Here is a 72,089-nt window from a genome sequence, read left to right as displayed (position 1 = left end):
TCCTGAATATTCATTGGAAGGACTGATGCTGAAGCTGAAAATCCAATACTCTGGCCACCTGGTTCAAAGAACTGACTCATTGGAAAATATCCTGATTCTGGGAAAGATTGAAGGCAGGGGGAGAAGGGGAAGACAGAGGCCAAAATGGTTGGATGGCATCACCAACTCTATGGACATGAGTTTAAATAAGCTCTGGGAATTGATGATGTCAGGGAAACCTGGTGTGCTCCAGTCCATGGGGTTGCAAAGAGTGCAACAACTGAGTGGCTGAGCTGAACTGAACTGACCTCTTTTTTTTTCTATCATATCCACTATTTCTCAGATTGCAGTTCCTTGGCAGTTGAAACTCTCTTTTATTTTGTTATATGATCCTTAGCATGTGGTTTGTTCTCAAAGGAACTATGTTTTCAATGAAAGACTACTTCAGTTCAGTTCAGTCGCTCAGTCGTGTCTGACTCTTTGCGACCCCATGAATTGCAGCATGCCAGGCCTCCCTATCCATCACCAACTCCCAGAATTCACTCAGACTCATGTCCATCGAGTCAGTGATGACTACCTAGGAGTCCTAAAAGATGGTTCAGTCAAGAGTTGATGAGGTTCTAAATTATAGTTATACCAAAGAGGATGGATACTGGGGAATATACTGCTGAAATGTTTACAACATAATGATTGTCTAGATATGGATTAAAAGATACAGGATTTCTAATATGACTGACTAATATCTGGGGACTGGGGATTGTGAATGGGTGGGATCATTCACAAAAATAGGGATTTTAGGAAATAAGTTGGAGACATATTTGATGTGATTTGCTTGTTGTTTTTAAATAGAGATGAGTAGTCCAGGAGACAGCTACATACAAAAGTTAAGGAATTCAGATTTATTATTATCTTTTATGAATGCCTATGAAAAATACATAAATTCCAGGAATAAGATGGGAATTGGGATTCTCTCACAATGCTATGGCTATGTTCTTGGCTGGGGCTGTGGGCTGTGGGAAGGATTAGGGTAAGTGTGTCTCAGCCTTTCCTTCCCATTTCACTGTTGATATTTTCTCAGTCACCTGAAGTGTAGGAACTATTCAGCTAGTTTCTGGGTTTCTTTTAAGGGGGTTTGTTATGTGTAACTCTGTAGCAGTGTATGTACAGCATGGACCATAAGAACTGAATAAACATTTTCCCAAAGAAGACATGTAAGTTGTCTATCATATCATAGTGTCTCAAAGCTCAGTCGTGTCTGACTCTTTGTGACCCCATGGCTCCTCTGTCCATGGGATTTTCCAGGCAAGAGTACTGGAGTGGGGTGCCATTGCCTTCTCCAGAGGATCTTCCCAACCCAGGGTTCGAACCCAGGTCTCCCACAGTGTAGGCAGACGCTTTACCGTCTGAGCCACAAGGGAAGCCCTTACGTTGTCTATAGGTACATGAAAAGGTGTTCAACATCTCTAATCAGCACAGAAGTGCAAATCAAATCCACAATGAGCAGACTTATCTGGTGGTTTAGTGATTAGGACTCCTGGCTTTCATTGCAGGGGCCTTAGGTCCGATCCCTGATTGGGGAACCAAGACACCTGAAAGACCAAAAACAAACAAAAGCAAATCATAATGAGATATTACCTCATATCTGTCAGAATGACTGTTATCAAACAGATAAGAGACTAGTGTTGCTGAGGGTTTGGAGAAATGGGAACCTTTGTGGACTATTGGTAAAGATACAAATTGCAGCCACCGTGCAAAACAGTATGGAGAATCCTCAGAAAATTAAAAGTAGAGTTAATAATACAATCTATCAATCCCACTTCTGTTTAATACAGAGGAATGAAATCAGAATCTCCGTGAGGAAATATATGCATTATTCACAATAGCTAAGGTATGAAAATAATATCCATAGAAGGATAAATGCGTAAATGTGTATATATATACACATATATGCATACATGCTAGGCTGCTTCAGTCGAGTCCAACTCTTGTAGCAACCCTATGGACTGTGGCCCACCAGGCTCTTCTGTCCATGGGATTCTCCAGGCAAGAATACCAGAGTGGGTTGTCATTCCCTCCTCCAGGGGCGCTTTCAAACCCAGGGATCAAACTCGCATCTCTTATGCCTCCTGCTTTATAGGCTGATTCTTTACTGCTGAGACACATGGGAAATGTGTATGTGTATATATATATATATATATATATATATATATATATATATATAATGAGATAGTATGCAGTGTTCTTGCCTGGAGAATCCCAGGGACAGGGGAGCCTGGTGGGCTGCCGTCTATGGGGTCGCACAGAGTTGGACACAACTGAAGTGACTTAGCAGCAGCATGCAGTCTTGAAAAGAAGAAATCCTGATATTTGAGACAACATGGATAAAACTGGATGACATTATGCCGCATGAAATAAGCTAACAGAGAAAGAAAAGTACTGCATGTCTCACTTATAGGAGGAATCTAAAAAATAGTCAAACTCATAGAAATTGAGAGTAGAATAGTGGTTGTCCAGGGTTAGAGGATAGAAAAGATAGAGTTTGCTAAAAGGATACAAACTTTCAGTTATAAAGTGAATAAGATTCGATGATCTAATGTATAGCATGATGCTTATAGTTGATAACACTATGTTGTATACTTAAAATTGGCTAAAATAATGAAATGTAAGTGTTCTCATGAAAAGGGAAGAAAACATAAGTATGTAAGGTAATGGTTATGTCAATTAGCTTGATGGAGGAATTCTTTCACAATGTGTTTATCAAATCACCTGAACATGCACTTTTAAAATGTTAACAATTCTGTTAACTATATCTCAAAGGCTAAAAAAAGAGTGACTTATTGTAAAGCATGTACAAGTCAATTTCTAATATTAATTAAGCATCTGTTGGATTTCTTAGCAAAATTGAAAGTATTAAATTTAAAAACTGGCATATGTTTGTGACAAGTGTTACTTTGGGATATCACCCAAAGTGAACAAGTCAATCAAATCTTTTGTGGGCAGTATTTTCACAAACAAATGACATCAATAGTTCAATTTTCATTCTTCAACTGTCAAATGAAGATGTTCCTTTTTTTGAAAACTTAGCTGTAACTATTCATCCTGATTCAATTGGTCTTTTTTTTTTTTTTTTTCCTCTCTTTTGCTGCAGCTCCAGACTACAAGCTTGAAAAGGACTTAGGCTGAAGCCCAGAGTCAGCCAGTCCATTAGTAGTTTCTTTCTTTGATCTATTTCTTTTATTACTTTTTTTTCAATTTTCAGAGAGAGCATTTTCAGATAAGAGGTGTCTTCTAGTGTGTGTGTGTGTCAGGGTGAGAGAGAGACCAAAGCAATTGACCAAGGATGCCCATGTCATAGGGTTGCAGTGCTCATGTGTTCCCCTTGCTGGTAGAATCTAGCCTGAAACACTCCTTTCCAGTCCTATTCTATTTCCATTGAGCAAGAGTGACTTCCTCTTATTCATTCTCATTCTGGCTTTTCCATCCCAAGGGAGTAAACCAGAACCTCCAGAGGTTTCTCATTTACAGCAATCACCTAGCACCTTAGAGAGAGTTTCTGAGAATGTGGTCTTCACCCTAATAGCAACTCCAGTTACATTTTCTAATTCTTGACTCTACACCTCAAATCCTTATCCCTACACTTATTAGTGCTACGTGTTTATTTAGTAGACCTTATCATTTTCCAGTGTACTATATATTTATCATCTACCTATCTCCTCCTGACTGGAATGGTCGTTTTGTTTCTTGCTTTGTCCCTAACAAGGGCCATTTTGGAAACAGTGAGACTTCAATATATAAGTATTCTTACTGTGGTTAGAGGTACTCAGAGAATTATTTTGATACTGATAAACATCACAAGGGTAGAATATATTTCTGTTCCTGCCTGTTCTTTAAAAGTAGATGAAAGCCAGGGCTCACACGAATCCCTCAGCTCAGTTTGCACCTGAAGTTTCTCCAGGGACACTGGACATTGCAGGAATTGGCTTTGTTATATTACACTTCCTTAGCTTGCTGTTTAATTACTTGATTGAGATGGCTTCATGAATAAAAATGGAGCTTTCAGAGTATAGTTACACTTCTCAAACAAGTTAGGTAAAAAAAAAAAAAACACTACTGTAGTTAATTCAGATAATAAAATATGCATGATTCTCTCCTCCTACCAGTTTATGCAATCTGGGTGACCTGTTTTCTCCTTGTAATTTCAGGTTTTCTACAAGGAAAGCACAGGGCCACAGCAGGAGACCTTTTACATCTCTGGAGTTATCACAGCTTTGGCTTTTCTTGGTATAGAAGTATCTCTAATGTTTTGCAAACATTGTTTCCACCAATCCAAGGCTTTGTTCACTCTGGACTGCCTCCCCATTTACCGTGATTTCTTTCTTTTTTTTTTTTTTTTTTTAATTGTAGATGAGTGGAACCCCTCCTTTTTGGCAAGTAAAGAAGGAATGTGCCCCCACAGTTTTGAAAACTTCTTCTCTGATATTGACATTTAGCAGTAGTACTAACAGCTTGATCCTTTAGAAAAATTCAAGAAAACCACATCCGTAACAAGGGGATAGCTTTTGCTTGCTGGAGTGAGAGCAGCTTCAGTATCTTCTGATCTCATCATTAGCAATAATACTGGTAACCTACTTCTGCAAATTGGCAGATTGAGTTGGGAGTCGAGCAGCAAAGTGGCAGCCTTCTCTTTGTCTGCATTCCAGAGTTAAGAGCGATTTCAGCCTTTTTTCCCCCAGTATTGCTGTGGAGCAGCAGTGAGAAATCATAATAGAAAGAAAAGACAGTTAGCTAATGATGAAAAGTCTCTCTGAAGTTACTACAGAGATGAGCCTACACTATAATGGGGAACTTATCTGGAAAAGGTTGAAGTGGCTCCCCCAAAAAGCAAAAAAAAAAAAAAAAAAAGCAGTTTTTTGGTTATTTACTATCATTTCCAAGTATGAGTCTTAAAAATATCAATCAGTAGATTAATATCTGATGTTAATATTTGAAATGTTCTAAGAATCCATCACTAAAGTTTCTTAAAAGAAAAATCTTTGTTTCTTTCTCAGTATTTGGTTCAACTGTCATACATGAAGCAGGGGGAAAGAAGTAAAAGCATGAGAAAGGTAGTTTGTTTGTTTGTTTGTTTGTTTTTCTTTTCCCCGAAAAAGAAGCACAGAAATTCAACACAGTCACATTTTCATTTGTCTCTTTTACATCGACGTCCAAATAAGTGAATTTTTGCTACCGTGTTTACTTCCGCTTTCAGGGCAACTACAATTAAAACACACTTATGTACCCTAGCAAACTTCAGAACATACCTACAGGTCTTGTGGCCAACATATAAGCACCCACGTGAGACTGCAGGATCCCAACTCTTGATGTCATCTGCTGGGTAGACTTCCACATCCAGGTAGGCCAGCCTGCTGCAGGCTTTGCATAGGGGGGCTCTCATTCCTCTGACACACAGACATCAATCTCCAGCACTCAGAATGGTCTTTTTTAATATATTTTTTTCCTTGAGCTAACTCTCAAGAATGAAGAATAAGAATGTCTTTTTCATGTGTTAGCAGTACATGGATTTAAAGTAAATTCTCTGGCAGGTTCATAAGCCAAAAGAAAAGTCCTTTGCCAAGGTAATTTAGTTTATTTTTTTAACCTAACAGAAGGTAAAGTCCAGAATGCCATCTCAGGAATAACCTATGTTTGTACCTGTTCCACATGCCCTCTCTGCCTCGCCACTTCATCATTCCTCCGTTCTTCACTCACTTGGCCTGAGCTAAGCATCTTCTCTATCACTGCCTTGAAACTGGCAAGGCCAATTTTGCCTCACGATCATTGCATTTGCTTTTCCCTTGTGTTTAACACTTCTCTCAGACCTTTGAATGGCTGCTGCCACTTTTCAGGTGAGATTTCAGCATTTACCTTTCCTGAGCACGATAGTTAAACCAGTCTCTGCTGCTGCTACTGCTAAGTCGCTTCAGTCGTGTCCGATTCTGTGCGACCCCATAGATGGCAGCCCACCAGGCTCCCCCATCTCTGGGATTCTCAAGGGAAGAATGCTGGAGTGGGTTGCCATTTCCTTCTCCAATGCATGAAAATGAAAAGTGAAAGTGAAGTGGCTCAGTTGTGCCGGACTCTTAGCGACCCCATGAACTGCAGGCTACCAGGCTCCTCTGTCCATGGGATTTTCCAGGCAAAAGTACTTGAGTGGGTTGCCATACCAGTCTCTAGTTGCAGACAATTTCTCACATGATTCTGTTGTGTAGTATTCACTTAGAAGTTCTGGTGGTGATCCTCCAATGTGTACCTTGTTGTATCCTTCATAATTTCTCTCCACTAGATTGAGAAGAGAAATGTGATCTCTTTGGAGACCAAAATATGTATTCACTGGCTGTAACAGTTTAGGCATGTTAGTATGTAACATAGATTAATTTATTGACTTAAACATGGTAGAGTCAAATAAAAAGCAAAAGTTGGCTCATGCTGTCAATAATTGCCAAATGAAAAAGCTTCATCATTTAAAGCAAATGATTTTAAATATAAGTCATAAGTGATGGAAAAGCATCAATACAAAATCAAATTTTATGAAAGCAACCTGAAGATCACTTCAGTTGAACAGCTGATCAGATGACAGGGTTTATTTACTTCATTTACTAAACACTCAGTAAAGTCTTCATCCTAGCATGTATCAAATATATGGAGGCCCCAGAATCTCTTTATACAATACTTGGCAAATAAGACATTATTGTATGTTTACTCATGATGTCTTTACCTTTACTAGGAAAAATTAATGAGACTACAGTTTGTCCTTGGGTTTTCTTCACCTTTTAGATAAATGCATAATGCATAATGTTCAGTTTAGTTCAGTTGCTCAGTCATGTCTGACTCTTTGTAACCCGATGGACTGCCACACGCCAGGCGTTCCTGTCCATCATCAATTCCCAGAGTTTACACAAATTCATGTCCATTGAATCACTGATGCCATCCAATCATCTCATCCTCTGTCGCCCCTTTTCCTCCTGCTTTCAATCTTTCCCAGTATCAGGGTCTTTTCCAATGAGTTGGTTCTCCGCATCAGGTGGCCAAAGTATTGGAGCTTCAGCTTTAGAATCAGTCATTCCAATGAATATTAGGACTGATTTCCTTTAGGATGGACTGGTTGGATCTCCTTGCAGTCCAAGGGACTCTCAAGAGTCTTCTCCAACACCGCAGTTCAAAAGCATCAATTCTTCGGCGCTCAGCTTTCTTCACAGTCCAACTCTCACATCCATACCTGACTACTGGAAAAACCATAGCCTTGACTAGACGGACCTTAGTCGGCAAGGTAATGTCTCTGCTTTTGAATATGCTGTCTAGGTTGGTCATAACTTTTCTTCCAAGGGGTAAATTTCTTTTAATTTCATGGCTGCAGTCACCATCTGCAGTGATTTTGGAGCCCAAGAAAATAAAGTCTGACACTGTTTCTACTGTTTCCCCATTTATCTGCCGTGAAGTGATGGGACCAGATGCCATGATCTTAGTTTTCTGAATATTGAGTTTTAAGCCAACTTTTTCACTCTCCTTTTTCACTTTCATCAAGAGGCTCTTCAGGTGTTACAATATTTATGGAATCTATAACAAAAGATTTTTCTTAATAAAAGTGAATGTACAGATTTTAAATAGGTAAATAGAAGACATAAGTCCAAACACAAAAACATTTCTAAATTTACAAAAGTGAGTTGTGGCTAACGGGTACACACAATCTAAGAATTCCTTTGCCAAGTCTATTACACATCCCAGAACTTCTATGTAATAATGATACTGGAAAAAGAACAAGTGAGAACAGAAATGATGGGGACTTCTCATTCAGCTCTGGCCGATGAACTGGCAGTATTTATAGGACAGGGAATAGGAGGAATCGTGATAGTCAATTTTCTGTGCAGCTAATACAACATTTTCTTTAGCAGAGGAAATTAGCTGAAAGCTCTTTCCATTTTCAGATGCCTATTGTTCAGTGCTTCATAAGTGCAGTTTGCCAGGGCATATTTCTATTTGCTGGAAAGTTTTGATAATTAGGAAGAGCTCTAGCAAAGTAGAAATAGTTCTCTCGGCACTGAAGTCAGGATTGATGAGCAGTGGGAGAATTTTGAGCCCTTGCACCGACGATTTGACAATTTCCAAAGGTTTCTTGTAGAAGACCTAATAGATCAGACTGTGTGCCTAGGCTGATTGATTCTAACTGAGATTCTTCAAGGTACCTGCAGCGCAAGGATGGGAAATTGAAAATGAGAGTGAGGGAGTGAAGACTGAGTATTTGATCCCATTTAACCTTCTGGTTAATCTACCGTGAATCAGTACTAACCAAAGCTAAGGGCAAGACTTTTGTGAATTCCCTCTCCACGGGGGCTAGAAGTAAACACACATTTTGGCAAGCATTTTTAATGGCTTATATTTTTTATAGTTTCTTTTTATGGAACACAACATCACCACACTTTACTATTCTTTTAAAAAAGACTTACTATGCTGGAAAGTTTCTAACTAATGATATAATTACTTCATTAGGTAGCATAATTAGAAATTACTTGAAGTATAAAGAGTGCCTGGTAAAGAAATGTTTAATTTACTAAATAATTTTGATTCAAATGATCATTAAGTTAAAATCAGAAGTTGCTGAAAACCTTAAGTAATAGTTTTTACCAGTGCCACATGATAAAGTAATTGCTCAATTAGCAATTAGTTACAAACAGCAGTACCCTTTATTTTTACTTAAAATAAGTAAGCTGATTTCCACTTTTCAAAAATGAATATTAATTAGGTGGGAAGATAAAAAAATATCACACCTTGTTAGTAGAATCTGCAGTCATACAGATACCCTGTGTATTCATATGAATTAGGTACAAAGATAACAAAGCTTTTACTTTATATTCTTTACTGCAGAAGCATAGGTGAGACAGAGAAATTCTGGTGTAGACTTGATTTTTTGGACTGCCTTTACTAAAATTATCCACATGAATTTTTATAACTCAGAAAATAGAAGGATTACTGCCCAGGTCTTTTAATTTTAAATTATTAATCTTTGTGGAAATATATGATTAAATGATGTTTTAAAATATACATTGTTTTTAAATAATCATGCTTACCTTTTATACTGAGACATACATAAAGCAACTTTTTCTCCTTCTTGGCATTAACTTATATAATATGTAGGAAATTACATATTATAATTTGTAATTATAATTACAAACACAGTCTATACTGTACACCTATATTATTTTTATTTTTGAAACTCACCTGTTTCAACTGTTACATTTATAGCTTTTTTTATGGTTGTGTATGTTTCTGTTATTTGAAAGGCAATGAATATTGGGAAAAGAGTACAACTTTGCAGGCAAGTAGATGTATATTTCATTCTTTAGGTTCATAGTTCTGCCCCTTGCAAGTTATGACACATAAAGCAATTAAACTAGTTCAGACTGTTTTCTCATCTCAGAAATGGGGGTCATGAGGGCTCCCTCCTAAAGATGTATAGGGATGAAATAGTCTTATACAATACACTGCCATGCATACAACACTCAGTATACACTACATCCTCTCTGTTTCAACCACAGCTTTCCAACTACTGAGAGGGTACAGCTAGATATGGAGTGGTGATAAAACGAAAATATTGTGTAAGGGTTTTCTGTATTGGGGTAAAGGCTGGATGACATCTCCTCTGTCTCTATATTTCTGCGTTCTGAGTGAAATCAAAGTAACTCTAGAGGTAATATTTGCATGTTGAGGCCAAGTCAAGTAAATATATTTTTCTTAATAGCAGAAAATATAAGATAAGGAAAATGTATAAACTAAGTGCCTTTATTTTTGATAATAACAGTCTTCAGAGTGGGAACAGATTAAATCCAGAGAGAACTGAATGGTGCTTCCAAGTCCTTGTTGCGGAATCAAACATGTAATCTCCGGACAGTCATACACCACCACAAGGACTCTTTATTAGCAAGTATTTCTGATAGCACTTCTCAGCTTTGGTCTCCATCCACATCTGTTATAGGCTGAACTCTGTTTCCTGGAAAGGTGTATTGAATTTCTAATCCTAGAACCTTAGAATGTAACTTTATTTGGAAATCTTCATTGCAGATATAATGAATTAAGTAAAGATGAAATTATACTTGAGAAAGATGGCCCTTAATCCATTATGACAAGAACCCTTATAAGAAAAGGAGAGTTAGGCCTGGGAAGAAAACACCATTTGGCAATAGAAGCAGAGCTTAAAGAGCGATACATTAGAGCAACAAAAATTAACACCACCACTGGAGGTTAAACAGAGGTGAGGGAGGAGTTTGGTAGAGTCTCAGAGGGAGCATGGCTCTGCTGGAGCTTTTATTTTGGGCTTCTAGCCTCTAGAACTTTGAAAGAATAGATTTCTGTTATTTTAAGTCACTCAGTTTGTAGTCTTTGATTCCAACAGCTCCAGGAAACTAATCCAGTAAAATATTAGGAGGAAAAAAAAAGAAAGTAACTCAGAGCAGTTATAGGAAGTAACTCATTAAAATCAGTCAGAATGACATCAAGAGGAGGAACAGCTAGGTTTAAGCAGCTGGAGGAATGGCAGGGAAAAGTTAAACAATAGAAATGTTTGCTAGTTTTTAGTTATGTTATTATTTTATAGTCAGAATATGTCTGAAATGAAAACTAAGTTATCATTTCTTGTGTACAAGCTTCTTCAGGTCAAGGACTATGTATTAATTGTATATCCTTGGGCCCCTTGAGAAATGCTTGCTTATAGCAGCTGTTAAGTGAAGGAAAAAAAGGAAGAACTGGAGAAAGAAAAGAGGAAAAGAAGAGAGGGAGGGTGGGTGGGTGGGCAGATGAAGAAAGCAAGGAAGACTCGGGAAAAGAAAAGTGAGGACAAAAGAGGAGAATATAAATGATTTTTGTCTGCTATGTAAAACTTAGAATTCATGAAAACTGAAGACCAAATTTGAGATATTAAAAGGATATTAATGTATCATCCTCTAAAGAAACCATCTCAGTAAAATATTGCTCTAGCTTCTCCAAGCCTTTACTGAGCTTTGAATTATTATTACAAAAGAAATATGACATTGACATTTATATTTAATTAATACATACAATTTTGCACTAAAATTAAATGCATTCTTTATAAAAATTAACTTCAAAGTTGGAAACAAATAATATTATAGATAATGTATATGCCAAATTATTTGTACATTGAGATTGCTATGGGAATACTGATGTCAATTTGTATTACCTTCTGTCACTACCAACTGATTTGCTGACTGCTCAGAACCTTGAGAGTAAGTTTATTGCTATCAGTTAGTTATAAGTACATGTATAAATTTCTTCAGCCTTGAAACTAGGTTTTCTTTTTTTTTTCTTTTTAAAGAAACAGTATGTTGTTTATTCCTGATATTCCTGACATTCTGCTTTAAAATAAGATGCATCTACTTGATTTTATAGAATTCCCTGAATTCTATAGGGAGCATACAAAGCATACATTTCACAATCTATGTCTTATCTGTGTTTACTTAGCTACTCTGATGAAATAAGAAGGGATGTCAAGTAATTTTTTTAAAATATTTAAGTTGATTTTCATTATAAAACCTATTTTACTTTTTTAATTTTTTTTCTATTTGTTGTGATTCCTGGAGAAGGAAATGACAACCCACTCCAGTATTCTTGCCTGGAGAATCCCATGGACAGAGGATCTTGTTGGGCTATGTCCCCAGGTCCATGAGGTCACAAGAGTCAGACACGACTTAGTGACTAAACCACCATCATCACTTCTTTAATTATTTTTGACTTAGTGAGTTAAGGTAATTTTCACATCCATTGATAGGCTAATGGGTACCAGTGGAGAAGTAAATGGGCAACCCACTCCAGTATTCTCACCTGGGAAATCCCATGGATGGACGAGCCTACACTCCATCGAGTCACAAAGAATCGGATACGACTGAGCTCACAAGGACAAGAGACAAAAGAGCACAGAGGAAGGTCCCTAAATCTCTCATGGAGTTCATTTTAGCAAAAGAGATATGCAGATAAGTTTCATTTTATATCACAGGATAAAGTTGGTCTTCAGGGCAGCAACAAAGATTGAGACTGTCACTGCCAGTGAAGAAGAGAGGTCAGTGCGGAAGCAAGGGGCGCAAATATATATGATAACAGCATACCTGACACACCGGACAAAATCTGTCTGTGTAGCAGTGTGAAGGATTTTGAGTTTCTCTTCTTAGTTAGAATTAATCCATCATTGTTTAGCCTCACTCCATCTTACAGGATGTTTAGTATTTCAAAAATAATAATACAACAACTAAAGATTGTGGTGAGTCTTTTACACACAAGATAAAAATCCTCATTTAAAGACTACAAGGAAGTTAGAATGCTTTCTGTTTATATGTGTGGAAACTTGTTTGTTTGTTTGTTTGTTTTTTTGGTGCCTGAACTGGGTAAGATTTTCGACTGCCTGTTCATGTGCTTTGCTTGGTTGGTGATTCTAATAATCTAAATTCAGTGAAAGAAAGCTCACAGTGAATATCTACTATTCTTTAGCAATTGGGCAGGACACAGGAAGAAAGGAATAAATCCAGATTGCCCATTTTTTTCATGTGCAGGTTATAGTAGAACTGTTAGTTGCCTAAAATAGACAGGAATGCTAAATTATGCAGTAAGATGAATCAATAATTATCAACATTTTTGTTACTTTTTAAAGCAAGGAGTTATGCACCACATCATGTGCTATCTAAGTGCCTAGAATGCTTGCTCTTAATCATCACAAATCAATCTACAAAGAAGGAACTATGCTCTTTTACCGAAAAGAAAAGGCACATCCATAGATTCTTCAACGTCATACAGCTAGAAAACAGCATCAGCGATTTGCAACCAGGCAGCCTTACTCCAGAGCCCGCCACCGACCCACCCCCGCCCCCCCGGCCCAACCATTGCGCTGCCCTGCCCCTGCTGGGCCGAGGCCTCCCACATGAAAGTTTATCCTCTGAAGATTATCTGTGTAATTACCACAAACTGACCACACAGAGGACACCAGCTACTGTAAATATTGCTCCTCTTTCATTTACTCCACTCCATCCCATCCCTCCATCAGTCTTACTTTAAATCCATTTCTCCAGGGCTGCCGTCATAGCCTCTTGCATTGCATGTGTTTGTGTAAGTTGTCTCCTTAGAAAGATGAAAATGCAAGATAGTAGCTATAAAGGGCATAGTTAAATAGGTTATGAAATGCCAGCGTGACTTCTAAAGCAGGCAGCCCCACAGATAAACACACACATTCCTCGTGTATATAAATTATTTATGAGCTTAAACATATTTTTGCAAAAGTGATCTGTGATGTGTACTAGAAATAGAGAGGTTTACGAACAGACTAGTCTTTCACGGAAAATTTCCCCTCCTTCCTAATAAGCATCCATGCTTTTTCACAGCATGCACACTCTGACTTGCTCCAGTTTATGCTGAGGAAAGGGAAAGTACACCTAATATTTATTGAAAACTTACTTTCACATATGACTTCTAATTATAATAATGCTTCACAGTATTATTATCCTTGTTTGACATCCAAAGAAATTGACACATTGTAGGTTAAGCAACTAATTGTACATTAAGTCCACATCTGGTTAACAGTGAAGAGAGGCTTCTAACCCAGGTTTCCTTACCCCAGTGGGCTGGGTTTGCCTTTAAAAAGAAGACAACATTAATGTTATTGAGATAAGCTTTCTGGGCATATAGAATCAGTGATGAATATCTGAAGCCTGTGTATTGCTTTTCTTTCTTATTTCCCATTTAATTATATTTATACTTATTTATTAATGTTTAATTTTTTAAGGAGTGTTTTTCAACTAACAGCTATTGTTTTCTTATTTATCTACCAAGTCATAATACACATTATCTTTTTTAATTAAGCTAAACCTGAATGTTTTTCTCTACCTTTTCTATCTTTTGTAATTAACCTAAATCTGAGGGATTTTCCCCTCCTTTTAATCTTTCTTCCCTGGGCCTCAGGAAAGGAACAAATGAATCCAGCAATAGCCATGCTGTCACAAGAACCGTAAGTGGTCAGCTCTCAGGGTCAGACTTATCTTGCATGGATCCTCCTCCTCTAGGATTGGCTGCAGCACAAGGAGGTGGTCTTCCAGCCTCCACATTGTTACTCTGTGGCCTTTTTCCCTTGATCATGACTGGCAGATGCAGAACAGGGGAAGTCTATATTTGGTCTAATCTGTGTCAATCAGGAGTTTTAACATTTTGATAAATGTTAAGACATAGATCCTTAGAGTTGCTGAAGCCTAGATCATGTTCACTTGAATACTCTTGTTGTTTACCCTGGAAATGCCTGTTGTAGAGTTCCCCAGACCAGCCTTGGCTCCTGTTTTCCAGGTGCTTGATTTTAAAGTTCTTTCTTGGTTTCCATGAGACTGGCATATTTTTTAAATTCATTTTAATATTGGATCTAATAAACTAGAGTTTTCTATTGCTTGCCATTAAAAACATGTTTACTCATATATAGCCACAATTTTATAGGCTATCAAAAATTTTATAGGCTTTCCTACATGGAAAAGATAAATTTCCTGAATGAGAACCAACCATAATGGGAAGGATGGCCTATTTGTAGATTCATTACTCACACATTTGGTCATAAAGTCATCACTGAATGCATTCTTTACATCAATATATCTGTATTATTTCCTATTGTTGCTGTAAAAAATCACCACCAACTTAGTGACTTAACACAAATTATTTTTGTTCACTCTCCTTGGGTCAGAAAAATCAAGGAGTCATCAGGACTATGTTCCCCTGGAGGCTTTGAGGGTAGAAGTCTTTTTATTATTTTTAAGTTTCCAGTCTTCAGTCTGTCTGCACTCCTGGGATAGTGGTCATCCCTTCCATCTGAAAAGGGCATCATTACAACTGCTAGTTTCATCTTTGTATCTATTTTTTCTGACGTGGATCATCTTGCCTCCCTCTCATAAGAACCTTTGTGATTACATTTGGCCCACAGAGATAATTCAGAATAACATCCTCCTTCTCAAGATTCTTAATCATGTGCTCAAGGTCCTTTTGACCCTGTAAGGCAACGTGTTCATAGTTTCTGAGGATTAGGACCTTGATATCATTTGGACTCATGGAGATTGTTCTGGGGAGAGGGAAGGTGAACCTGGTGTGCTGCAGTCCATGACGTCACAAAAAATCTGAAACGATTTAGCAACTGAACAACAGTAAACCACAACAAGATTGTGCGGGAGATAGTTCCAGCTAAACAAACTAAAGTACAGATTATTATGGTGTTGATTAAAGGTCTCCTGAGACCCACGTTTTGCATTGCCTGCTCTCAAGATGTCAGAAAATTTCAAAAGGTTAGTAAAGCTTCCTAAGTTTTAATGAACAAGATAATGTTCTGACTCCTGTGCATTACTATGACTTTAAGGGGAACCAGCTAAGAACAACATAAAGTATATGACAAAGGAGCCTGCTGCACCACCGTCCATGGGGTTGCAAAGAGTCGGACATGAGTGAATTAGTGGACACACATGTATTCCAGTTATTTTTTTTTAAGGAGAACATGTTTTGGATCCTTGATTGAAGGAAAAGAGAGTAGCAAATGGCTTGAAGTTTGGTGAAAACGACTCATCAAGGCCCAGATGCTCTCCTCAGCCCTCTGCCTGCACATGGTCAAACAGCCCACATTGTCAGCCCTTGTTTAGAGCAGCTGTGATCAAGAGCCACATAACCCCAGGTTCTTAATACCTACCATTGCCAATCACTGCGCACAGACTCTGCACCAGGGATCCTTGTGAAGCAGAATTAACTCTGACAGACTTGATAACAGTAAAGTATCCTAGGGCATACTTAGGCTATATTACTTCCATAGTCACTATTATAAGAATTCACTATTTTAACTACTAAAATTCTGTTCAACACAGAAGCAGTACCTGTCTCAGATGCTTCCTTTCCTGGCAAGTGAAAAGAGACTTTAGAAGCCATGCTCTGATTTGGAGGTGAACCTCATGTTTGACCATCCAAATACTATACTAATGAAATAATACATTCCCCTCAAAAGGTAACTTTGTATGAAGCAACAGGGGAAAACCCAGGCTTATAATAAGGTAGAAGGAATCCAAGTCCTTTTCTTCACCCTTTTTTGATCCTGTATTCACAAGTCACTTATTTTTCTGAGTTTCAGAAGTCACTCATAATTTTAAGAAAAGTACTTCATTGTTAGTATTTTTTGAACACTTCTTCAAAATAGACGCATTCTCAACAGTTGGTAAAGAATCCTCCTGCAATGCAGGAGACCCTGTTTTGACGGTCTACCCACTCCAGTATTCTTGGGCTTCCCTTGTGACTCAGCTGGTAAAGAATCCACCTGCAATGTGGGAAACCTGGGTTCGATCCCTTAGAGAAGCAAAAGGCTACCCACTCCAGTATTCTGACCTGGAGAATTCTATGGACTGTATAGCCCATGGGGTCACAGAGTCAGAAATGACTGAGTGACTTTCACTTTCCAGCAGCATTAACGATTTTAGTAATCCTCTAAACAATCTTATGAGGTGGATACTATTACTATAAACTTTATCAACATGAAAAATGAGAATTAGACAAGTTAGGTAAATTGCCCATGATTATATTAATAGAAAAATAATGACATTAACTTCTAAAAGCTTGGATCCAACTAGGATTCAAGATAACTTTAATGAACTTTCACACTCTAAAGTGAATTGTAAGATTTGAAGAAGTGTAATATACTATACAGCACACTTGATATGGTTATTAATAGCCTGTATTTCAGTCTCCACTGTGTCGACTACTATGACTATGGTCTTAGGGTAAATTATTTCACCTCCGTTATTATCAGTAAACTCACCTATAAAATGAAAATAGTTAATTAATTATATTTTGCCATCACAGTATGTGGGTCATGATATGGTTCACAGAAGACATTAAATGAGACAAAATTTATAAGGCACTGACTAGTCCAGTGGTTGGCATGTAGTGTGAATAAAATGAATTCTGTCTCTCTCTTTCAAAGTAACACTTATACCTTGCCTCATAGTTGAATGGGTAACAATGGATCTGAAGACACAAAAAGGGATTTAAAATATTTATTCCTTAACTTGACAAACACCAGCAGAGAACCTATTTTGTGTAATCATGGTGCTATGAAAAGACATTCCATAATGGATAAGACAGATGAGGTTCACAGAACTTTCTTCTCTGGTAGAGAGAAAAAGTAATAAATATATAGATAATTAATGCGCTAAGCGCTAAGAAGAAAAGAAGAAAGAAAAGTGGGATTGTGTGATCACTTATAAAAGGGTGTTTGGAGGGAAGAGAGCCAGCCACACAAAGCAGGAAACAGTTCCGGCCTGGAGACGCCGGGTGAGCAAGTTCCACATAGTACAAATTACCTATTGAAGGCTATTTCTTTTGAAACTACCTTTCTCAAGAAAAAAATTTACATAAAAATGCACTAATTTTAGGTATATTATTTGATAATACTGACAATATATTTTGCTTTCAGAAATTTTTCTTTTGATTCTGAAGAATTCTAATTTTATTCATTAAAAACAAAAATCTCTTGTCCTTTCACATAAATGCCTGTATGAATAATTTTTAAATCAGTCTTTTTGCCATTTTGTTCATTTTTTCATTTTTGCCTTTTCTCTTCCTGTTATCTCTTCCCCTGACCATAATTTAATGTTTTATTCCATATTTAATTTCTTATATACATAGCACATATATTCATTTTTCAGGGTTTTGCCACTATAAAAAAACTTCTGAAATCATATGAGTGCTTGCAAGTAGGCATGTATGCATATACATTTTAGAGCTGGTTTAAAGTTCCTTGTGGGGAAAATTGCCCTCATTTGATTGCATAGTTAAACAGCTTTTATTATTTTATTGGTAGTTGCTACCTAGCTGTTTTCTAAAACGGATGCACAACTCATATTTCCAGCAGCAATGAAGAAAGTACTGTCTCATCTGCATCACTGGTGGTGACACAGAGAAACACTTTCAGACTTAAGATTCTGTCTGTTTGATAAGTAAACGTGATACCATGAGGTGACTTTAATTTTACTTTCTTGATGACCATTAAGCTTGACTGTCTCTTCATAATTTTCTGCAATTTGGATTTGCTCTTCTGTGAAATGCCTGTTCTCTTAATATATTTTTTTCTTCATTGCTCCTTTTATATTGTTAATTTCTATATTATCAAGCTTTAAGTAGTTCTTATATTTTCCATGCTCCATGGTGCCAATATTTTCCATAAATCTGATTTTCTCAGTTAACTTAATTTACAGGATTTTCTCCATGAAAATTCAGTTTTCATATTTGAATATGGGTTTTGGGATTTCCCTACATGATTTTGCATTTATTCAACTAGATTTTCCTACATTGTTATGCCTATTATTTTTACACTGATAGTTTTTTTTTACATTATAGTGTTATTATTTTTACACATAAATATTTAATTAACCTGGAATTTCTGATGTATGTTCTCTAGAATAGAACCTAATTTTGTTTTCTTCCAAACACCTATCCATTTGTGTCAGTATTATTGAGCAATGAATCACAGTGCTCCTGACTGGAAACAGCATTATATATTATGTCCTCATCTATACAAGGATTCATTTCTACATTCCCTTTGAAGGATAGTTTGAAGAAACTGACTTAGCCTATTTGTCAGTACCAGAGTGAGAAGGGAGACAGTGACATTAACTGAATTTCAATAAGAAGATAAAATCAGATTACATAGTGCTTTATAGATGTTTCTAAAATAAATTAAAAGCAAAGAAGTTAATTCAGTTAAAAATAATGCCTGTGGTACAAGTGATTAATATGGAGAAGAAGCAAAAAGACTAGTTTTGGAACCAAGTCAAAGATAGTGTGGCAAAGGAGATGGAGTAGGATTAATTCAAAATATTTGGGATATTTGGGTAGTCATTTGTTACCTATAGTTACTTATTTGATAGCATAAATATAATTGGTGCTGTACCACAATGTGCTGAAATTTTCTATGTGCATTTCACTGTGGTTCAGCACATTGTACATTGTAGTACAGAACCAATTATATTTATACTATCAAATCAGTAACCATAAGTAACAATTAACTACCCAAGTAACCCAAATATTTTGAGTTAATCCTATTCCATCTCCTTTGCCACACTATTTTTGACTTGGTTCCAAAACTAGTCTTTTTGCTTCTTCTCCATATTAATCACTTGTACCAGAGATATTATTTTTAACTGAATTAATTTCTTTGATTTAATTTATTTTAGAAACATCTATAAAGCACTATGTAATTTGATTTTATCTTCTTATTGAAATTAGAATGGCACTGAAACATGCATAATATCATATATGAAATGAATCACCAGTCCAGGTTCGATGCATGATACTGGATACTCTGGGCTGGTTCACTGGGATGACCCAGAGGGATGGTATGGGGAGAGAGGAGGGAGGGGGGTTCAGGATAGGGAACACGTGTATCTGTGACGGATTCATGTTGATGTATGGCAAAACCAATACAATATTGTAAAATAATTAACCTCCAATTAAAATAAATAAATTTATATTTAAAAAATAAAAACATTCGAAGAAAAAGAAAATTTCAGTTTTCTAGACTATGTAGAGAATATAGTTTCTAATAAATCAGAAATGCTAGTTACTTGATACTTAATCAAAAAACCTCTGTGTTTCAGCACTGCTTGTTGATGATATTTCTAATTTGTATTCATCACCTTCCTTGAGACGGTTAAGTTCAGTTTATTGAAGGTAATTGAATCTTTCATGATTCAGAATCCTCAATGCCTCAGGGACATCATTCTAAACATCAATCCTCATTTTATGGGCATAGATCAGACAGCAACTCTAGTGAGTATAAGTAAAACTCTGGAAATTGCATTTTTGCCAAAGCCCTGATATTAACTTAGTTTATTATGCCTTTTTTGGGTCATTTGACTTTTTTCGTAAAAAGCTGACTGTGTAACAGTTTTGGTTAACTCAAGTTTCAGGTTTATTATAATATTTATAATGCATCAGAGGATAAAATCTTTTTACTGAAGTGAAATCTCTATTTTTTTTTTTTCCAATTGGTTCAGATGTAACAGAAGTTACAGTCTAGAGATTTTAGTGAGGATACAGAGGAGGAAAAGAGTGAGCATAGAGTTTGTTATAGGCATTGATAGAATGATGCAAGTGGGATTTTAGGCAAGAGGGAACAGAAAAATTCCTGAATCTTATCTGGTACCAGTAGCTGTTCCTCTTAGCTGTTCAAAAGAGTTATATTATTATTAAGCTGGGCTCCAAACCCAAGTGTGAAAATTTAATGAGCTATACTGGGAACAAGAGAAATTTCTTTTGCTTGAACATAAGGTACCTTAAGTTGAGAGTATAGCTGCAGAATAGCCTGCCCTTTCAGCTTTCACCTTTCACATCCATGTTCAGACTTCTCTTCCAACATCAAGGAAAGGCAACCCTAGATCATATCAGTTCGCAGAAAGCAAAGAACTTTTTTCTGCTGTTTAGGGAAATATGTCTAGTCCTCTAACAAACATTTTTAAGAATGGGGCAATGTACATGGCAGTGACCTTCAAAAAAATCTACCCTCGTTGCTCACGCACACACAAAGAAATGGGTTATGTCACATTTCTCCAGATTCACTGAAAAGAAAGAGAGAGACAGTGAAAAGGACCCAGAGACAGACATTTAGTGTGAGATGAAAGAAACAGTTTTTGAGAAATGAGAAGGAGGAGCCCAAGCCACTTTATCACTCTGTCTGTATTAAAAAGTTCCAAAGGAAAACAGTTATCTCTTCCCCAGTATAGACTATCCCTCCAGCTAATGATATACCACAACAAAAGTCATCTAATTAGTGTCCTTTGATCCATCCAATTAGCACTTTTCTTCGGTGGTGGTAAAGTGTGGTGGTGATAGGTATTGTGATAATTGGAGGAGAAAGGGAATGAGCTAGAAACTTTAAACTCTTTTTTCTCTTTAACACCAACAGTATTCACCTTACTAAAGAAAGATGGATTCATCTTACTAAAGATTATTTATCTCGGAATGCCCTTGGAACAAATCCCCAGCATCGGAAAGGTGATAATCTGCTGACCTATGGCAACCTCGAGATCAGTGCATGCTGTGCTAAGTCACTTCAGTCATGCCCAACTCTTTGCAACCACATGGACTGTACCCCATCAGGCTCCTCTGTCCATGAGATTCTCAAGCAAGAATACTAGATTGGGTGGCTGTACCCTCCTCCAAGGGATCTTTGTGAGTGGAGCATGTTCCTGCTACCTCCTATCAAATTGCCCCGATAAACTTACCTTGACTTTTCCTCCCATTTTGTGTATAAGAAGAGTTAACTTAGCAAATATATTTTAATGTCTATCTGTTCCATTACTCCTTATCACTACATTTATTTAATTATATCTTTATTAATGAATCCCACAGTTACCTGTGTACCTTTTCCAGGGTAAAGCTTAGGGAAAGTTCCTCTTCAAATCCAGCCACCAGGCTCTGTAGCATGCTATCAACACATCTTTTATATCTGTACCAAATCTGTGTCCTTTGTTCCCTGACAAATATCCACTTCCACTTTGTTCCACTCACTAGTCAGTGTATTTAAACTTTTATCAGTCAAACTGTACATGTTTGGACACATGTTTTGTATGTATTTTACTGACTTTATGTCCAAGTTGGGCATGTGTTAGATTTGAAAGGAAACTTAGAAGCCATTGTGTTAATATCTTTTAAAGACAGGATATTATATGAAACAATGTTGAAAAAATATCTTGATAGATTTTGCTATAATGTTCCCAATGACATAAACTCATCCCATGACTTTTGAATTTTTGTCCAACTAAAAAAAGTTTTTTGTTTTAGCTGAAGCTGTATTTTCCTACTTGAGGTAATAAGGTTATGTAGAGTACAACTTCCTTCTCCCTTACACTGAAAAAAAAAAAAAAGTAATAACTCTATCAAAAAAGTCTAATGCATAATCTAATTCTTGTCTTTAAATCCTAGATAAGAAATCCAATCCCTTCAATTGCTTCTCATAAAATTCTCTCAGTAGACTCTTCATTGTTTAGATTCACTCTAATTTTAATGCAATTCATAAAATATAACATCATCACTCAGCTTTTCTTTTCTTTCAGTCGCTCAGTTATGTCTGACTCTTTTTGACCTCATGGACTACAGCATGCCAGGCTTCCCTGTCCTTTACCATCTTCCAGGGCTTGCTCAAACTCATGTCCATTGAGTGGTGATGTCATCCAACCATCTTATTCTCTGTCATCCCCTTCTCCTCCTGCCTTCAATCCTTCCCAGCATCAGGGTCTTTTCTAATGATTCAGTTCTTCGCATCAGGCGGCCAAAATATTGGAGTTTCAGCTTCAGGATCAGTCCTTCCAGTGTATATTCAGGGTTGATTTCCTTTAGGAGTGACAGTTTGATCTCCTTGCAGTCCAAGGGACTCTCAAGAGTCTTCTCCAACATCACAGTTTGAAAGCATCAATTCTTTGCTACTCAGTCTTCTTGATGGTCCAACTCTCACATCCATACGTGACTATTGGAAAAACCACAGCTTTGACTAGATGGACCTTTGTCAGCAAAGTAATGTTTCTGTTTTTAATACAATGTCTAGGTTTGTCATAGCTTTTCTTCCAAGGATCAAGCTTCTTTTAATTTCATGGCTACCGTCATCATCCACAGTGATTTTGGACCCCAAGAAAATAAAAAGTCTTTCAAAGTTTCTTTTCTTTTCCCATCTATATGCCATGAAGTGATTGGACCAGATGCATGATCTTCGTTTTTTGAATGTTGAGTTTTAAGCCAGCTTTTTCTCTTTCCTCTTTCACCTTCATCAAAAGGCACTTTATTTCCTCATCATTTTCTGCCATAAGGGTGGTGTCATCTGCATATCTGAGATTATTGATATTTCTCCCAGTGATCTTGATTCTAGCTTGGGTTTCATCCAGCCTGGCATTTCACACTTTGTGTATAATAAGATGACAATATACAGCCTGGACACACTCCTTTCTCAATTTTGAACGAGTCCATTGTTTCATGTCCAGTTCTAACCATTGCTTCTTGACCTGCATACAGGTTTCTCAGGATGGAAGTAAGGTGGTCTGGTATTTCCATCTCTTTAAGAAAGTGATATTTAAATATATTTTGATCATCATCCATATCTAAAAATTAATAATTTCAATTTAGCACAGATCTTAGAATGATCATATTTCTTTGTGCTCATGGCTTTCTTTTCTATGTAGTCACAAAGCATTTACCTAGAAATTCTATGTTTTTTCAATAGAAAAAATATTTAGTATTTGTATTCATAATTAGTGATTTGTACTGTTCATTCTTTCTAAGGAAATCTATCTTTATTTCCCATGATAGTACCCAATCTTTTGTACACTAGCACTTAAACAGCATTTCCAATGTTAACATTATTAAGATTATTATAATATTATATATTTTGAATGTTACCCTTTCAAAGGAGGGTAGGGAGACCCTGAACTCACCTCATCCCATAGACTTAACAAAGTTTAAACTGAATACAGAGCAACTATTGATGAGAAAGACCTGAAGACTGCTGGAAAAGATCTTCCACACTGAGAAGCACAGGAAGGATAGAGACATGGGATGGTCAAGACCAACATTCCCGTGTGGGCAACCTACACATGGAAGAGTATTTCTTCAAGAAGCAAGGAGTACACCTCACACTGGAGCCCTCTGTCCAGAGGTTCTGTGTGGGAAGGAGAAGCTCCTATAATGTTGGCTTTGAAGCCAGGAGGTTTACTTTTGGGAGAGCCAGTAGGCTGTGGGAAAGAGAGACTGGTCTCTTAAAAGGTACCCAGGAAACTTGACATGCTCCAAGACCCAGGGCAGAAGCAAGGATTCAAACTGAGACTGGGCCTGACCCATCTGCTCATCTTGGAGAGGCTTCCAAGAGGAAGGAGGCAACTGGAATCCACCCTGGGAACATAGATGCTCATGGCCACCACTTTGGGGAACACATTCTGTCATAAGGGTACCTGGGCTGTCAAGTGCCACTTTGGGGTCCTCCCTCTAGACTGTTAGCATCAAGAGATTACCAACCCCCAACGAGCTGGCCCCAGCCCCAGGTCACACCAGCCCTTTCAGACAGCCACCCCAGGACCCAACCTCACCCACTAGCACACTAGCTGCCTTAGAAATCCCTGATGCCACGATTGCCCAGAGACTCTCTCCACCCATCAGAGCCCTGTGACCCAGCCCCGGCCACCAATGTACGTCCACAAGTCTCTGACCTCAGGCCCCAGCACTTGGAGACCCTGAGAAAGCTCGTCTCACCAATAGCTGGCACTATCTGTCTTCATCCACCAGTTGGTAGGCATGAGCCCCAGGACACTTGGGCCTTGGCTTCACCTACTAACAGGTCAACACCAACTTTAGGACTACTATGGTCCTTAGTCAGAGACACTGAGATCTGGTTCCTTCCACCCACCAGAGGACTGGCACTGATCCTGGGAATGCCTGGGTCCCAACTCTCCCAACAAGCAAGTTGACAACCAATTCTTCACAACTCAGACCCCTGAACCAGACCACCCACCAGTGGTCTGGAATGAGCACAGTATCTTTGTCCTACTTAGTAGCAAGTGGACACTAGTCTTGGGAGCATCACAGACCCACAGCCTGTACATGTCAAGACCCATCACATCCACAAGCAGGCTGGCACAAGCTGTGGGATGCCTTGGGCACCTCAGAGAGCAGATCAAGGATCCAGCCTCACACATCACTAAGACAACACCAGATCAGCTCCAGGATGCCCTGGGTGCAGCAGCCAGAGATTTTAGGACCTGACTTTGCTTACTACTGGGTCAGCACTACCCCCAAGGTGCACTGGAACCTTGTCCCACCCACCAGGAGACAGACAGCAGCTCCAGGAAAGCTTGACGCCCTCATCCAGTGAATCTGAGATCTGTGCCCACTCACCAGCGAGCAGACCCCAGATTTGAGGTACCCTGGACCCCTCAACCAGCCATGTCAGAAACTACCTGGCTCACCACTGGACTGATACTCCATCTGGGTCCCCTGTCCCCATAGCCAGCCATCCAGAAACATTCCTCAACATAATAAAGGCCATATATGACAAACCTGCAGCTACTGTCATGCTCAACAGTGAAAAGCATTTCTTCTACAATCAGGAAGAAGAAAAGGAAGCCCATTTTTGCCACTTTTATTCAATATAGGTTTTAAAGTCCTAGTTACAGCAATCAGAGAAGAAAAGGAAATAAACCATTCACGTTTCAAAGGAAGAAGTAAAACTCACTATTTGTAGATGGCATGATATTATACATAGAAAACACTAAAAGTATGACAAAAGAAAACTACTACAGCTCCTCAATACCTTTGGTAAAGTTGCAGGATACAAAATTTATATAGAAATCTATTGCATTTCTATACACTAACAATGAAGTATCAGAAAGAGAGATTAAGAGCATGATCTCATTTACCATTGCATCAAAAACAATAAAATACCTAGAAAGATGGTGACTGCAGCCATGAAATTAAAAGACATTTACTCCTTGGAAGAAAAGTATGAGCAACCTAGATAGTATATTCAAAAGCAGAGACATTACTTTACCGACTAAGGTCTGTCTAATCAAGGCTATGGTTTTTCCTGTGGTCATGTATGGATGTGAGAGTTGGACTGTGAAGAAGGCTGAGCACCGAAGAATTAATGCTTTTGAACTGTGGTGTTGGAAAAGACTCTTGAGTGTCCCTTGGACAGCAAGGAGATCCAACCAGTCCATTCTGAAGGAGATCAACCCTGCAATTTCTTTGGAAGGAATGATGCTAAAGGTGAAGCTCCAGTACTTTGGACACCTCATACAAAGAGTTGACTCATTGGAAAAGATTCTGATTCTGGGAGAGATTGGGGGCAGGAGGAGAAGGGGATGACCCAGGATGAGATGGCTGGATGGCATCATGGACTCGATGGATGTGAGTCTGAGTGAACTCCGGGAGATGGTGATGGACAGGGAGGCCTGGCATGCTGCGATTCATAGGCTCGCAAAGAGTCGGACATGACTGAGCGACTGAACTGAACTGAACTGAACAGAAGGAGGCAAAAGAATTATACTTCAACAACTGTAAAAGGCTGTTGGAATAAATTGAAGACCACACAAACTGATGGAAAGGTATACTGTGTTCTTGAATTGAAAGGATCAATATTGTTAAAATGATCATACTGTCCTGGGCAATCTACAGACTCAATGCAATCTCTATCAAATTAACAATCAAAATTTTCATAGAACTAGAAAAAAAAAATTACAAAAAACCACAAACAAGCAAAAATGCACTGGTCACAGAAAACACCCTCTTCCAACAACACAAGAGAAGACTCTACACATGGACATCACAAGATGGTCAATCTGAAATCAGATTGATTATATTCTTCACAGCCAAAGATGGAGAAGCTCTATACAGTCAACAAAAATAAGACCAGGAGCTGACTGTGGCTCAGATCATGAACTCCTTATTGCCAAATTCAGACTCAAATTGAAGAAAGTAGGGAAAACCACTAGACCATTCAGGTATGACCTAAATCAAATCCCTTATGATTATACAGTGGAAGTGAGAAATAGATTTAAGGGCCTAGATCTGATAGATAGAGTGCCTGATGAACTATGGAACGAGGTTCATGACATTGTACAGGAGACAGGGATCAAGACCATCCACACAGAAAAGAAAGGCAAAAAAAAGCAAAATGGCTGTCTGGGGAGGCCTTACAAATAGCTGTGAAAAGAAGAAAAGTGAAAAGCAAAGGAGAAAAGGAAAGATATAAGCATATGAATGCAGAGTTCCAAAGAATAGCAAGAAGAGATAAGAAAGCCTTCTTCAGTGATCAATGCAAAGAAATAGAGGAAAACAACAGAATGGGAAAGACTAGAGATCTCTTCAAGAAAATTAGAGATACTAAGGGAACATTTCATGCAAAGATGGGCTTGATAAAGGACACAAATCGTATGGACCTAACAGAAGCAGAAGATATTAAGAAGAGGTGGCAAGAATACACAGAACTGTACAAAAAAGATCTTCATGATCCAGATAATCATGATGATGTGATCACTAATCTAGAGCCAAACATCTTGGAATGTGAAGTCAAGTGGTCCTTAGAAAGCATCACTATGACCAAAGCTAGTGGAGGTGATGGAATTCCAGTTGAGCTGTTTCAAATCCTGAAAGATGATGCTGAGAAAGTCCTGCACTCAATATGCCAGCACATTTGGAAAACTCAGCAGTGGCCACAGGACTGGAAAAGTTCAGTTTTCATTCCAATTCCAAAGAAGGGCAATTCAAAAGAATGCTCAAAGTACTGCACAATTGCACTCATCTCACATGCTAGTAAAGCAATGCTAAAAAATCTCCAAGCCAGCCTTCAGCAATAAGTGAACCGTAAACTTCCAGATGCTCAAGCTGGTTTTAGAAAAGGCAGAGGAATCAGAGATCAAATTGCCAACATCGGCTGGATCATGGAAAAAGCAAGAGAGTTCCAGAAAAACATCTATTTCTGCTTTATTGACTATGCCAAAGCCTTTGAGTGTGGATCACAATAAACTGTTGCAAATTCTGAAAGAGATGGGAATACCAGACCACCTAACTTGCCTCTTGAGAAATCTGTATGCAGGTCAGGAAGCAATAGTTAGAGCTGGACATGGAACAACAGACTGGTTCCAAAGAGGAAAAGGAGTACCTCAAGGCTGTACATTGTCACCCTGCTTATTTAACTTATATGCAGAGTACATCATGAGAAATGCTGGACTGGAAGAAACACAAGCTGGAATCAAGATTGCTGGGAGAAATATAAATAACCTCAGATATGCAGATGACATCATCCTTATGGCAGAAAGTGAAGAGGAGCTAAAAATGCTCTTGATGAAAGTGAAAGAGGAGAGCGAAAAAGTTGGCTTAAAGCTCAACACTCAGAAAACTAAGATCATGGCCTCTAGTCCCATCACTTCACGGGAAATAGATGGGGAAACAGTAGAAACAGTGTCTAACTTTATTTTTTTGGGCTCCAAAATCACTGCAGATGGTTACTGCAGCCATGAAATTAAAAGACGCCTGCTCCTTGGAAGAAAAGTTATAAGCAACCTAGATAGTATATTCAAAAGCAGAGACATTTTGCCGACCAAGGTCCATCTAGTCAAGGCTATGGTTTTTCCGGTAGTCATGTATGGATGTGAGAGTTGGACTGTGATGAAAGCTGAGCGCCAAAGAATTGATGCTTTTGAACTGTGGTGTTGGAGAAGACTCTTGAGAGTCCCTTGGACTGCAAAGAGATCCAGTCAGTTCATTCTGAAGGAGATCAACCCTGGGATTTCTTTGGAAGGAATGATGCTAAAGCTGAAACTGTAGTACTTTGGCCACCTCATGCGAAGAGGTGACTCATTGGAAAAGACTCTGATGTTGGGAGGGATTGGGGGCACGAGGAGAAGGGGACAACAGAGGATGAGATGGCTGGATGGCATCATGGACTCGATGGACGCGAGTCTGAGTGAACTCCGGGAGATGGTGATGGACAGGGAGGCCTGGCATGCTGCGATTCGTAGGCTCACAAAGAGTTGGACACGACTGAGCGACTGAACTGACTGAACTGAACTGAACTGTGGTTCATTTATTTATTTTTAAATTTATACTGGTTTGTGTTCCCTGAACTTGCTGGATCTGTCATTCAATTTGGAGAGTTCGCAGAAATCATTACTTCAAATATGTCTTCTCTTCTGTTCTTTCTTCTCCTCCTGAAGTTCCAAGTACAAATGTGCCACATCTCTAAAACTCCCGTACAATTCTTGATGTTCATTTCCTTTTTTTCCTCTTTGTGTTTCAGTTTGGGAAATTGTGATTGATTATCTTCCAACTCACTTGTTTCTTCCTCAACTATGTCCCTGCTACATATGAACCCATCAGATGTACTCTTCAGTATGGTTAGGTTTTTTATTATTATTTCTAGCATATCCTTTTGAGTCTTTCTTAGCATTTCTATCTCTCTGTTTACATTACTCATCTATTCACACATATTGTTCACTTTCATTAGTCATATATATAACTAATAATATAGATCATATATAAATCATAGGTATTTTAAAAATTTTATCAGATAATTTCAAAATCAGTGTCATATCTGTGTCTAATTCTGTTGCCTGTTTGCCTCTTAAGACTGTTTTTTTTTTTTTTTTCTTACCTTTATGCCATAGCTTGTAATTCTTTGCTGAAAGTTGGGCATAGCACCCTAGGGACTAAGATAAGTAGGGTGTGAGGATTCATACTTACCTGGCTAGAAATTAGGTTGTGGTTAGTGTTTGCTATAGCTGTATGTTTCAAAAGCATCAGTGTTCTTCTCTCTCTCTCTCTCTCTCTTTTTTTTTAAATCTCATCTCTCGTCTTTGGGCTTGTCTAGTTATTCCTCTTTTTATCACCTGCAATTATCTATGTTTATACCAGTCGATTTGGTTTGTTACTTATGATTGGGGAAAAGTATTCTTTAATCTTGGGCTTCTTATGTGGCTCACTGATAAAGAATCTGTCTGCCAATGCAGGAGATGCACGAAATGTGAGTTTAATCTCTGGGATGGTAAAATCGCCTGGAGGAGGAATTTGGCTCCACTCCAGTATTCTCGCCTGAAAAAAACCCATGGATGGAGGAGTCTGGTGGCCTACAGTCCATAGGGTCACAAAAAGTCAGACCCAGCTGAGTGACTGAGCATATTCTTTAATTTTATGATTAAATCTCAGCCTTGAGTGATCTGTGCCTCAGGACACATTTCTCCATTAGTACAGTTTTCTTCCTACATTTAAGAAATATGGGAAGTCTGGAAGGGACTCGTTTGGGAGGGATAAGCTTCTCCAGGTGGGAAAGGCTCTGTTATTCACCCTGCCTCTTCTGGAGAATATACATATGTTACAGAAAAATTACAGGTATAGTTCACAATATCTACTTTTTCTTTCCCCTGCCAGAGGCCAGAGGTCATCTTTCTACGATCATCATTTTGAGAACTTGGTGGAGAGCTGGGAGCCAGTGTGGAGAATTCCACCCATGGCAAAGGTCACGAGGAAGAGGCCTGACAGGCAAAGGCAAGATCAGGTCTCAAGGGGCCCCCCTTCTCGAGCATATACCCCAAAACCAGAATCTGTCTGCTTTTTCATGACTTTCATCAACTCCTCTGACATTAACAGGGGCTATCCCCGACCACCTTCCTCTGGAAAGAGTTAACTTAGGGCTTTAGTTAATAAGTCTCCTGTACAAGATAAGAGTGTTTCAATTCAAACCCTTTGTTAGCATTCTAGCTTACTTGGCAGGTTTATCCAGACTCTTGCAACATTGTTGAGCCTATGCTTGCTGCCAAGTTCTCACATCTCTTATCCATTGTGTTCTTGGGAGTGCATATAGTCAGGATGTAGAAGAAACAAATAATAGCCTTAGCATGAGCAACATTAGACTTTGAGTTAATAAGTTCTTTCTTTGCTGTAACCTGCTAAATCTTTGCTCCATAAAAATGTAACTCTGTACTTTAAGGGTGACACAGGCTAGGAATTAAAGAAGAAACACTTTAAGGGAAAATTATTGTTCTGTTTGACCAACGTTTATCAAAAAGAGGCCATAAAATATCAACATGCCTCCGGGCCAGAAGATAATGTACAAAAAATAAGACTTGTGCAGGAAGGAACCTGATATCGATAAAAGTTATTACTGATGGAATGTTGAGTTGACTCTGCATTTTTCACCTTGCTGTATGTATAGCTCAGGGTATAAAAGCCCCGAGGAAAATAAAGTAAAGGGGCCTTGCTCACCGAAGAAGCTTGGTCACCCCATGTCATTCTTTCCTTATCTCTGTCTTTCTTCATTCACCGAAGTCTTCCATCCTGAGGATATCCCTGGACTCTGCTGAGGCTGGACCTCGGCAGTGGGGTCTGGGAAGTGAACCTCCAGAAATGTGGGACTCCTCTAAAACTGCAGCCCCCAGGAGTTTCTGGTTCGCCTGTAGGTTCACACTCAGCCCCCAACCGGTTCATCAGATTACGACTTTGGTTTCCCCACACTTTTATGGCTCTAACAGCTTCTGCTCTCACCTGTGACTCCATGTTCACCTTCCTCTCCGAATTTTCAGATGGAGACATGTCCTGCCACCTCACTTCTCTGGTTGGCCCAAGAAAAATTACTGATTTTCACTGTGTTCAGTATTTTCTTTTTTTCTTATAAGGAAAGAGGTACAGTTTCAAGCTTTTTACACGTTGGAATTAAACCTAGAATTCTCATCTTGCCTAAATTTTGATTCCATTTCAAACTCATACCATTTTCATATGTTAGTGAAGTTTATGAACTGCCATCATTACTATCCTCATCATGAGTATTCCAATGCCATACACATGTACTAATCTGCAACCAGAAATAACCTCAGGTAACATTCATGAATAAGCTTCTTTAAACACAATCATTGCTTGGAGAATAAAAGTTAAATTCTAGAGTTTCTTTAATTTATTATTATCAGTCTTTTTTTTTTTTAATTTGAAAATCTTATTTCAGACTATGGATGTGTGCATGTTCTCATTTGAAATTGTTTATTAGCCACCAATGCTATATTAGCTTTCATGCCTTAGGCTGCTTAGCATGATTGTTTGGGGCAAATTTTAATAAAACCAAGGTCACAGGTTTAATCCCTGCGTGGATCAGTTATCTTTCCAAGTTCCACTGCACAGTTTGTCCTCCCTTCACAAACTCCACTCAGAAAATTATACAAATGAGTGTTAGAGATCACTGAGGGGATACAATTAATAAATGTGGATTAAATCATTTTAGGATAAAATAACTCACTGTTTGAGAGTCATTTCCTAGCCAGGTTGATAAGAAATCTAGGGGTCCCCAAGAAGAGAGGGGTCTCGAATTCTCAAGAAGGAAAAAAGGACAAAGTTTTTTTTTTTCCCTCTACATTCCTTAGGATTATGTATCCCACCTGAGGACAGTCTCTGGATTAAACCTTCTAGTTAATACTGTTATCTTAAAATGTAAATTATAGGAGTAGGTCTGATCTTTCAGTTCAGTTCTGTCCCTCAGTCCTGTCCAACTCTTTGCAAACCCATGAATTGCAGTACGCCAGGCCTCCCTGTCCATCACCAACTCCCAGAGTTCACTCAAACTCACGTCCATCAAATCAGTGAGGACATCCAGTGATCTCATCCTCTATCATCCCCTTCTCCTCATGCCTCCCAGCATCAGAGTCTTTTCCAATGAGTCAACTCTTTGCATGAGGTGGCCAAAATATTGGAGTTTCAGCCTTAGCATCATTCCTTCCAAAAAACACCCGGACTAATCTTTAAAATGGACTGGTTGGATATCCTTGCAGTCCAAGGGACTCTCAAGAACCTTCTCCAACACCACAGTTCAAAGCATCAATTCTTCAGCACTCAGCTTTCTTTACAGTCCAACTCTCACATCCAAACACGACAACGGGAAAAAACATAGCCTTGACTAGATGGACCTTTGTTGGCAAAGTAATGTCTCTGCTTTTGAATATGCTATCTAGGTTGGTCATAACTTTTCTTCCAAGGAGTAAGCAACTTTTAACTTCATGGCTGCAATCACCATCTGCAGTGATTTTGGAGCCAAAAAAAAAAAAAAAAAAAAAAAGTCTGACACTGTTTCCACTGTTTTCCCATTAATTTCCCATGAAGTGATGGGACCAGATGCCATGATCTTAGTTTTCTGAGTGTTGAGCTTTAAGCCAACTTTTTCGCTCTCCTCTTTCACTTTCATCAAAAGCATTTTTAGCTCCTCTTCACTTTCTGCCATAAGGGTGGTGTCATCTGCATATCTGAGGTTATTTATATTTCTCCCAGCAATCTTGATTCCAGCTGGGGTTTCTTGCAGCCCAGCATTTCTCATGATATACTCTGCATATAAGTTAAATAAGCAGGGTGACAATATACAGCCTTGAGGTACTCCTTTTCCTCTTTGGAACCAGTCTGTTGTTCCATGTCCAGTTCTAACTATTGCTTCCTGACCTGCATACAGGTTTCTCAAGAGGCAGGTTAGGTGGTCTGGTATTCCTATCTCTTTCAGAATTTTCCACAGTTTATTGTGATCCACACAGTCAAAGGCTTTGGCATAGTCAATAAAGCAGAAATTGATGTTTTTCTGGAACTCTCTTGCTTTTTCCATGATCCAGCCGATGTTGGCAATTTGATCTCTGATTCCTCTGCCTTTTCTAAAACCAGCTTGAGCATCTGGAAGTTTACGGTTTGCTTATTGCTGAAGCCTGGCTTGGAGAATTTTGAGCACTACTTCACTAGTGTGTGAGATGAGTGCAATTTTGCTGTAGTTTGACATTCTTTGGCATTGCCTTTCTTTGCGATTGGAATGAAGACTGACCTTTCCAGTCCTATGGCCACTGCTGAGTTTTCCAAATGTGCTGGCATATTGAGTGCAGGACTTTCTCAGCATCATCTTTCAGGATTTGAAACAGTTCAGCTGGAATTCCATTACCTCCACTACCTTTGTTCATAGTGATGCTCTCTAAGGAGCATTTGACTTCACATTCCAGGATGTCTGGCTCTAGGTGAATGATCACACCATCGTTATTATCTGGGTCATGAAAATCTTTTTTTGTACAGTTCTTCTGTGTATTCTTGCCACCTCTTCTTAATATCTTCTGCTTCTGTTAGGTTCAGACCATTTCTATCCTTTATCGAGCCCATCTTTTCATAAAATGTTCCCTTGGTAGCTCTAATTTTCTTGAAGAGATCTCTAGTCTTTCCCATTCTGTTCTTTTCCTCTATTTCTTTCAATTGATTACTGAGGAAGGCTTTCTTTTCTCTCCTTGCTATTCTTTGGAACTCTGCATTCAGATGCTTATATCTTTCCTTTTCTCCTTTGCTTTTCACTTTTCTTCTTTTCACAGCTATTTGTAAGGCCTCCCCAGACAGCCATTTTGCTTTTTTGCATTTCTTTTCCATGGGGATGGTCTTGACCCCTGTCTCCTGTACAATGTCATGAACCTCGTTCCATTGTTCATCAGGCAGTCTATCTGTCAGATCTAGTCCCTTAAGTCTATTTCTCACTTCCATTGATTAATCATAAGGGATTTGATTTAGGTCATACCTGAATGGTCTAGTGGTTTTCCCTACTTTCTACAATTTGAGTCTGAATTTGGCAATAAAGTGTTCATGATCTGAGCCACAGTCAGCTCCTGGTCTTGTTTTTGTTGACTGTATAGAGCTTCTCCACCTTTGGCTGCAAAGAATAGAATCAATCTGATTTCGGTGTTGACCATCTTGTTATGTCCATGTGTAGAGTCTTCTCTTGTGTTGTTGGAAGAGGGTGTTTGTTATGACCAGTGCATTCTCTTGGCAAAACTCTATTAGCCTTTGCCTTGTTTAATTCCATATTGCAAGGCCAAATTTGCCTGTTACTCCAGGTGTTTCTTGACTTCCTACTTTTGCATTCCAGTCCCCTATAATGAAAAGGACATCTTTTGGGGGTGTTAGTTCTAAAATGTCTTTTTGGCCTTCATAGAACCCCAGATTGAATTCAGCTTCTTCAGCGTTACTGGTTGGGCCATAGACTTGGATTACTGTGACTGAATGATTTGCCTTGGTGACGAACAGAGATCATTCTGTCCTTTTGAGATTGCATTCAAGTACTGCATTTTAGACTCTTTTGTTGACCATGATGGCTACTCCATTTCTTCTGAGGGATTCCTGCCCACAGTAGTAGATATAATGGTCATCTGAGTTAAATTCACCTATTCCAGAGAGGTGCTACCCCGTTTCCAAGGTCAGGGGTGGCGGCCAAGAGTCCCAGGTTGCAACAGTGCAGGAGCTGCCAAGAGGAGCTACCCCCCGCCTGAGGCCAGGGGCAGTGGCCAGGAGGATCTACCCCATGCCAGAGGCCAGGGGTAGTGGCCTGGAGGAGCTACCCCATGCCCGAGGTCAGGGCGGTGGCCGAGAGGAGCAACCCCAGGTCCAAGGAGCTGTGGCTGTGCGGATGCAGGAGGGCCATGAGGTGCTACTCCACGCTCAAGGTCAGGAGGGGTGGCAGTTAGGAGATACCCCTCATCCAAGGTAAGGAGCAGTGGCTATGCTTTGCAGGAGCAGTCATGAAGAGATATCCCACGTCCAAGGTAGGAGAAACCCAAGTAAGATGATAAGTGTTGCAAGAGGGCATCAGAGTGCAGACACACTGAAACCATAATCACAGAAAACTAGTCAATCTGATCACACTAACCATAGCCTCAGTGAAACTAAGCCATGCCCTGTGGGACCGCTCGAGACAGGCGGATCATGGTGGAGAGGTCTGACAGAATGTGGTCCACTGGAGAAGAGAATGGCAAACTACTTCAGTATTCTTGTCTTGAGAACTCCATGAACAGTATGGAAAGGCAAAATGATAGGATACTGAAAAAGGAACTCCCCAGGTCACTAGGTGCCCAATATGCTACTGGAGATCAGTGGAGAAATAACTCCAGAAAGAATGAAGCGATGGAGCCAAAGTAAAAACAATACCCAGTTTTGGATGTGACTGGTGATAAGAGATCCGATGCTGTAAAGAGCAATGTTGCATAGGAACCTGGAATGTCAGGTCCATGAATCAAGGCAAATTGGAAGTGGTCAAACAGGAGATGGCAAGAGTGATCATTGACATTCTAGGAATCAGCGAACTAAAATGGTCTGATCTTTACAAGGATTATATAACAATAATGTATCCTGCCTAAAGGCATTCTCTGGACTAAACCTTCTAGCTAATGCTGTTATCTTAAAAGGTAAATTATGGGAGTAGGTCTGGTGAGATCTTTACATCCTCCAAACATTCTTTGGATTCATTGGAGAGTATATAACTCTGCTGCTAACACCAGCGAGCGGGTACTCTTTCTACCCACTTCTGATGTCTATGTCAGAAGCTTTCTCTGTCTCCTTTATACTTTAATAAAACTTTATTACACAAAAGCTCTGAGCGATCAAGCTCTGGCCCCAGATTGAATTCTTCTCCTCTGGAGGCCAAGAATCCCGGCATCTTTGCATGATTCAGCAACAACCTTTCATGTTCACATGATCTAGTAAGGAGACTAGCAGTTCTATGATCTTATGATAGCAAGACATTCAATATTTATGCTTTTTCAGAACTGTAATTAGTTTCACACTTTCCCTTCAAGCAATAGATGATCAGAACATAAATGACATGACACACCCAGTATGAAGAATCTGTATAGGTAAACTTGCTAGATCAATGACATCCTACATGCAAATAAATGGGTTTTGGAAATCTACCGAAAAGAATTCCCATTCATTACTTTTGTATTATAATTTGTACAAATACAGTACAGATTTATTTATTTATTTTTTAAATAGCTATTTGTGCTTCCCTCGCTTAGGAAGATCCCCTGGAGAAGTATTCTTTTCCACTCCAGTATTCTTGCCTGGAAAATTACATGGAGGAGTCTTGTTCATGGGGTTCCAAATAGTCAGACATAACTGAATCTGCACCCTTTTAAGATGTGTTTTTACCAGAAGTTTTTCTTTATATTATTTCATTTAAGGGGAAAAAAAAAAAAATCCTCAATCTCAAATTTACTTCTCATCTAGGCGTTTTTCATATGAAATGAAATTAAACACTTGCAAAATATCAACATAATCTACTGCTTTATTGTTAAGAACACTATTTATAATCTCCAATGATTAGTATTTTCTTAACCTCTCTCTCAACTCATTTCTTGTCTCTTTCTGTAAAAACTTATAAGTGCTGTTATTTTTATACCAGCACCACATGTGGCCTCTTTATAGATCCTTCCTTAATTATATTTTTCAATTCCCACTAAAACATTCCACTATAACATTATACCAGTCTTGTCCATTTTGCTCACCCATTGCCATCCCTTATTTCATTGAGTCTACTTTTTGAAAAGAGTGACAGCCATCTACAATCACCGATCCAAAGAACCTTCTTAGTTCTCCTCTTCATGATTAGAAGGCATTTCAGCATTTCTGCTGAATGAGCTATTCTCTGGAATCTTTTCCTCCACTGCCTTTTATAATATTACTTTTCCCAAGGTCCTTTCAGTTTTTACTAACCATGTTTTCTCAGTTTTCTTTGCTAGCTCCAATTTCTATGCTGCTTCTTTATGTATTCATTTGTCTTTCCTGTATTTTTATCTTTGGGCTACTCTCTCTAGTCAAAAAGACTTCTGAGTAATCTTAACCACGTTTAAGTCTTTAACTCCTGCCTTTATACTAGATGTCTGGTTTTCAAATTTTCCCCATGAGTCTTCAAGCCCATAAACTGAATGATTAACTCCTCCATCATGTCTATCATTCCTGCCATCGTATTGGAGACAAATCAATTGTCAGTTTCTCTCAACTGTACTTTCTTAACCTGCCTTGTATCTGGTCTCACCTTTCTAATTGCTACTGCTATTACCCTGGTGCCGACCCTTGCCACAGCCTGATTTATAATAATATGCTCCTAAATAGTTTTTGCCTCCAGTCTTGCACAACGCACCTGGCTTTTACTGCCAGATTGATTTTTCTAAAATGCAAATCTAATCATGTTTGCCACTGATTAAAACCCTTTAATGGTTCCCTGTTTACTACAGGATAAATAAAAACTCCGCTGTATGACACAGGAGGCTCTCCTTAATGTGGTCCCTACCCTATGGCCTCAAATTCCTCTTTGCTTACATCCCTTTACTTTGCCCATCCCTTACAGATTCGCTACTGGGACAGACTGTTCCAGGCACCTGTGCCTGATTCACACCTCACACATGGCCCCAACACACATACTCACTCTAATTAGTTTCAAATTGCCCAGTGTACAGTTCAGTTCAGTTCAGTCTCTCATGTCTGACTCTTTGCCACCCCATAGACTGCAGCACTCCAGGCTTCCCTGTCCATCACCAACTCCCAGAGTTTATCCACTCCTGTCCATTGAGTCAATGATGCCATGCAACTATCTCTTCCTCTGTTGTCCCCTTCTCCTCCTGCCTTCAATATTTCCCAGCATCAGGGTATTTTACAATGAGTCAGTTCTTCACATCAGGTGGCCAAAGTATTGGAGTTTCAGCTTCAGCATCAGTCCTTCCAATGAATATTCAGGAAATATTCCCTTGGTATCTCTAATCTTCTTGAAGAGAGCTTTAGTCTTTCCCATTCTATTGTTTTCCTCTCTTTCTTTGCATTGATCACTGAGGAAGGCTTTCTCATCTCTCCTTGCTATTCTTTGGAACTCTGCATTCAAATAGTGTATCTTTCCTTTTTTCCTTTGCCTTTAGCTTTTTTCTCAGCTATTTGGAAGGCCTCCTCAAGCAACCATTTGGTCTTCTTGCATTTCTTTTTCTTGGGGATGGTCTTGATCACTGCCTCCTGTACAATGTCACGAACCTCCGTCCATAGTTCTTCAGGTACTCTGTCTATCAGATCTAATCCCTTGAATCATTTGTCACTTCTACTGTATAATCATAAGGGATTTGATTTAGATGATATCTGCATGGTCTAGTGGTTTCCCCTACTTTCTTCAATTTAAGTCTGAATTTTGCAGTAACGGAAAGTCTGGAGATCTCTTCAGGAAAATTATAGACTCCCGGGGAACACTTCATGCAAAGATGGGCTCAATAAGGACAGAAATGGTATGGGCCTAACAGAAGCAGATGTGGACAGTTACTCATCATTGAAAACATCACCGTTTCACTACATAATTTTCTGACATCTTTTAGATTATAAACAGATTTTGTACCCCCACAAAACCCCATGTTTTCAACTCATATTTTTGTGTCCAACGTCCTTACTGGATTTTAAGCACCTCATCATAAAGAGACTTATTCATCTTAGTACTTCCAGGATATTGTGTATTTCCTAGAAAACAGGTTAATCTTTAAAAGAATTGCCTGAACTGAAATATTTATTTATTGGTACATTTAAGCACATAGAAACCAAATATTTTTCTGTAATTATGTGAGGCTTAAGAAGCAATGAAAAAAAATTAGATACTCTTGTTGGCCTCACAGAATCCAGAGTGTACTTGAGTAGAAAGAGGAAAAGACTCCAAAAACACCAGAAGTTGCCTTACTTCTTGGGAAATGCTATAGTTGAATTCCCTTGGATCCTGATGTTATACTCCTGAATAAAAATATATGAAAGTAAGATAAAGAGATGTTACACTTTAATTGCAATAATAACAAACCACTTTCCTATCTTTCCTTACATTCTACATCAACTAAATACCTTGGAATTATGATGCTGTGGTAACACAAGAAGAAGAGGGACAGCATAAAACTTATTTAAAACACTTTTCTTAGGATAGGAATCAGCTTAGTAGCTAGGCTTAACCTAAGAAAAATAGGAAATAAGCAAAGGAAATCCTTTATATATTCAAACATCAATGTTGCTCTTAAATTATCATGGTTCTCCTTTCTTCCTGCAGGTGAAATTGTATAAGATTTAGGCTAGATTTTAATTATGAAAAAATAAAATAAAAATTCTACATAAATAATATGTAAATCATATGTATATATTAATATGAACTATGTAAATATCAACTGTTAACTCTATCTGTTGCTTTTATACAGTTTCATAACTTTGATCTTGATATGCACCTTCAGAACTAGACAAGTAGTCAGACTGACCCTCGAATGAGAAACGAACTACCATTTACTCTGATAAATTAAATACTTTGCCATGTATTTGTCAATAAGTTGGAATGCCTTCACAAAGCATTCTGCTTTGTCAGCAGGTAGTGGTTTATTGCTATCCCCTTCTAATTTCCCCATGGGCGAGTACAAACTTGAGATTACAGCAAGATTCAAGAACAGGTGTCAGATTGTCCATCTTCCTCTTCAGCTACCATTCATACTCATTAACTTGCTCACCTGTCCTAGGAGAAAGTTTGCTTCATCTCTTAGAAGTGTGAGATATGAATAATTTTTTTTAAGAAATATTACCCACAGAGATACTTAAAGAAAGCTCTGTTTACTACCTGATATTATACTTTATCAACATTGTCCATTGAATGGAATTTGCAAGAACAATATCTGGCTCATGGAAGGTAGTGTGGCTGAAAAGATTTACTTTTTTATTCACTTTAACTTTCTACTTTTCACATGAATGTGGATGAAATTAAATATATATGGTGAAAGAATGCTGATCTGTGTGAGACTGGAGACAAAAAAAAAGGGAGGGTCATCAAGTGACATCTTCCTCCCATGAAGAATTTGTAGAGAGCAGAGGTCACAACCGAGAATGCAGTGCTTGAAGGAACCGCTCTCATTTCACACAGTTGATGTACATCTGGTAATCGCACCAAGTGTGTGACACAGGATTTAGTCATGTTTTTCTCCATCTTGGTAACATAGGGATTCCATTGTGAGTTGAATTAGGCATTCAAAGTCATATAACTTTATAATTTTGTATTAGTAAGTCAATTAAGTAAATGAAGACTAAATTTTGTAGGATAAATGATATCAAGAATCCACACAGTTCTTCCCTAGGGCAGCATTCTTAGAGTGGGGTATGGCAAACCTATGGGATATTTAAGATGAAAAATGATCCATAGCAAAGTATGAGTAACTATTAAAAATATTACTTACACTTAATTTTGTCTAAAACTACCTTAACATATTACGCTCACTGAAACTAAAATTTTTAACAACTAACCTAGGGGTCTATCTGAAAGAAATAAAATTGAGATTGTTTAAGTGGGAAGTAGCTTCGATATTTAAACTCATACAAAAAATTTAAATATATTCATTTATATGCACATATATTTCTATATTGGGCTTCCCTGGTGGCTCAGTAGTAAAAAATTCACCTGCCAATGCAGGAGATGATTCAGTCTTTGGTTAGGAAGATCCCTTGTAGGGCAGGGAAATGACAACCCAATCCAGTATACTTGCCTGGAAAATCCTCTTTGGCAGAGAAGCCAGGTGGGTTACAGTACGTGGGATTATGAAAGAATGGGATATGACTTAGTGATTAAATGAGGAAAAAACCATATTTCTATATAAATATATATGTTGCAAATAAATCATATGATGCACACACACACATATACAAAATAATCTATTGCAATTGTTTGAAATAAAGTGTTCTGGCTATCATAAAAGAACAATATATTACTGGAGAGGATAGTCTTTGGAATCAAGAGACCTCTGCTTACCAACATGATCTGGATTTTAATCCTTGTTGTAATATTTGCAAACTATCACTTTGGGTGAAAATTTGATTTCTTTCTTCCTTTAATGTTTTAAATTGTGTTAGTAATACCCATCAGGTCAGTTCAGTCGTTCAGCCATGTCTGACTCCTTGTGACCCCATGAATCGCAGCACACCAGGCCTCCCTGTCCATCTCCTGGAGTTCACTCACACTCGTGTCCATCGAGTCATATCAGGATTATTTTGAAAATTAAGATAATATTACAGAAATACTTACCACATTATCTGGCACACAGAAAATAGTTAAGTCATAGATATATTAAATATGTCTTGCAAAATAAATTTTAAACTGAGATAATGAGTCCTTAGGTAGAGTGCAGGTAAATTACTCAGCTGTTCTGAGGGTTACATGGAACACTGAACAGGTGGGCTGTGCAGTCTTCGACTCTACCACTGAGACCACATATCTACCTCTTGACTTCTTGGCAACCACGATTATTCAAGGAGGATGAGAGTAGACCCCAGAATACAGAACCTTGGTCTTAGAAAAGAAACTATTAATATTATCACAACATCTAAGGCTGTTATGAATACTGGAGTACTAGAGTTTTATGGTGAGATGATAGCATATGACAACCAGATGTTGTTCTAGAAAGCCCAGTGAGTACTTCCTTATCCAAAGGTTGCTTTATTTTTACTTCAGCATAAAACCTGTTTGCTTCCCAGGTGGCATGGTAAAGAATCTGCCTGCCCATGCAGGAGGCATAAGAAATGCAAACTCAATCCCTGGGTCAGGAACATCTCCTGGAGAAAGGCATGGCAGCCCACTCCAGTATTCTTGCATGGAGAATCCCATGGAGAGAGAAGCCTGGCAGGTTACAATCCATAGGATTATGAAGAGTTGAACACGACTGAAGAGACTTAGCACAATAAGTGATTAAAATACAGTGATGAATATTAGCAATACTGATGCTATTTCTTTCTTTAAAATTGATGTTTATCCTTTACAAAAGATTATAAAGTCATTTAAAAAGTGTGCATATTTATTCTATTTTAGAAAAGCTTCTCTTTCTGACCTCCTTCTTTTCTCTTGTTTCTTCTGTCCTTTTATATGGAAAATGTGAGATGACACCATTTGCATGGTGCTAGCTTTTGTTATTGCTTAGAGGAATGAGGTAGAAGTCTACGTGGTATACCTGTTTCTACAGAGAAACAAACATCATGATCTTTGGGAAATGCACAGCAACTATTACTCCATTTATTGCTGCACTAGAATAAAATCCAAACTTTTCCCATGGCCTAGAAGAGCCTACACAAATGGACTCTTCCTATTTCTGATTCTATGTGCTGCTTTCTTACCCATTTTTGCTATAATCCCATAACATGCAGGTTTTCTAAGTCTCAAAATTGTTCCCACCTCATGGTCTTTGCCCTTGCCATGTTCCCTTCTTAGAATCACATTCTAAGGACCTCTGAGTGACTTACTCCTTCACTTTGCAAATATCAGCTCAAGTTCAGTGGCTCAGGAGGGCTTCCCTACCTAGACACACAGTCTGTAGCAGATTTATATTTACACAATAGCTCAAGTATGTATCAGAGCCTTAAATTATTTTTTTTAATTTATATATTACTTATTGTCAATAATTATTATCTAAATAACTTCCCTCATGAGAATAAAAACTACAAAGCATTAAGGAAACTGATTTTTTTTTAGTCATACAAAGACATTATATAATCCTTGACTATATTCCCCACATTGTACATTTCATGTCTATGACTCATTCCTTTTGTAACTGAAATGTTATACCTTTTAATCTCCTTCAAATATACATTGCCTCCCTTCATTCCCTTCCCCTCTGTCTTTCTCTGTATCTGTGGCTTTATTTCTGATTAGTTGTATTCATTTGTCTCATTTTTAGAGTCCACATACAAGTGAAATCATACATTATTTGCCTTTCTCTGACTTAGCTCACTTAACAAAATATGCTCTAAGTCCATCCATGTTGTCACACATAGTTAAAATTTCTTTTTTGTGACTGAGTAATATCCCATTGTGTGTGTATATATATGTACTTGCGGTGGTTTAGTCACTAAGCTGCATCTGACTATTGTGATCCCATGGACTTTAGCCCTCCAAGCTACTCTGTCTATGGAATATGTCAGGCAATAATACTGGTCTCCTGCATTGCAGGCAGTCTTTGGACTTTCCTGATGGCTCAGACAGTAAAGAGTTCACCTGCAATGCAAGAGACCTAGGTTCGATCCCTGGGTTGGGAAGGTTCCTTGGAGAACAGAATGGCTACCCACTCCAGTATTCTGGCCGAGAGATTTCCATGGACTGTATAGTCCATGGGGTCACAACTGAGCAACTTTCACTTCACTTCAGATTCTTTACTGACTGAGCCAACAGGGAAGAGTGTGTGTATATATATATATATATATATACACACACACACACACACACATATGTGCATATATGTATATATGTATATAATGTATATACATATATACACAAACATGTATATATATATTTCTGCAGCATTGTGTATATATATATTTCTGCATACATATATATGTATATAATGTATATACATATATACACAAATGTGTATATATATATTTCTGCAGCATTATTTATAATAGTTAAGATATGGAAGCAATTCAAGCATCCATCAGCATGTGAATAGATGAAAAATATGTAGTGTGCAGCTTAGTTATTGTGTTTAATACTGCGCTAAACACCATTGCCATTTTGGACTTACTTGGGTCACTGCACTGCTCTCCTTCCTCCTGTCTCTGGCCAGAATTGGTCTTTTGTTAAATAGTCAGGGACAGATTCTCATTTGTTGGCTGGACAAAAAGATGGAAATATATTTGTATACCGCTACTAAAAAGTTAGGGTAACCTGGAAAACACAGTGTTCTGGGTATTTTTGGCCTCTTAGTACTCTTTGGGGAGAAAGCAGTGGCACCCCACTCCAGTACTCTTGCCTGGAAAATCCCATGGACGGAGGAGCCTGGTAGGCTGCAGTCCATGGGGTCGCGAAGAGTAGGACACGACTGAGCGACTTCACTTTGACTTTTCACTTTCATGCATTGGAGAGAAAAATGGTAACCCACTCCAGTATTCTTGCCTAGAGAATCCCAGGGATGGGGGAGCCTGGTGGGCTGCCGTCTATGGGGTTGCACAGAGTCAGACACGACTGAAGCGACTTAGCAGCTGTAGCAGCAAACATTGAGATGGATATATTTTTTTGATTTAGTGTTTATGTTTTCTTTAGATACATACCCAGGACTAGAGTTGCTCATTTGATCTATTTTTAGTATTTTGAGGAAGCTAGATATTGCTTTCCATTGTGATTGTATCAATTTACATTCTCACCAACAGCACATCTTTTTTCACCACATTGTCACCAACATTTGTTATTTGTGGTCTTTTTGATAATAGCCATTTTGACAGGCATGAGGTGACATATCTTTGTGGTTGGAATTTGCATTTCTCTGATGATTAGCAACATTGAGCATCTTATCCTGTGTCTGCTGGCCATCAAAATGTCTTCACTGGATAAATGTCTATTCAAGCACACTTTACATTTTGTAATCAAACTTTATTTCTTTGATGTTGAACTGTATAAGTTTTCTTGTATTTTGGATATTAGCCCCTTATCAGATATCTCATTTGTAAATATCTTCGCCCATTCAGTAAGTATAGTTTGTTTTGTTGATAGTTTCTCTCAATGTGCAAGTCTTTTTAAAGTTGCTATAGTATATTTGTTTATTTTTGTTTGTTTCCCTTTCATAAGGAGACATATCAAAAAAATATTACAAAGATCAATGTCAAAAGGCATGAAGTGTACACTTTCTTCCAGAAGTTTCATGATTTCAAAACTTACACTTAAGTAATCCATTTTGGGTTTATTTGTATACATGGTATGAGAAAATAGTTCAGTCAGATTCTTTTGCATGTAGCTATCTAGTTTTCTCAATGCTATTTATTGAAGAGGTTCAGTCAGTCAGTTCAGTCGCTTAGTCATGTCTGATTCTTTGTGATCCCGTGGAGTGCAGCACGCCAGGCCTCCCTGTCCTTCACCAACTCCCAGAGCTCGCTCAAATTCATGTCCATCAAGTCAGTGATGCCATCCAACCATCTCATCCTCTGTCATCCCCTTCTCCTCCTGCCTTCAATCTTTCCCAGCATCATGATCTTTTCCATTGAGTCAGTTCTTTGCATCAGGTGGCCAAAGGATTGGAGTTTCAGCTTCAGCATCAGTCCTAGTGAATATTCAGGACTGATTTCCTTTAGGATGGACTGGTTGGATCTCCTTGCAGTCCAGGGGACTCTCATGAATCTTCTCCTACACCACAGTTCAAAAGCATCAATTCTTTGGCACTCAGCTTTCTTTATTGTCCAACTCTCACATCCATGCATGTCTACTGGAAAAAAAAAAAAAAAACATAGTTTCCACTAGATGGATCCAAATGTATATTTTTGCTTCTTTTGTCAGAGATTAATTACCTGTGTAAGTTTAGGTTTATTTCTATACTCCCTATTTAATTCTATTAATCTATGTGTCTGTGTTGGTTCCAGAAGTGTATTGTTTTGATTACTCTAGCAGTAGAGTTTGAAATCAAGGAGCATTATACCATCAATCTTCTTCTTCTTTCCCAAAATCATTTTGGCCTTTTGAGCTCTTTTATGTTTTCATACAAATTTGAGAATCATTTGTTCCAGTTCTGTGAAAAGTGCCACTGTTAATTTGCTAGAGATTGCACTGAATCTGTAAATCTGGTCAATTTAACTATATTAATCATTTCAATTTATGAACATGTTATATCTTTTCATCTGCTTGTTCCATCTTCAATTTCTTTCATCAGTATCTTATAATTTTTTGAATATAGGTCTTTTACATCCTTAATCAGAATTATCTCTACATATTTTATTAGTTTAGTGAGACTCTGAATGAGAATGCTTTCCTAATATCTCTTTCTGGTAGTTTATAGAAACACAGCAGATTTTTGTATGGTAATTTTGTATCCTGCAACTTTACCCCAAATTCATCAATGAATTCTATTATATTTTTTTGGTGTTTCTTTTTAGAATTTTCTATGCATAGTATCCTGTCATCTGTGAACAGTATTTACACACACACACACACACACACACACACACACACACACACACACACACATACACACACACATATATATATTTACACAGACAGAATTGGTAACACCTAATTTTATTCAAGGCATGGAGTGCTTCATGGAAAAATCATCATTTATAATTTATGTACTATGAATAAGCTATTCAACAAGAATCATAAGAGGAAATTTGGCATCCTTACTTAAGAGGAGAAACCTGGGTAAAATTTAAAAAGAAGATATGGTTTTGACGGTTAATTTTATGTATTTGAGTGGGTGATAGATGCTCAGATTAAACACTGTTTCTGGACATTGTCTTTAAGGGTAATTCTAATTGATGGATTCAGTAAAGCAGATTGCACACCCCTGTGTTGGTGGGCATCATTCTATCAGTGAGGACCTGGATTGAACAAAAGGCAAGGAAGAAAGCTGAGACGTATTATTCTGTCTTCTCTGACCCTCAAATCGGGGCTTAAATCATCAGCTCCCCTGGTTCTTAGGTGTTCACACTTGAACTGGATTAGCACCACCAATCCTCCTGACTCTTCACTTTCTGGTGTTGTTCAGCAGCTAAGTCATGTCCAGTTCTTTGAGACTTTGTGGACTGCAGCATGCCAGGCTTCCAGTTCTCACATCTCCACCCTTAAACTGAATTAACATTACTGGTCTTCCTAAATCTCCACCTTATAGACAGCCAGTTTGTGAGAAATCTCAGCTTTCATAATTGTATGAGCCAATTCTTCTCAACAAATCTATTGGTTCTGTTTCTCTGGAGAACCTTAATACAAGGGTGAAAATGATAAAGGCCTCTGTGTTAAATATTCTGAAAGGACGGGAAAAATGCATACACCTGCTGCAGTTAGAGTTTAACCAGTGATTTTGATAATGAGAACAAAAGGAAAATGGAAAAAATATTCCACACAATACTGGTAAGACTTGCTAACAAAAAAGCCATAAAGGAAAAAATGAATCAGGACTAAGTTTATTCTTGTGAGTATACAAAATTGGATGGATAATTATTGATGAAGCTAAAAATAATAATTAAAATAGGGAAAATCAAATAATAGAAATACCTTCAAATTTATTATATATGATATGCTATATACTTTCATGTTATTTAATATAAAATAATTTTAAGGTATAGAATTTAAAAAGTCGAGAAGCTAAATTGTTTTTCTTGAGTAAGTTTGAAGAAGGAAAACATGTTTTGTTGTTTACAAAGAGTATTTCAATAAAACAAAGTTGTTTAACTCAGTTTAAACAGCTAGTCACCTGCATCTTATGCATATACCAGAATCCTCTTATAGTGGAATTAAACAATTTATTGAGGATTTGCATGTAGCAAAACACAGATGAAGAATCACTGGATGACTGGAAAAACTGTAAAATTAATAATTGATGCCATTGATTTGCTAAGCCAATTTATGAAGCTGAACATGTACAAAGTCTCAGGACCCTAGCTATTATTTCAATAAAACTAATCCAAAGTGCAAAGTCTACACTCTTGTATGTTGGTTGTTCTGACAGAGATAATTTAATTTGATTGCTTGATCTGTTTCTAAATATTCTAAAATTACACAAGTGCAAACACTTGGGATTGTTACCTGCTATTAACCTCAAATGATATGAATACAGACCAAGCACACAGCACACAAACTATTTCCATCTCTCTCCCTGTTATACACACAACACACACACACACACCCCAATATAACCAAATGACTCTATGTATTTCTGAGAGTCATTTACATTTAACAATTCAACTAGCATTAAATTTTCTAAAGAAATAAATAAGGTATAGATTGTATTCCTGATCATGGACACAACATTAAATACATTAAATGCATCACAATGATTACCAAGTGCATAAGAAGAAAACAAAAATGCAACTATAATTTTTGGCACTGCATAAATCACTAGGTACTTAGTTATTCTTCCTGGCTATGAAGTACATACATACACATATACCAAACAGGAGTCTTTAAGTGACATGCCTACATGATATCCATAAGTTACTTTGTTTATTGACTATATAGATACTTCATCCCTAGTAATTCAACTCACAATGTGTTATAATAGGATTTTCTCTAGAATTTGATATTTAATACCCACTCAGAGCTGCATATTTCACACTAACCCATTTCTTCATGACTTTTGCCTATCAGTTCTTTTATTTTGGAATAACTCTACGTCAGAGGCAAATATTTCCTTTTTTCTCTCTCTCTTTTTGGCTGCGTCATGCAGCATGTGTGATCTTAGCTCCCAGACCAGGCGTTGAAGTGGTGAGCCTGCAGTGGAAGCTCAGGACCTTAACTACCAGAATAGTGGAGAAGTTACAGAAGTCTTTTGATTATCATTCTTTTCTTATCCTTTCAGGCAGCATTTAGGCTATATTTACATTCTCTTGACTGTCACCGAAACAGTTTCCTCTCATGCAACATGAAGAAACTGATTCCTGTAACAAAATCACTTAGGTCACAGTATGGAGGAAGCGGGTATGTTCGGTTATGTATCAGGGGTCATACACTATGCCAGCAGCTAGTTTTGCTATCTATCCAGACTCTCAAGTTGTCTTGTCCGTCACCAATCCCGGAGAATTGTCCCCTTTGTTTTTCTATGGAGACTTCTGAATTGATTGACAAGTAAGCATAGCCTTTTCATCTGTTAAAATCCCAAGCACTCACCACATTATAGCATGGTTCTAGGCATCAATAAATGGTTGAACAATGATTTTTAATTAATATATAAATATAGGCTATGCTAATGTACATTTTATCTGTAAATGTAGTATTAGAACATCTATGATAAGTCTAGGTATTTCTTTCTCTGTATCATAAAAACAAACAGAATGTCTGTGCTAACCCATGCAATACCTGCAGTGTAGGTCATGTTAAAATGAAATGAGTTTTTATCACTTCCCAACTGAACTTGCTACTTCATTAAGGTAGATCAAATTGCTTATCTTGACAGAGATTGATTATCAATTAACTGTAGAATAAGCCAACCAAAATGAAGGGTTGGGAAATGCTTTGAAGTTTACTGAGACATCTTTATTAAATATGGAGGTCTGTGGCATAAATACTCCCAAGAAAATTGTTTCTGAAAAAAAAAAAAAAACATTATAGATGTTGCAAGAGGTGGTAATGGTATTCTGACAAAATAGGAAATCTTGGTAGTTCTGTAATGAAACTTAAGGTGACCTTGTAAAGAGCCTACATAAACCATTCGATAAAATTCAGCTTTTCTGACATTCTTTACTCTTGCCACAATTTGACATCGAGTTGCATCAAGTCAAATGAAACTTTGTGAACAGCCATCCTTCATACATTAAATTCCATCTTTTCTCTGTCTCCTAGGGCATGAAATAGCGGCTGACCCTCTCCTGTTTGTTTTTTTGTCAAGTTGCAAGCAGGGCTTGATACCTTTTGACTTTCATAGCTTTCTGTTTTTTATTATATCTGTGGTAGGCTTCAAATAGCAAATATTTCTCTATTCAGGTCTAATAAAGTTAGTGAAGAGCATTAGATTTAAGTGTTTCCAAGACTTAATTTGTTTTAAGTTTTCCCATATGTGGCTCAGTAGACAGCTTCTGATATGGCTCCAGAGCTGATTCTCCAAATCCCAGGAGGAAGTTAGTGCAACATCTGCAGCCTAAATTATATTGTCTCCACCAAGATCCATGCCCTTTACATAATGCTTGTCTGATGTGTGGCTACATGGTTTTATCAAACAAGTACTTCTGCTTTCTGAAACATTTCAAAATAGCAATGGCTCTCCAAGACCTAAAGCCTTGTAACATTGAAATTCTGTATTAATTCTAGGTTCTACAAAGTTCATGATTTCACGTCTGTTAGTTCTAAAAATATTAACGCAAAACATCTACATTCAAAGTAATGGAAATCTGAATGTGTATGAAGCACATTATTGGAAGAATTCACTTAAGATAAGCTGGTGATAATGCCTCAGAAAGTTTTTTTTTTTTTTTTTTCTCTCTCTCTCTTTCTACTTGCCTGATGGATGCAAATCAAATTCTTTGACCTTAGGAGAGTGATCATAAAATGTAATCAAAGTTTCCAGATCGAAAGGTGCTCTGAACAGTTCAGTAGGCAGCTGCATCAATGCTATAAAGCACCATGACTGCTAACACAGGTCATGCTTCTGGAAAACAAGATGAAAATCTTTTGCTTTTAAAAGAAATGTGGTCAGGTTCTAGGAAAAGAATGACAGCTATATTTATATAACCTCCAACCCCAAGCAATTTGCAGCTTTTTTTTTTTTTTAATGTAATTAACTTCCAAAGTATTCTGGTTACATATGTTTAAAAGTAGGTTGCACGTACCCTTCTAACAGTTTTCAAACTGAGAAGTCTGAAGGGTTAGATAATCTAGCGGCTTAATTCAATGTTGACAAACTGAATATCGGTATAAGTCTTTAAGTATGATTTCATTTCTTCCTTGAAAGAAATTTAAACTATTTAGGGGGTTAGGGGAAAAAAGGGTCTCTAAATTTACTATCTAACAAAAAGAGCAATCCACAATGTGAAAAGTGATTAGCATAGTACTATACTTCACAAGTATCAGATGCTTAAAAGATTACCAAAATGTGATTGCCTACTCATTCGGTGCTTCAGAATTGTACTTATTTGAATCTGATGCTTCTAATCTGGAATTCCTGTCTGAAAAATTCTAGGTGGTTAAAATGTGTATGTATATGTGAGAAAGAGATCTTTGAAACTTAAAATTTTATTAAATAAATTTATTGTATATATTTTTAAATAATTTTACTTCTTTCTACATCTACAAAATGTGAAGAATTATTCCAGAAAGAGGCAAAATTATATGCTATATTTTAAAATATTTTCAGACTCTAATGGAACACAAAGTGTGATTTCCCAGGGGAAATATTATAATCCGTCAAGTTTATTGAGTGAGATACTGAAGGAGCCTGATAACAGAGAAGAGTGGTTAGGTGTGTCAGGAAGGCCAATATCAGTTCTCACGCTAGTAGACAAAAGTGAAAGAATTCTTGTGGTTAGCTTTCTATGTATTATCAATTCAAGTCAAGGAACCAACCTTTTTTTTTTTTTTTTATTGAACACCACAGCATACCAAGAAATATACTATGAGTTAAAAACATAAAAAGAGTTATAAGGTCAGTACACTTAAGGAAAATAGCAATCAATTACAAAGTAGTTTTAAGAACTACAATGAGAAAAGAGAGAGATACTAGATAATGACATGGACTAAATTGTTCATGCCTCCTAACCCTGCCCCACAAAAATTCCTACATTGAAACCTTAAACCCCAGTGTGACTCTATTTGGAGGTAGGGCCTTTAAGAATGTATTTAAGGTTAAATGAAGTTGTAAGTGTGAAACCTAAATCTAATAGGGCCAGTGTCCTTATAAGAAGAGGAACAGACACTGAGGAGCTCTCTTTCATCACACACACACAGGGGGAAGGCCATGTGAGGACATAGCATCAAGGTGGCCATTTGCAATCCAGCTAGAGAGGCCCCCTGGAAGCCAGCACCGACGGCACTTTGGTTTTGCACCTCTGGCCTCCAGACAGAGAAGATACATGTCTGTTGTTTAAACCATCCAAAATGGCATATTCTCTTATGCCAGTCCAAGTTAATGGATTAGAGAGAGATGAGAGATAGATAGATGTGGAAAAAAACAGAGCAAACAATAAGACATATCCCAACTACAGACAGAGGCAGTGGAGATGTACGACACCTGCACTGAGTCTTAAAAGATGAAGTTTGCTTAGTAGATTACTTTCTCTCACAATTCTGTGTTGATCTTCTGAAAGCAAGTTCCAAGTTTTAGCGCATGGCCTTGCCCTATACTTTCTTATCTATTTTACTCTGAGTTTATACCTTTCTCCATACTATAGTGTCAATGTCCTTCAAACTAAGACTCTTTGGATCTAAACCTCACCACTTGTTTAAGTCTTAAATCACCAGTACATCTTATTTATGCTTCCAGTAAAATACTGCTAGTTGGGTCTTCCTTCCATTTCTGAAATTTAATTATTTCAATCATCTTGGCATTAATTATACTACTACCGCTAATAATAATGAATTAATAAATTCATCAGTACATAGTATTTTCATGTATGTGGTTCTATTACCTAAGACAATGCTATCACCAACTGTGTTTAATCACATTTCCAAAAGGAAAATACTAAGGATTAGGGAGGTTAAGTGATGTGCTAAAGTTGAGTTCATGGTTTATGGGCTGACATTTGATCCATTTAGCGTTTACCTTTGTGTATGGCTACATTCAGTTCAGTTCAGTTCAGTCGCTAGTCGTGTGCGACTCTTTGCGACCCCATGAATCGCAGAACGCCAGGCCTCCCTGTCCATCACCAACTCCCGGAGTTCACTCAAACTCACATCCATCAAATCGGTGATGCCATCTAGCCATCTCATCCTCTGTCGTCCCCTTCTCCTCATGCCTCCCAGCATCAGAGACTTTTCCAATGAGTCAACCCTTTGCATGAGGTGGCCAAAATACTGGAGTTTCAGCTTTAGCACCATTCCTTCCAAAGAACACCCAGGACTGATCTCCTTTAGAATGGACTGGTTGGATCCCCTTGCAGTCCAAGGGACTCACAGGAGCCTTCTCCAACACCACAGTTCAAAGCATCAATTCTACGGTGCTCAGCTTTCTTCACAGTCCAATACTCACATCCATACATGAACATTGGAAAAACCATAGCCTTGACTAGATGGGCCTTGGTTGGCAAAGTAATGTCTCTGCTTTTCAATATGCTATCTAGATTGATCATAACTTTCCTTCCAAGGAATAAGCGTCTTTTAATTTCATGGCTGCAGTCACCATCTGCAGTGGTTTTAGAGCCCCCCAAAATAAAGTCTGACACTGTTTCCACTGTTTCCCCATCTATTTCCCATGAAGTGATGGGACCAGATGCCATGATCTTCGTTTTCTGAAGGTTGAGCTTTTAGCCAACTTTTTCACTCTCCTCTTTCACTTTCATCAAGAGGCTTTTTAGATCCTCTTCACTTTCTGCCATAAGGGTCATGTCATCCGCATATCTGAGGTTATTGATATTTCTCCCAGCAATTTTGATTCCAGCTTGTGCTTCTTCCAGTCCAGTGTTTCTCATGATGTACTCTGCATATAAGTTAAATAAGCAGGGTGACAGTATACAGCCTTGACGTACTCCTTTTCCTATTTGGAACCAGTCTGTTGTTCCATGTCCAGTTCTAACTGTTGCTTCCTGACCTGCATATAGGTTTCTCAAGAGGCAGGTCAGGTGGTCTGGTATTCCCATCTCTCTCAGAATTTTCCACAGTTTCTTGTGATCCACACAGTCAAAGGCTTTGGGATGGTCAATAAAGCAGAAATAGATGTTTTTCTGGAACTCTCTTGCTTTTCCCATGGTCCCAGGGACAGGGAAGCCTGGTGGGCTGCTGTCTATGGGGTAGCACAGAGTCAGACACGACTGAAGGGACTTAGCAGCAGCAGCAGCAGCAGCAGATGTTTACCATATGTAAAATAGATAGTCAAGGGGAATTTGCTATTTGGCTCAGGAAACTCAAACAGGTGCTCTGTATCAACCCAGAGGGATGGGATCGGGGCTGACATGAGAGGGAGGTTCAAGAGTGAAGGGATATATGTATACCTATGGCTGATTTATGTTGAAGTTTGAAAAAAAAATTCTGTAAAGCAATTATCCTCCAATAAAAAATTAATTAATTTTTAAAGAAAAGCTCAGTACAGTTCAGTCACTCAATTGTGTCTGACTCTTTGTGACCCCATGGACTGCAACATGACAATATTTCCTGTCCATCACCAACTCCCAGAGCTTGCTGAAAGTAATGTCCATCGAGTTGGTGATGCAATCCAACCATCTCATCCTCTGTCGCCCCCTTCTCCTCCTGCCTTCAATATTTTCCAGCATCAGGGTCTTTTCAAATGAGTCAGTTCTTCGCATCACGTGGCCAAAGTTTAGAGTTTCACATTCAGCATCAGTCCTTCCAGTGAATATTCAGGACTGATTTCCATTACGATTGACCAGTTAGATCTCCTTGCAGTCCAAGGGACTCTCAAGGTTCTTGTCCTGTACCATAGTTCGAAAGGATCAATTCTTCAGCCCTCAGCTTTGTTTACAGTCCAACTCTGACATCAACATGGCTACTGGAAAAACCAAAGCTTTGACTAGGGAGACCTTTGCTGGCAAAGAAATGTCTCTACTTTTCAATACACTGTCTAGGCTGGCCATAGCTTATCTTCCAATGAGCAAACATCTTTTATTTTTTTTTAATATTTTTTTAATTTATAAACTTATTTATTTTAATTGGAGGCTAATAACTTTACAAAACTGTATTGGTTTTGCCATACATCAACATGAATCCACCATGGGTATACATGTGTTCCCCATCCTGAACCCCCTTCCACCTCCCCCCTGGTACCATCCCTCTGGGTCATCCCAGTGCACCAGCCCCAAGCATCCTATATATGCATTGAACCTGGACTGGCGATTCATTTCATATATGATAAACACCTTTTAATTTCATGGCTGTAGTCATGATATGCAGTGGTTTTTGGAACCCCCCAAAACAAAATGTTACTGTTTCCCTTATTTCCCCATCTATTTGCCATGAAGTGATGGGGCCAGATGCCATGATCTTAGTTTTCTGAATGTCGAGCTTTAAGCCAGATTTTAAACTCTCCTCATTCAGCTCCATCAAGAGGCTCTTTAGTTCTTCTTCACTTTCTGCCATAAGGGTGGTGTCATCTGCATATCTGAGGTTATTGATATATCTCCCAACAATCTTGATTCCAACTTATGCTTCATCCAATGCTAAGTTTTTCATAATATTCTCTGCATATAACTTAAATAAGCAGGGTGACAATATACAGCCTTGATGTACTCCTTTTCCTCTTTGGAACCAGTCTGTTGTTCCATGTCCAGTTCTAACTGTTGCTTCCTGGCCTGCATACAGATTTCTCAATAGGAAGGTCAGGTGGTCTGGTATTCCTATCTCTTGAAGAATTTTCCACAGTCTGTTGTGATCCACACAGTCAAAGGCTTTGGTGTACTCATTAAAGCAGAAGTAGATGGTTTACTGGAACTTTCTTGCTTTTTCCATGATCCAGCAGATGTTGGCAATTTGATCTCTTGTTCCTCTGCCTTTTCTAAATCCAGCTTGAACATCTGGAAATACACAGTTCACATCCTGTGCTCACATCCTGTGTCCAGTTCAAGTTCTGAAGCCTGGCTTAGAGAATTTTGAGTATTACTTTGCTAGCGTGTGAGATGAGTGCAATTGTGTGGCACTTTGAGCATTCTTTGGCATTGCCTTTCTTTGAGATTGGAATGAAAACTGACCTTTTCCAGTCCTGTGGCCACTGCTGACTTTTCCAAATTTGCTGGCATATTGAGTGTAGCACACTCCTAGCATCCTCTTTTAGGATTTGAAATAGCTCAACTGTAATTCCATCACCAGCTTTGTTCATAGTGATGCTTCCTAACTCCAACTTGACTTTGCATTCCAGGATGTCTGACTCTAGTTGGGTAATCACACTGTCACAGTTATCTGGGTTATGAACTTTTTTTTGTAAAGTTCTTCTATGTATTGTTGCCCCTCTTAATATCTTCTGCTTCTGTTCAGTCCATACCACATCTGTCCTTTATTGTGCCCATCTTTGCATGAAATGTTCCCTTGGTATCTCTGATTACTTGAAGAGATCTTTCCCATTCTATTGTTTTCCTCTATTTCTTTGCACTGATCACTGAAGAAGGCTTTCTTATCTCTCTTTGCTATTCTTTGAAACTCTGCAGTCCAATGAGTATATCTTTCCTTTATCTCTTTGCCTTCAGCTTCTCTGCTTTTCTCAGCTATTCGTAAGGCCTCCTCAGACAAACATTTTGCCTTTTTGTGTTTCTTTTTCTTGGGGATGGTCTTGATCACTGCCTCCTGTAAAATGTCATGAACCTCTATCCATAATTATTTAGTCACTCTGTCTATCATATCTAATCCCTTGAATCTACATGTCACTTCTACTGTATAATCCTAAGGGATTTGATTTAGGTCATACATGCATGATCTAGTGGTTTTCCTACTTTCTCCAATTTAAGTCTGAATTTGGTAATTAGGAGTACATGATCTGAGCCACAGTCAGCTCCTGGTCTTGTTTTTGCTGACTGTATAGAACTTCTCCATCTTTGGTTGCAAAGAATATAATCAATCTGATTTCAGTATGGACCATTTGGTTGTTTCCATGTGTAGAATCATCTCTTGCGTTGTTGGAAGAGGTTGTTTGCTATGACCAGTGCATTCTCTTGGCAAATCTCTGTTAGTTTTTACCCTGCTTCATTTGTACTTCAAGGCCAAATTTGCCTGTTACTCCTGGTACCTCTTGACTTCCTACTTTTGTATTCCAGTACCCTTTAAAGAAAAGGACAACTTTTTTTGCATGTTAGTTCTAGAAGGTCTTCAGAGAACCATTCAACTTCAGCTTCTTCAGCATTAATGTTTGAGGCATAGACTTCTATTACTCTCATATTGAATGGTTTGCCTTGCAAATGAACAGAGATGATTCTTTTGTTTTTGAGATTGCCTCCAGAAGTACTGCATTTCCAACTCTTTTGTTGACTATGATGGCTACTCCATTTCTTCTAAGGGATTCTCACCCACAGTAGTAGACATCATAATCATCTGAGTTAAATTCGCCCATTCCAGTCCATTTTAGTTCACTGATTCCTAAAATGTTGATGTTCACTCTCGCCATCTCCTGTTTGATCACTCCCAATTTAACTTGTTTCGTGGACTTAACAGTCCAGGGTTATATGCAATATTGTTCTTTACGACATCAGACTTTACTTCCATCACCAACATACATCAACAACTGGGCATTATTTTGGCTTAGGCTCCATCTCTTTTTTCTTTCTGGAGTTATTTCTTCACTCTTCTCCAGTAGCATATTGGGCACCTACCGACCTGGGGAGTTCATTTTTCAGTGTCCTATCATTTTGCCTTTTCATACTGTTCATGATGTTCTCAAGGCAAGAATACTTAAGTGGTTTGTCATTCCCTTCTCCAGTGGACCTCATTTTGTCAGAACTCTGCACCATGACCTGTCCATCTTGGGTGGCACTACGCGGCATGGTTCATAGTTTCATTGAGCTAGACAAGGCTGTGGTCCATGTGATCATTTTAACTAGTTTTCTGTGATTGTGGTTTTCATTCTGTCTGCCCCCTGATGGATAAGTATAAGAGGCATACGGAAACTTCCTGATGAGAGAGACTGACTGTGGGGGAATCTGGGTCTTGTTCCGATAGGTGGGGCCATGCTCATTGGATTAAATTTTTAAGCGAATTTTCTGTTGGTGAGCCGGGCTGTGTTCCCTCCCTGTTGTTTGACCTGAGCCCAAACTATGGTGGAGGTAAAGAAGACGATCGAGTCCTCCTTCTAAAGTCCTGTGCATGCACTGCCGTACTCAGTGCCTCCGACCTTCCAACAGGCCACTGCCGACCCAAGCCTCCACCAGAGACCTTTGGACACTCACAGGCAAGTCTGGGTCAGTCTCTTGCGGGGTCACTACTCCATTCTCCTGGGTCCTGGTGCACACAAGGTTTCATTTCTGCCCTTCAAGCTTCTGTTGTCCCAATCCTGTATAAGTTCTGGCAGCTCTATGGTGGGGCAAATGGTGACCTCCTCCAAGAGGACTCATGCCACAGGCTGTGTGAGACCGAGGTCTGCTGCACACAGTCCTTGCCCCTGCAGCAGGCCACTGCTGACCTGTACCTCCACAGGAGACACTCAAACATTCAAAGGCAGGTCTGCCTCAGTCTGTGTGGTGGGTGCTGATGCACACAAATTTTGAGCCCTCCAAGCATCTCTGGAGGGTACAGGGTTTGATTATAAATGTGATTTTGCCCCTCCTACCATCTCGCTGTGGCTTCTCCTTTTCCCTTGGAGGTGGGGTATCTTTTTTTGGTGGGATCCAGCATTCTCCTTTCAATGATTGCTACTCAATTATTATCTTCAATGATCAGGGTATGAAATAATTCATGAATTTGCAATCAGTTTTCTCCTAGCGGCTGTCTATTGTCTGTGGGCTAACATTAGTATCCGGTCACCCATTTATTGCTATTAAGAGCCTGTGATCTCTGTTTGTCAACACCTAGCTCCAGTTTTCAAGTGGAGTATTTGAATGGAAGGCAGCTTAGGCTTAGGTAGGGCAGTGCATTCCTTTACTCTGGCGGTACAGATTACTGTTAAAATGGCCCCATGAAGCCCCTTTACTGCCTATCCCGGGGATTTTGTTGGGAGTACCTTGAAGAGGTGTTTGTTTTCTTTCTCTAAACTTGAACCAAGAGAAAGTAAAATTCAACTGTAGCATCTGTCTCATCAGGATGTGCAACAGGAGAATGAAAACAACCCAAGGAGGAAAGCCAAGCCAAGTAGAAGGACAGAGAAACTGAATCCTGAAGGCCATCGTTTTCCCACTGAAGATTTGTATACCTGATGTTTGCCACTATATATTTTGCACCCAGGCTGCTTTTATTCATGTGTGTTGATGGTTTTCCCTTTCTTGGTTGAGCCAGTTTGAGTTGAAATTCATAACTGTCCCAAACCTAGAATCCTAACCAAACAAGCTTTTCTCTAAAACAACTATCTTTCAGGCAACCTCTAGACCAATGGCTGTATTAATCTATGGCTGTATATTTGAGTTGTAAGCCTTCTTTTGAAGAAATTATAGTTATTCACAACCAAGAACACAGGTTTAACATCATAAAGCTGGGTCAAAAAAACTGTCTACTTCAGGAGACAGACATAAGTGAAAAGTGGCCACCATAAAAGAGAAATATAGAATTAGATGCAAGACAGTATGACCTACAATGAGACAAAAAATTATGATAAGAATATTTTTAAGTGTAATGACCAAAGAAGAAAGGAGAGAACTAATAACCAAGGAACATAGAGTTAGGGTGCCAAGGAAACCGGTTTATTTGCTGTAGTAGTGATGACTAGAAGGATAGTTTCATCCTCACACAAGAATAGTGAATCTAGATTTTCATTTTGGTGGGATACAGGGAGAAAATTGGCAACAAGGAAGGTAGGAATCATTGAGCAGAAGTTGTTGAGAAGACTATTCCAACCTTCTGTTTAAAGTGGCTCTAGAGAGGTCCTCAAGGCTTAAAATGACACAGCCCATGTCTTTGTGGAAAACCCCACTGAAAATAAACATATGTAGCCATTCTTATATACTCCATACCTGGCCCCTAGTGGCACAATAGTAATTCAGCAAAATTTTATTGACGAAATGAATATATACTGAATGAAGTCTCCATTTATTGAAAGCTTTTGAAGGGCTTGAAGGAAAAAAAAAAAATCTAGTACCAATCTGGGCCATAAAAAGGTCAAATTTTACCTAGAATAATTCCTTTAAAATTGAATGCCTGTAAAAAGATATTACAAACTAGAAAGAGGAATGACAAGAACAGCTATCTATAATGATTTATATAAGGTTTGAAATATACACTCTATTAAACTCAACACAATACTTGCTTGCAATTATTATGAACACTCACACTTAGCAAGAAGTAGGTCTCCGTTCAAAATGGCTTGCCAGTCTATTTGAATTATGGGAAGGAATTCCACATGCCAATAAGGCAAGAGCTGCCTGAGAAATGCTGGGATTCCAAGGACATGTTTTAGCTGTTAGTTCAAGTCAAAACAAGTTAAATGTGCAGGGAAAATAATCCCACTGAGGAAGAACAAAGATTAAAAACTGCTTGTTTTTGTTTATTTTTGTCATATAATAAACTATGGAGAATATCTAACTAGCCTAAGAAAACAAACTGCTTTCAGGAACTTTATTTGGGCCATTTTCATACACGCATAATGCTATGCTAATTTTAAATGAATCTCAGTTTTCCACTTAAACATGCCAGCAGGAAGTCTACTTGGCAATACTTTCTTGGATGTTTTGCCAATTGTTGTATGTACTGAAAAACAACAAAACCTCTTTCTATAAAAAGCATCATATAATTCAGACTTTGCAATGATCCAGAAAGGGTTCCACCTCAATTACTCTGAATGAGTGAAGTATTGCAATATTCTTCCCACATCAATGCTGAGTTCCACGGGTGTCTCATTACAGAATTCTAAAATCATTAAATAGAAGCTGCTGACTTTTGTGGAGATCTTTTTGCTTGCCTCCCAGGACTATCCTTGGCAAATCCAAATGGTTCCCTCTGCATGTGTCATTCTGGACCATTCTTTCTTCCCTGGATCTTCAATGTCCCCGAAGTAGATAGTCACTACCCTCATCTAGCATCAGTGTCTTTCACTTATGACCACTAACAACATATTACAGACATTAAGATAGTTTCTCATTTAAAAACTCTACATCCTGGGTGTTATTCTTATCTTCATAGTACAGAGGAAGAAGCTGATAAGTGTAAGGGAATTTTCCATAAGTCACACAAGTCTCATTTACACTAGTGAATGAGAGAGTTAAGCTTCAAATCTCAGTATGTGTGATTCCACCTGAATTCTAAAGCAGTGGGTAGGAAATCCTTAATCTCAGTTTGTTTGAGCTGTTACCACAAAACACCCTGGATTGGGTGGCTAAACAACAGAAATCTATTTCTCACATTTCTGAAGACTGGTAACTCCAAGCTGATAGCACCAGCATGCTCACATTCTGGCAAAATTCCTCTTCTTGTGACTGCCTATGGGTTGCTGTATCCTCATGGGGCTAGGGCGCCCTGTGGGATTTCTTCTTTAAGAGCCCTAATCCCATTATGAAGGCTCCACCTTCACCATGTGAGGACCTACCAAAGGTGCTCTTTTTCATACCATCACATCAGGCATTAAGATTTCAACACTGAAGTTTGGGGGAACACAAACGCTCAGACTATAACAATCATTCCTCTACTTATATTAATAAAGTCTAATTGGAATACAGTCATGTCCACTGGTTTGTGAATTGCTTATGGCTGATTTGGAGCTTTAAGCAGCAGAGTTGGGTAGCTGGATTAGGGACCACATGGCCCACAAAGATGAAAATGCTTGCTATCTAGCCTTTCACAGAAAAAAAATTACCAACCTGTGTTCTAGCAACTACATCATTAAGTTATCCCCTCTAGTACCCAATACTGTCACCAAAGCAATGTTTCTCCTTGTAGACAGATTTCACTGGAATTTCCAAAGTACAGAGCAGCCAGTTATAAAGAATTAGTCTTTCTTAAATTATAGAAATAGCACTTTAGGACATTTTGCATACAATTGTGGAGACTACATAACTGTAGTGATATGAATGGGTTCAAGTGATTCTGAATTTTACATACACCCCCTGTATATATATTTTATATATATATATGTGTGTGTGTGTATATATATATATATATATATATATATTTGATGTATTTTTCCAAGTTTGTTTATATTTTCTATTGACTGAGGAAATCAGTTTTAGCTTAATCTATCAAGCATTGACCATGAATGAATGGCACACACCAAAATATTGTTGGATTCTCATTTGAAAATTTTTAAGTAGCTGTTTCACAATAGATAAAATATCTAATATTCTAAACATTCTTTTCCAAATGCTAGATGTAACCACTGCCTTGAGGACTGTGGCAGCTGGAGTAGGACTCAAGGAAATAGAAGAAGATTGAGATGGGTAATTTAGAGGCTATCAAATGTATGCAGAGTAAATGGAAGTTTTGGAACGTCAGTGGAAAAAGTCATTTTACAAGTTTAAATAAGAACTTTAGAAAAGGTATGTTGTTCCCACAGCACATTCTAGGTGAGAAATGAAAATTCCCATCTTATAGAGTAACAGAGTTTTACATTTTACCAACACTCATTCCATTTGATCTTTCAGAGGTAACCTTTGTTCCATTTTCAATAAATTCTTAATCTTTAAGAATTTTTCCCATTTTATTTTTGCTCCACATTTATTTAAAGAATTTACCTAAAATATATTAGAGAATTCTAAGCTTCACTATTGATCTGTTAAAGAAAAATAAAAGAAAATCACTGATGCAATACCAGCAACTGTTTTCTCAAGCCAAAATTGATTGAGAGTGTCCCCTGTATAAAAATGAAATGCATTTCTGTGGATGCACTGATGCTTCACCATCTGTCCAACATCTCAGATTTACTCTCCCAGATAACTTCATATTTCACCCTGTAGTCCCTAAAGAAACATCACTTTAAACAGGGCCACATGGAAAAATACACTTCAATAACATTTGAAGGTCTTGCATTTAGCTGCAAGGGCCTCTAACCTAAATGACTGATGTGTCTAGAGAGAAGCTCCATTTGAAGTTATGGAAATGGGGAGGAACAAATGCAAGGGATGGAATGTATTAAAAAAATGAGATGATGGCAGTAAAAGACATAGGGATTTACAGATAAAACCAAAAGATGCTGGCAGCCATCTATCAGTGTGACTTGATGAAATAGGTATTGGAAATTAACTCGGGAACCCTATGAATTACATTCAATCCATGCTCTGGGCTAAGCACTTGTCAATTTCAGCTGCTATTGCAACCTATTACTTACAGACTACATGGCTGGCAAGCTAATAGCACTGGATAGTGTTAAAGAAAATAGGAGAATAAACTGAATGTAGCAAGGCTTGTCACTGACAGAGTATATCTTTCTGAAGTCCAGGGTGAACACCCAAAGCCCCAGCTGTTCACTTGCTCCTAGGTAAGCACGTAACTCTACATATTATCATTTTGTCTATGAAGGAGAGTCTTCCTGAAGAATTAGCCAGAGGTCACCCAGATATCTGGGTACTTTTGCTAGTATTTTCAAGGTTTGCAGAAAATGCTGGGAATTTGAATGTTTTTTTAACTGTTAATTCAGTTTAAAGTTGTCAGCTCCTTTCAGGTTGCTCAGATGCCATCCTGATTATTTTGTTTTAGTTTCAAATAAGATCTGCCCTTTTGCTTTAGGTTATTTTCCTTTTAATCATAAGCTTACTTCCTATGTTTACCTAGACAACTTATAACTTTTCCACATAATATCAAATGGAAGGAGAAGTTGCAGTTTGTATTATGAAACATATTATTTATCTGCTTCCCATAGACTCTATGTGTACGAGTGAATACATTTAGTCTTACCTCATAAAAAATAAGAAATATGCATCTATACAACGAAATCCTTCTTTAAGTTGAGCTCCACCAGTGCCCAGGAACTATATTGTATTTTCCAACTGATAAGCTTGTCTAACATTGAAATATTTTAATAAGCAAGCACATTCAGGGTAAATGTCAGCCAGAGTGATCTTCTGAATAACAGATGCTGATGGGTATAGAGAGGGGGAGAGGGACTTAAAAGCACTGAAAAATCAAGCAGGGCCAAATTAGAACAAATGTTTGTCAAGTAAAAAGGGCAACTCTTCATCTGATAGAAGGGGTTTAATTAGAAAAGTCACAAAGAGGAGCTGTCTCAAAAGGACTGGTCCCATTCTCTTCAGATAAGCTAATGAACCTCATTGAACTTTGCAGAGAAAGGCTGAACCGATAATCCGAGCAAGAAAGAATTCACAAAACGTGTTGCTGTGGCTCTTACATTCAAGAGGGTCAATCGCTTGGGGCACCAGGTCACAACACAGAAGTGCTGCAGGATTTGCCATCTGATTTTCCTTCTGAGTTGTCAAATAGGTACATGGATCAGAGAAAAATATAATTTGAATATGTCCTTCTCTATAAAGGGCTTCCTTGGTGGCTTAAAAAGTAAAGAGTCCACCTGCAATGCAGGAGACCTGGGTTCAATTCCTGGGTCAGGAAGATCCCCTGGAGAAGGAAATGGCTACCCAATCCAGTAGTGTTGCCTGGAGAATTCCATGGACAGAGGAGCCTTGTGGGCTACATGGTCCACAGGGTCACAAAGAGTCAGACACGACTGAGTAACTAAAACTTTCACTTTTTCCATAAAAACAAAACAAATTTTATTGTAAAGAAGTAATTGTAAAATATACATCACCCATTTTATGTACCAAATCACCTACAAAGTATATAATCTACACTGTGGGCATGCATGCTCAGTCATGTCTCTTTGCGATCATATGGACTCTAGCCCCCCAGGCTCATCTGTTCATGTAATCTTCCAGGAAAAAATACTGGAGTGGGTTGCCATTTCCTCCTCTAGGGATCTCTCACACTCAGGGATCTAACCTATATCTCCTGCATTGGCAGGTGGATTATTTACCATTGAGCCACCTGGGAAGCCCAACTTATACTGATTATGGTCTATGCATCCCTGGGAATTGTCTCTTCCCCAATAGTAAGCATAACAAACATTCATCAAACAACATTCATTTTTTGGTATTAGTAAAGGTCATCTTGGATATATAAAAGAATAACATAAACAGAATTTTATAAGAATAATCATGTAAGGAAGACACAAACTCAAAGGAGGCTGAGTATGGAAAAATCTGAAGTTGTTTACAAATCTCACTAAAAATAAGAAGTCTCTAAACTTTTTCTGATTGTTTAAGGTTTCAGTGCCTTTGTTTGTCAGTTTTATTTTCCTTACTGGTTAGCCTTTTGCAGACAATTCATGTCTGGTATTGAACTCCTTGAGAGAGTAATAAAGCACATATGGAATAGAGTAGCATGTGAAATTAAACTACAGATTGTTTATAGTGGAGCTTTTTTGATATGGGACATTTACCAACTACCTTTAGGAAACCTTTCCTTTGTTATCTGACATAAGCAAATACAGGTGCTATGCAACGAATGTATTAAATCTTCCCCAAATCCACTCACTACCTAATGAGAGAAACTCAGAAGCAAACACTTGGTTGTGATAGGTTAGAAATTAAAAACTTGGAAGTTAATGGGCACCATTTTCATTTTCAAAACTATGTTAAATAAACACACACACACATGCACACATAACCACACACATACTCCAGAGAACCCTAGTCAGAGAGAAATTAGACCATTGTATTTTGTTAACTTTCACATTTCTTGTTGGCATGGGGAAAAATAATAACTTTATAAAAATTGTTATGAATGTTCTGACTTAAAACTGAAAAGTACACCAGACTTAAATACAAACAAGTTGATTTTGCCTTTGGTGGGGAGGATGGTGTCAGAAGAGGGAATCGTTATCAAAACTCACAGTGATTCTTTGTAATTTGATATCTGGATCTGGTTCCCTTCAGAAATTAAGTGGAGTTACTTTCAACCACTGGGCTTCAGACTGGGAGACTAGGCCTAGGACACTTCTCTGCTTATATCAGAGATATTCCTTAATGTTGTTACAGCTTTAATGCTGGGAAACTATCCTAGACTCGGGAATTCTTTCCACTCCTCTAAAACAGCGGTTCTCAACTGGGAGCGACGTTGTCTTCTGGGGAGCATCTATGGAGACTAGATTCAGCGTTGACTGTCGTAACTGAGGGGAGGAGATGCTACTGGCATCTAATGGGAAGAGGCTGAGGATGCTGCTGAGCAGCCTACAACGTACAGGTCAGTCCCCCACAGCAATGAGTTATGCAGCCTCAAAAGCCGATAATTCCAAGTTGGAGAAAAGTGTACAGCCTAACTCATGAATTTCACAGGATATCCTGGATTTCACAGGATATCTCTGTAATCATACATGCAACTTTTCTGTGACAGCCAAATTGTTTACTTCTACTTAATTTATATGTACAGACTCTTTTTTTAAAAAAATATTTTTCTGCTTACATGCAGCACAGATTTCAGCTTAAGGGAACATAAGAACTAGGGAATCAGCATGCATGATTTTTTTCTTGATAGCATAAAGCCATTTATTTAGAAATGCCAGTTTCCTGAAGCATGAGGGTAGAATGGGAGAGGTGGAGACGAAAGGTCTTGAGAACAAATGTCATCTACTTAAAACATCCCCCTTCTGGGATTATTTCTGAATTGTAGCAAGGCTCAAAAAGTTTGCATCAACGTTACTGAGCTTGTCCTACATTAACTGCAAGTAGAAAGTGACCAGGTTCAGCTACCTCTTATTTCTGACTTAATGAAAATTTTTCAGTAGATTTAATTTATCATTTCTGAAATGGTAATTTACTTAGATGATCAACTTCCTAAGATGCCAGTCTTTATACAGCAAAAGCTATCACAGTAATTATTATATCTCGGAACTAAAATTAATCAAATCACTTGAGAAAGAGAGAGAGACATTTATTTCAGATCTTCATTTGAACCTGTGAACATGTTTACTCTTTGTTGGTAACTCTTCCTGCATTTTGTAGATTTTTTTTTTTTTTTCAATTCATAGCTAAAGTAATCATGAAATAATTCACTGGATGTCAGTGTTGGAAGGGGACTTAAGACCACCTAATCCAACCTTTTAAGCAGTGAAGGACTCTTTTCTAAATTATTTCTGATGGATGTAAAGCAAGCCTTATTGGAAATTTCTAAGGATAGCAGCTCACTCAAGTTTAAATGAATCTTGGTGTTAGAAAAAATTGAGCAAGTAATTTGTCTAACCACTCGCAAATTCTTAAATCCTCTCTACAATAGCTTTGACATTCACCTCAGTCATTCATTAAGTCAAGAAATATTGCTTGAATATGAGTGTATTAATTTCCTTATGCACCCTTTGTTCAGTGTTTCAAGAAATACTACTTAAAAATTACCCTGTTTCAAACCTTCTCATGTAAGATTCTGGGAAAACAATAGTAAAATGAAGTATGAATAATCCTTTCTTCATGGAAGATTACACCTAAACAGCAGAGATGTGCTTCATAAATAAGAGAAAACAACTGAGTTAATATGCTATAAAAAAAGGCACAAGGAACTGATATTTGAAAGAAGGCTTCCAAGAAGAAGTAATTATTGTTATAACAACAAAGTCAGAACTATCACCTTTAGCAATTGGAAAATACTACCTTAGGTAAAACCGGTATCTCTCTTTTGATTGAGATTTTATAGTTTAATGGAGAATAAGCTTAAAAATTCCTGTTAGAAATAATTTTCAAACTTTGTCCAATTTTAAATGCTAGTCACCAAGATAATAACTTTAGATATATTATCTAATTCCACCTTCCCAACAATGTAAAAAACAGTTATTCTTTTTCCCTTTTACAAATGAGGAAATTTAAATTTAGGGATATTTAATATTTCTTCAAGTTCACATTGCTTATAAATCAGTAAGCCAGAACTAAAATCCCATCCCCTAAGGTCACACATCACATTACAGTTTCTGAAAACAGCTGTAATTTTCACCTGTGGTCTTCCTCTATCCATGCTGAACTCTCCCAGTTTCCTTTCAGCATTTTTCACCTCACTGTTTTTTATAATTTTATCATTCACATGTTTTTCCTCTCCTCTCACTTAAATTCAGAGTGGACTGCAAATTCCAGGTATAGTTTGATAAGCATGGTATAAATTGAACTATCATTGCTTTTTCTAGATCTGATATTCCTTTAAGTCATAACTTCCTTTTCTATTAACCATACCACATTTTAAATCACATTGAATTCCTGTCATTTAAAATCTCTTATTTTTAATATACTGTGACGCTTTTTATCTCTCTTACCATACATTTGCACGACTTTTGAAAGGCAGGTGTTTGATTATAGGGAACATAAAACTTTCATGAAGTTTGTCCTTATATCAGAAAAGTTATCTCCATCTGTACATACCAACCACTATGGCCAAACATATCGGCCCATGTAACCACTGGATGGTGAGGATTGTGAGTAAGCATTTTTGAAAGCACAGTCATAATAGCTTCCTCTGAATTACTTCGTTTTAGCTTCCATTATGTGTTAGGAATAATGGGTTATCTCTCTGAAATAACTGCAGTTTCAGGAAATTCTGTAACTATCTAAGGTCTCACAACTGGCAACTGTTAGAGCTAGGAATGTCTCCTTTGAATGTCTCCTTTGGCTCCCTAACAAATATGTAAATGTAGTTACCAGACTTGTCTTGAGTTTTTCATTCTTTCATTTCTTCATTAAATATGTATAGGATACAAGAGAGAAAAATAAGCTATATTCTATACATTTCACATCTTGTCTTCAAGTAGTGAAAATATGTCCCAGAAATATGATATCATTCAACAGCTTGCTGAGCATTATACAATGAAAAGACGGAGGGAAATTATTCTAAACTGGACTGAAATCAAGACAACTTGCCTTCTGGGATGAGGGATCCCCTAAACTGAATTCTGAAAGATGAATGAAAACTACTTGGAAATTGAGTGGTGGGGAACCGTCAAATTATAGTTAGGCAAAGGCTGGAGCAGGGGGGACCCTTCTTGTGAACGGCCTTTGTTCAATACAAGAAAGTCAGGGAGAAAAAAGTTTAGTTCAGTCGCTCAGTCATGTCCGACTCTGTGACCTCATGGACTGCAGCACACCAGGCCTCCCTGTCCATCACTAACTCCCAGAGCTTGTTCAAACTCATGTCCATCGAGTCGGTGATGCCATCCAACCATCTCATCCTCTGTCATCCCCTTCTCCCGCCTTCAATCTTTCCCAGCATCAGGGTCTTTTCCAATGAGTCATTTCTTCACATCAGGTGGACAAAGTATTGGAGTTTCAGCTTCAGCATCCACCCTTCCAATGAATATTCAGTACTGATTTCCTTTAGGATAGACTGGTTTGATCTCCTTGCAGTCCAAGTAACTCTCAAGAGTCTTAAAATACCAATATCTCTCGAGTCATAAAATACCTTATATTTCTGTGCTAAGGAGTTTAGACTTTATCATGAAAGGCATGGGAGTCATTATAAGATTTTGAAGCAAGGAAAAGACATGATTAGATTTGCATTTTAGAAAGCTCACTCCGGCAGCAGCGTAAATAATGGATTAGAGGAAAGTAAAACTAGAAGGAAGGAATCCAGCCAGGAGGCTGTTACAGGAATCCAAACAAGACAAGGGCAGGGCTGAAATTAAGGTGGCAACAGTGAGAATATTAAAACTAGATATATTCATAACTCAAGTGGTAGTTTGTAGGTAGAATCAAAGTGATTTGTTGGCTGGACAAGGGAAATATGGAACCAGGAAAACTCAAGATCCCCCCCTGGTTTCTTATTTGTACACTGTTATCAAATGAAAATAGAGGCAAAAAGATGCAAGTTTAGAGTGCAAAGGGGAGCTGCTTTTGAACATTTGAGGCTAAGGTAATATGAGACATCTGAGCAAATCAGTTTGGGGGCAAAGAATGTTTTCCTGCAGTTCAAGATGGGTCTTGGGATGATCAACGCACAAGTAATAGATGAAGATATGACTATGGGCTTTCACTAAGCATATCGAGTGATAAGCGGACATCAAATACAAATATAAGTGGAATTATGTGTGTGTATGTGTGTGCATGCATGCTGCATGTGTTATGCTAAGTCACTTCAGTCTTGTCTGACTCTTTGCAGCCTCATTGTCTGAAGCCCACCAGGCTTCTCTGTCCATGGGATTCTCCAGGCAAGAATACTGAAATGGGTTGCCATGCCCTCCTCCAAGGGATCATCCAGATTCAGGGGCGTCTCCTGCTTTGGAAAATAGGTTCTTTACAACTAACACCACCTGGGAAGCCTATATAAAACATACATATATAGATATGTATGTACATATAATATAACTACATGTAATATAGTTATATATGTATTAACATAGGACATCAGGAAAATAGGAAGATAAGCTGTAATGCATATAGGCACTAAAATAAAATATAAAAAGTGTCTCAAGGGAAAAAAATCCCCTACTAGTGAAACCAAAGATAGCAGAGAACTCAAGTCTAAGTCAAAACAATCTCTTTGACTAGAATTTCTTTGAGAAGTTAAGGAGAGCACTTCAATGGCCAGGAAGTAAAGGAAAGGAAAATGAAACAAATAAATTTAATGATTAGTTCAAGAAGCTTATCTGTGAAAGAATGATAGCTGGACAAGGGGAAAATGATGTCAGAAAATGTTTAGTTGATGTTTTCTGCTTTTCTTATTTTGCTTTGGAATTATAACATGATAGAATAGATTGAGATAGAATGGAAACAACAATGCTCATGGTTGTCGAGATATTGAAGTTTGTATATGTCGGTGTTTATTTTGTCCCATAAAGAAGGGAGAGAAGTCACCTTTTGATAGTGAGGGTTATTAGGGATCTGAAGAGCTGGGGGAAGAATTTGAAATAGCCTCAGTGGGAAGGAAGTTCAATGGGGATACTGCAAAGGCTTTCCAGTTTAGGTTAAAGACTAAGAGTTGGTAGTGACCCCAATTCACAATTGGTTAATGATTTCCAGCAATCCTTAGCAATATCAGTCAGCGGGGAGGTATTGATTTTAAAAAGTGAGCTCCTAGAAGTTAGATAATATGGAAAATATATATATAAATAGAAGAGAAAAGAGGGAAAGTGGGTGAGGAATGTGTTGATTAATCTACTTCAAGATGTTTCTTGAGAACTAGATAGATGCCTGGGGTAGGATGAGCAATTAAGGCTGGGATTTTCAACAAGATAGACACAGTCCTTGCCCTGTTGGAGCTTTGAGTTATTGAGTCTTGAAGTCTAATGAAGATAGGAATGGTCATACACTTAATTCTTTGCTTCATCAGGAAGAATTTATTAGCTAATCAGTATGAATAATATCACATATTTATACTTTATTTCTTTATTATTTAACTTTTCAGCTTTGACCACTGTATTTTATTTTCTACCTATACAAATCAAACTATAATCTGATTTAGAGTATTTCTCATCATCTCAACCCGTTCTCCAAAGTTAATAACTTAAAAAAGTAACATTCTCCAAAGTTAGTTACAGATATTTAGTACATTATCTGTGATGATCATGCTTACATTATCTTGAGAAATCATAATCCCCATGGGCTTTTAGAGGCTTTCCTAGGTTTTTATCTTACTCAAAAAAGATTTATTTTTGTCTTGCTGAGAGCAAACCACCTTGTTTGGGTGGCTGGGTGACTTAAGGGCTATGTAAAAAAGATCTGGAACTATGAGAGAGAAAAAGAGCAATACAGATAAATTTTACATCATAGAAGCTTCTCTCTCATTTTCCCTTTTCTTTTCAGATTGTCTAAGAGAGGTACAGGGGCAAACTAAATTTTCTGTTTATACAATTTAGGATTCCCAAGACTGAATGCCATTGAAAACTCTTTCTGGAATAAACTGAGTTATAATAAAACAAAATAGCAGTTAGAAGGTAATATATGGAGATTCAACTGAATTCTTGAAGGGATTGAATCAGAGGCAAATTTTTATCTGATTGTAACAACGTTACTAAATTGATTTGTCTTTCTTTGGATTTACCCATTAACAACTTAAAGGGAAATTTTCACTTTGCAAATATCTTATAAAATCATGAGGCAAATGAGAATTGTGTTATATCTGACCAAGGTGCCAATTTCTGTGTGAAAAATACAAGAAAAAAAAAAAAAAGTAAAAACAGACATACAGTTTTGCTCAAAGTGGGAAATCAACCATTTGGAAATTCAGGATATTTAGAATGTTCTAATAAATAATGGGGCTTTGATAACCTCTTTCATTGGATATTTTAAAATAAATTCTAGGTCAAGACCTCAGTTTATTTGCCTATAAAGGTGAAAAATTCATGGAAAATTGTAACAAAAAAAAAAGGAACTTTTAAAATTTTACAATTTAATAAGACATTTACATTGAGTCCAATAATATGCATATGATAAGAGTGCTTTGACATAGAGTAGAAAAAAAAAAAAAAGAAATTCTGATTGGAGGAACATGAAGATCTTGGAAAATTTAATCTCAAAGCTTGATGAGAAAGGTTAGGATCTCTCTGTCCCCTGGGGGGCTAGGATGCTTAGGGGAAGAATCTGGGTCTGTTGATGCAATT

The sequence above is a fragment of the Capricornis sumatraensis genome, chromosome 12, assembly GCF_032405125.1.
Source record: "Capricornis sumatraensis isolate serow.1 chromosome 12, serow.2, whole genome shotgun sequence".
In the NCBI taxonomy this organism is placed as follows: Eukaryota; Metazoa; Chordata; class Mammalia; order Artiodactyla; family Bovidae; genus Capricornis; species Capricornis sumatraensis.
The sequence above is the reverse complement of the archived record's forward strand: the minus strand, read 5'-3'. Positions refer to the sequence as shown.